A 72,089-nucleotide genomic window follows, 5' to 3' on the forward strand; every position below is an offset into this window, starting at 1 on the left:
TTCCCCTCCTCTCTCTATTTCTCTCTGTCCTATCCAACAACAACAATAAAAAATAAAAATAAAAATAAATAAGAAATGGAGCCAGACAGTGGCAGATCTGTTAAGCACACAGAGTACAAAGTGTAAGGACCTGCCCGAGGACCTGGGTCCAGCTCTCACTTCCCACCTGCAGGGAGGCTCACTTCACAAGTAGCGAAGCAGGTCTGCAGGTGTGGGTCTATGGATCAATCTGTTTACCCCCATTTTCTCTCAGTTTCTCTCTGTCCTATCCAATAAAACGGAAAGAAATGGCCACCAGGACCAGTGGATTTGCAGTGCCAGCCCTGAACCCCAGCAATAACCCCGGAGTCAAACAAAAGAACAAAGCCTAAGAATTAAGCAGGCTGGCCAGGCAGTGGTGCCCCTCGCCTGCAGGAGGAAAGCTATATAAATAACGAGACAGTGATGCAGGCCTCTCTCCTGTCTCTCTCTCTCTCTCTTTCCCTCTCAATATCCCCCCCATCCCTCTCAATTTTTCTTTATCAAATTAATATTTGCAAAATAATTAAGGGGTCAGGCCATGGTGCACCTGGTTGAGAACACAATGTGCAATGACCCAGGTACAACCCTCTCCCACTGTCCCTTCAGACAGGAGGGAAGCTCCACTAGCTATGAAGCAGGTCTGCAGGTCCCTCTCCCTCTCCCTCTCCCTCTCCCTCTCCCTCTCCCTCTCCCTCTCCCTCTCCCTCTCCCTCTCCTCTCCTCTCCCTCTCCCTCTCCCTCTCCCTCTCCCTCTCCCTCTCCCTCTCCTCTCCTCTCCCTCTCCCTCTCCCTCTCCCTCTCCCTCTCCCTCTCCCTCTCCCTCTCCCTTCCCTCTCCCTCTCCTCTCTCTCTCCCTCTCCCTCTCCCTCTCCCTCTCCCTCTCCCTCTCAGGCTCCCTCTCCCTCTCCCTTCCCTCTCTCCCTGTCCCTCTCCCTCTCTCCCTATCCCCCTCCCCCCTCCCCCTCCCCCCTCCCCTTCCCTCTCTCCCTATCCCCCTCCCCCTCCCCCTCCCCCTCTCCCTCTCCCTCTCCCTCTCCCTCTCCCTCTCCCTCTCCCTCTCAGGCTCCCTCTCTGGCTCCCTCTCCTTCTCTCTCTCCCTCTCCTTCTCCCCATTTCTCCCCCTCTCCCCCCCCAACTGTGTCCCTCTTCACTCAATTTCAGTTTGTCCTATCAAATAAATTAATTTTTAAAACTTTAGATGGCTACCTTCTACCAGACTCTACTATTGCTTATTCCAATTATATGGGCAAAAAGGGATTTTAACATTGCATTTTAATAAAATAAAACTGAAAGTGAACTTCGACTGAAACATTAGAGACTTGAGATATATCCGGGTGGTGGAGAGCAGGACTTGCACTACTGAGGCCCCAAGTTTGACCCTGGCATTGCATATGACAGAGGTCATGGTCTCTGTCTGACTCATAAAATGAAATTAGATAAATCTAAACAAACCTAAGCAAAAATAACTTTAGATATTGTCTGCTTAGAACTAGATAGCTAAAAGTATCACAAGAGAATCTCTTTTGGGAATTTAATGAGATATTTCTCCTAACAAAGTTTTTCCAAAACAGTTCTAAACATGGCAACTATAATAACCACTTGAAGGTTAACGATTCCATTTTTCTCACTGGAGAAGTAGTTAATAGGCATCTCAAGATGCAAAGACTAAGTTTTCTAGACCTACGTTCTTCAGAAGAAACAAAAACACCTCAACACTTCTTCAAATTGCTCATTAAAATAAGTGAGTCATTGCTAATACCCAGGTTCCTTCTACCATCAAAATTGTCATTGTTAAAACCACAGTGAGATGCTTACCTGAAGCCGACATAATATCACAGCTTCTTAGACTTCTGACCCTAGTGAATGATATTAATTTTATTAAGTCTGTGAATTTTCTCTGTACTCCACTCTTTTAAGATCAGCAGCAGCTCTGAAGGTGACTCATGGGGATAGCACAGTCCTGCATGTGTCAGGTTCTGAGTCTGAACCCTAAACAACAGTTCTCTGATTCCTCCGCTCCCTGTCTCAAAGATAAATAAATACATCTTTAAAATTATCACTGAGTCTATTGATATTTCATTATAAAATAATCTTCTAACACACCTACCCAAGATTTCTGGAATGAAAATAAGTGGATGTATCTATTTATCAGAAGTTACAGAATTTTCTGTTGGGTTCTAGAACACAATAAATATATTTCTTCTTTTCTTGTGAGTCAATATGGTTTATTATTTCATGCTCACACAGTGGGGACTGCTATACCATAGGCCAGCTGAGCTAATACCACTCGTGAACCCGCAGGAGTGAAACTGTGGTGATGACGACTTAGCAAGTCTGCCTTTAAAATGGCAGAAAAAAAGTCGTTACACGCGTGTGAATTGAGACAAGTCTTTGCTAGAGACTTGCATAAGTATTTAGATTTCTGATTTCCAGATGTCAAACTGATAATATATTCCCTTTAAATCTGTATTATAATTACCAAATATGTCAGTCACTCTTGGCAGCTGGTGGGTAGATACACTGAGTTTGGATCTGACTTCTGAAAAATATATGGTGTGGGTAATTATTCATTACTTGGGGACTGAGTGAGTTTCCTTCTCAGAATAGCTACTGGGAAGTGGGTTAATAACACATATTCTTTTAGGTCATACTGATGAACAAGATGAAGTTTCAGCAGTATTGGCGCTCTACAGAGCTAATTTGTAACTGTGCATACTTCATATGGCTTTTCACTGTCACAGTCCCAAACCCTAGCTGAATACAATCATATCTCCTAATTGAAAGAAAGAAAATAAAAATAGCTTTCTTTTGATACTCTAGGTCACCTTTAAGAAAATGTTAGGGAGTCGGGCTGTAGCACAGTGGGTTAAGCGCAGGTGGCGCAAAGCACAAGGACCGGCATAAGGATCCCGGTTCGAACCCCGGCTCCCCACCTGCAGGGGAGTCGCTTCACAGGCGGTGAAGCAGGTCTGCAGGTGTCTATCTTTCTCTCCCCCTCTCTGTCTTCCCCTCCTCTCTCCATTTCTCTCTGTCCTATCCAACAATGACAACAACAATAATAACTACAACAATAAAACAACAAGGGCAACAAAAGGGAATAAATAAAAAAAAAATTTAAAAAAAAAAAAAGAAAATGTTAATCCCATTATTTTCCCTCCTGAGATTCAGTACCTGCCCATTCACCCTTTCTTTTCCATAAGAAATAAAATGCATCTCAGATTTATCTGAGGGAAAATCATGATTAGGATGCACTTCTCAATGTGGGAAAAAAAAACAAAAAGACAGGGTTGCATTTCCCTGTCTGTTGGTCTGTGTCTGGATTCTGTTTGTGAAGCCTTCTGTTTTTATCATCACATTGGGTTTGCTTGTGTTGTTTGCTCTGTGTTCTGTTTGCACGTCCACTGTTGGCTGTTGCTGGTTTGCCCTTCTTTCCTCTCCCCGCCCCCTATCATGTACCATACTTCCTTGTTCCTGACTCTTCCACCTGAGGAGAGAGATGGAGGACAGAATTGGGTTGTGATTAGATTAGATTAGATTAGGTTTTTGAACTGCAGCCCCGCTCATCAATAAAGAGATACTGCTTCCCAGCTCAGCCATGAGTCTCTGGTCATCTCTGTCCCCCACCCGTGAAACCAGCCTGGCAAAAATGACATCTGTCAGTCCTATCTCACGGAGGAAGACAAAGTCATAAATCCTAGTGTTAGAACTTTACAGTTAAAATTAATAAATAATTCTTTCTGACCTCTAGGATTGTTTACGGGTTACAGTTTTCCACTTACTTCCTTGAAAGAGATAACGGATTTCATTCTTTAGTGCTACATCCTTTCAGTTAAGTCCACCCCCCCTCCCCCCCATCACAGGAAGAGCAGCAAAACATGCAAGCCCTCTCCCCCACAATGCTCATTGCAAGGTCTGAGCCAAAATATGTTGTAGTGAGTCTTGAGTCAAGTGTGTGTTGCATTTTTTTTTTTTTAGCCCAACTTCAAAATCCATTAGTCTCTTACAAATCACCACAGCTCACTCTTTTTATCTTCTACTCCCCACCACTCAGAGTGAGTTAGAATAATTCTTAGTATGGGCATGAAATTGAAAAGTACAGACATTTATCATTTAGCTTGAAGTTGTGTAGTAATTGTCCAGAGAGCTCAAATTTGGGGGTTAAAAAATCTGAAATTTGGATTTTAGATTTCAGAAATTAAAAATGATGCTGTGGTAATCTCTGAGTGGTCTGGGGAAAGTCACTTGAGAACTCCCAGTCTCATCTATAAGAAGAGAGTTTTAAGGTCAATGATGAGAAAGCCTGACATATAAGATAGCTGTGATGAGCCAAAGAAAATTGGAATGTAATTATGGAAAAGAAATGATGACCAGCAGAGTTATAAGCTGATAAGCATAGTTTATGTTCAATTCTCCTCCATCTTTTAAATTTTAACAAAGACAGTCTCATGACTGTTGCACTGTTTTAATTTCAGCCTGTTGGAGTGTGAGTAATATTTCAGGTTGCCGCATTTGAAAGGGTTAGTAGGCCACTAAGCTCCAAGGAGATCAAGTAAGGGAGATTTCCTTTTGTTTGGGTCTGGAAGTGAGGACTATAAATTGTACAAGTTGGCTGTGTGATTCTGGACTTGGCTATATATGGAGGCAGAGGAAAAAAGTAAAAGAGATCACAACACTGACACTTCCTTCAAAGCAAGGAGACAGGCTTGCACCTGACCATCTGACCACCGCGCAGGGCAAAGCAGCACAGCATCCAAGCAAATTATTTCTAAGGCCCTTGGATTCCTTATCTTTTTTTTTAAGCTCATTGTCTTCATTGATTGAAATGAAAATGAGCCACTTGTAATATGGTAATTTCAACAATTAGTACATGGTAAATGATATCATTCCCATTCGTTGTCTCTGAAGTAGCTTACAAGCTAGTAGGCACTTACTAGCTCAGTATCCTTGAGGAGGGATGATTTATTTTGGTGTGTGGCAAAAGCTACAAGAAACCTCGAGGCTTTGGGCTGGGGAGACATCATAAGGATTATACAAAAGACTACGCTACAAAAAAAAAAAAGACTTTTATGCCTAACATTCTGAGGTCCCAGGTTCAATCCAGCACCCACTTAAGTCAAAGCTGAGCAATGCACTGGTTTTTCTTTTTCTTTCTTTTTGTTAGTCTCTCGTTAAAATAAGTAACATATTTTTTTTAAAAAACCATCCAGGCTTTTTCTGCCTAGAATCATTTAACCAAACGTGACTAGAAAGAGTTGTGAAGGCAAATAAAGAAAACAGAGTGAGGTTATATAACATAATGGTCATGTGAAGAGACTTTCATGACTTAGGCTTCAAAAGTCCCAGGTTCAATCACCAAAAGTCAGAGCTGAGCAGTGCTCTGGTGAAAAAGAAAAAACAAACAAACAAAAAACCCCCCAACTCTTTATTGACTTAATTTTCAACATTATGTAGTGCATAAAATTTGAATCATATCTTTATTTTTACATGCGTATCATTGGTGAACTTCGAAAGGAAATAAATAAGTTGCTATTGTACAAAAAAAAATGGCATAACTTAAAAGCTCCAATTTCATGAAGCAATTCCAAGAGCCAGTCCATAAAACCTTAGCTATTGTCGAATGTGGGAGAGAAAAGGTCTTTAATTTGGAGAAAGATATATGGAGAAAACATGAAACAGAGAATGTGAGGCTGCTGGATCATTATTTTGCAGTTACCTTTTCTGCTGAAGGAACTTAGCTTCAAATGACAAAGCAGGTGAAGCTAGCATAGATTTAAAGCCTTACATGATGTCTTCATGAGTACATTTCTCTTGGCAACAATTGATACCAGCTATTTCTAGACTCTGCCAGGTATTGGTGATGCAGGGGTGAGTAAAGCAGACAGCGTTTAGGTCCTAGATCCTATGGCCCCACAGCCATGTGGGAACCTTAGAGCACAGTATGTTGCTTATTTCAGAATTGTGAAGTTTCAGTGTATAAGTGAAATTAGAGAGCCTATAAGCAGTAGTAACCAAATACTAATTTTATGCTGAATAAATAAGTAACTGAATCCCTTGATTGTAAAACATTTTTGTGATCAGTAGAGCCTCTGGAAGATAGGAGATAAGCACAGTTATCATTTAATTTGGGGAGCTTCACTTCAATTTATAAAATAGGAATGAATTTCTAACAGCGTAGTTACATAGTAAAATATCTCATTATAGCTTGTTATAGGATAGGAAACTAAGACATGTAGTTTATAATCTGCAATTTATTAAATTATGACATCTGTAAATTGATGGTTATTATATTACAAAATTTTAACCGAAGTTCCAGGTTCAATTCCCTGGAACCACCATAAACCAAAGTTGAGCAGTGCTCTGGTAAAAAGAAGGAAAGAAAGAAAGAAATGAAGGAAGAAAGAAAGGAAAAAGAAAGAAAGAAAGAGAGGAAAAGGAAAGAAAAAAAAAAAGGAAAATTTTTAGAGGAACACTTAAAAAATTAGTTTGTTCTTGGGTACATTTAGCTCCAAATTTCACCAGTGATTAAGTAAGTATGTCTGTGTATCAGAGACACAATTATTAGATTTTAGGTTGTCTATGGCCATATCATCCTGAACAGGTCCGATCTCGGAAGCTAAGCAGGGTCAGGCCTGGTTAGTACTTGGATGGGAGATTTTAGGTGACTCAAATTAGGATCTTTCATACAACTACTTACATTAAATTAAAACTTTCATACAAGTATTTACATTAAATTAAAACTTACTGAAACAAAATAAAATGTATTATTAAAGAACCACAAATGCCTAGATTCAAGGAAACTACACACAAAAATAGGAAGAGAAACATTCCCCTTTTAGGAGATAACTTACCAGTTACTAAATAGCCACTGCTTGCTGACCTCTTGGATTTTGTCAATTCAAAAGCTAACGGTATGATGTAGCTTCCAGGAGCCTTACTATTGCTTTACAATGCATTAATAGATACAGCGTTGTTTAGAACAAAAAGCATAGTTTATTTTCTGTTCTTTGGATAAAACAAAAAATTCTGTACACTAGGAGTCGTCCCCTGATAAGAACAATACAATGTTTTCTTTCTGTGTCAAAGTGGAGAAAATTCAAGTCAGACAAAAGCTATCTAAATAAGGTATACTATGTTAGCATTACATCTTTAAGACAAAAATTTAGTGTTTTAGAGTCAAGAATGCATCAAAAGCTGAAATTATGGGGCGTTATGTGAGTGAGTCTGGACTTGGGGAAAGTAGTAAGGGATAAGAACAGTCATGACTCTGGAAAAGTAGGTCAGATATTGGTCGAATCCTGAACCTCCAAACGTGTAAAGTGTTTAGGACATACACCAAGAAACGCCACCTGCTAAGCCCACAAAAATATTATTGTTGAGCACCGTCTCCTAGTGGAGATACTTCTTGCCTGATAGTAGCTTTGAAGGTTGAGTGATGATAAGATCAGATATATGTTTATTCTCAGGGACTCCCTCTGAGCCAGCAGAGGCAAAAATAAATAAATTTAAGTTCCTGATGATGCATACAATAGCAAAATGCTTGTGGTGTTTGTTTGTTTTTTGAGATTTATTTAGGCAGTTGAGTAATGGTTCTTGAATTGATGAGCATGACTACAAAATGACACTATGAAACTTAACTCCTTGATTCTAAACATGAAGACGTGACTCTGCTGATGCCCTTTGTCTTTACAGTTTTACTCTTGTCAAAACTTTGAGATAAATCATTTCCTAAGCAGCAGAAGAATTTTATTTTCTTTCTTTTCTCCCCCCCCCCTTTTTTCCCTTTGAGAGCACATAGATTCTGACACAAGGTAAATTCAAAGGGACTTTGTGAATAGTGCAGTTCAGTCAACCAGGAATGAAGAACAATATATTTTAGCGAAAACTCTCAAGTCAGAGAAGGAAGTAAAATGGAATAGTCTTGGTCTCCTTGGTATACACAGCTGTGCTCAGAACAGATACTATGAAGGCCATGAGTCTGAGAAGATAAGGCCGTTTTCCTTTTGTTAAGGTTTTCTATTGTGAAAGCAAGGTCAAAACTGCTACTGTAACAGCAAAAACCTGTTCAAATTGTATAGACTACACAGTCTTGTTACTAGATGCTAATTAATGTTATCACAGGAGATAGCTAAAATGAGAATATTGCCTACTAGTAAATTAATAGGATTTGTTGAAACATACCACAAGGGAGGAATTGTCTGTGCTAATATAGTATAAAAATGATTGCCACTGGCAAATGGTTCATGGTAAAGAGTTTTTGACATTATGCATACACTCTAGGAGACATGACTTAGAGTATGTCATGAATCTTTAATTGAGAGAAAATCATTTGTACAGAGTAAAGTGTGATGGCAAACCCATATGTCCTTTTTATAATCTAGAGCAAATGCAGGTTGTGAAATTCTTGAAATGAATATGTGGCACTAAATTATTATGTCCTGATCAAGTCAGCTCAGCACATGTCTGCGTTTGCTCCTGAGGTCAGGAAGAGGTCATCACCATCCTTGGAATTATCTCTTTTGACTTTAGTCTATTGTTAACCACAGCTACACGGGACTTAAGCTAGGTTGATTCATTGGTGTAATTCTTGAAAGAGCCAAGAAAAATCTATTTCAATGATTTTGGAAGTAAGACCTAACTTTAAAAAAAAATATTATTATAAATTCAATCTTTATTAGAGTTTCCCAAAAGTTAAGAAAGGGAGAGAATGCAAAATAAAACTTAGTGCCAAGTACAAAAGAATCATATTGCAAGACTGGTAGTTAGGAGTTCTTTACAGACTGTGTCTCTAGCCTGAAGCTCTGAAGTGTAATCTTCACGTAGCATCTCGATGCCTTTGGTAGGTTCTTGGAAACTGCAACTTTGCAAACAAGGTAGAATAAAACTAGATGTTGACCATACTTATTCAGTATTACCCAGCACTTTTAATTTTCTCCTTAGCATTATAGCAACATAATGATGAAAGTATAAAAAACATTACTTAAGAACATTCTGTACACATAGCAATAGCATTTGGTACTAATAACCTATTGAACCTATCTGACAGTAATGTCAAAAGCATAATAATGAGCATTAAACCTTTTTATTATCTTCCCTTTCAGTTTCCAATCTGACACCTTTTTTTTTTGAAGTGTGTGTGTTGTCACCAGGGCTTCACCATTCCACGTTGAATTTTTTTAGATAAAGAGAAACAGAAACAAAAAGACAGTGGTAATGAGAAAGAAAAATATCATAGCTCCAAAATTTTCAAAACTGTCTCTGGGGCAGCAGCAGCTGGGCCCCAACCTGGGCCTTATGTCTGACAAACTGGGCACACTGGCCAGGTGAGTGATCTTGCTGACGGGCATCCCCGATCGTCATATTTCATTTGACCAGGTCACTAGTATGGCAGTGCCAGGGATAGAACCTGGGACCTCGGAGCCTGAGGAGTTTGCCACTCTTAACCAGATTCTGTGGTTTCCATATCTGCCTGATTTTCATTTTCTTTCCATCCCCCCACCCCCACCCCCAGAGTTTTTGTGGACTTCATAGGAAGGTCTATTTTGTGCAATTTCAATTTCAAGATACTGATTTCTTTTGGAGTATCACTTTCAAGTTAGAAAATCTCCCTTAGAAGGCTCTTCAGATTCTGTCTGCAGTTATCTGATGGAAATTGACCTCTATTCCAGGGTCAAGTCCATGAGCTGACCTACACTGGACTTAAAATCAGATTCATGGGAACAGTCCTCACACCTTTCAAACCCAGCTTATCTTCAAAATACAAGCTTTAGTTCATCTTGCTTATTATTTTAGTTCCAGAAGTGAGCAAAAGGCTACATGATCTATTCAGCTACTCAGTACCAAACTGACAGGATAGTGCGTTTGGGTAATGTGCTTGTTTTTTTTTTTTAATTTCTATTTTTTATATTTATTTTCCCTTTTGTTGCCCTTGTGTTTCATTGTTGTTGTAGTTATTATTATTATTATTATTACTATTTTAAATTTATTTTTTATTTAAGAAAGGATAAAGTAACAAAACCATAGGGTAGGAGGGGTACAACTTCACACAATTACCACCACCCAATCTCCATATCCCACCCCCTCCCCTGATAGCTTTCCCATTCTCCATCCCTCTGGGAGCATGGACCCAGGGTCATTGTGGGTTGCAGAAGGTAAAAGGTCTGGCTTCTGTAATTGCTTCCCCGCTGAACATGGGTGTTGACTGGTCGGTCCATACTCCCAGCCTGCCTCTCTCTTTCCCTAGTACAGTGGGTCTCTGGGGAAGCAGAGCTCCAGGACATATTGTTGGGGTCTTCAGTCCAGGGAAGCCTGGCCAGCATCCTGATGGCATCTGGAACCTGGGGGCTGAAAAGAGAGTTAATATACAAAGCCAAACAAATTGTTGACTAATCATGGACCCAAAGGTTGGAATAGTGGAGAGGAAGTGTTGGGGGGTACTCACTGCAAACTCTAGTGTACTTCTGCTTTCAGGTATATATTTTGCACTAGTTTATGGATATGTGTGAACATATGTTCTCTTTCACAGAACCTGGTCTATATCTAGGTTCTGGGACTTTGTTAGAAAGTGATCCACCTGGGATGGAGTTAGAGAATACTATGAAAGGAAAGGACTCACCTGAGTAATGAAGCTGAAGGGTTGTCATTCCACACCTGAAGTCTCTGGACACAGTCTGAGCTGAAGCATGTTGAGGTGGCAATCATTGCGCTGATTAGGTTGCGATCGGCAGATGCAATATTATTTGATATGGATTGGGAGAGGCATGCGGGAAAGTGGGTCATATCCTAAGATTCCAGGACTGGGGGAAATATAGGCTCTATAGTGGAGATGTGAGGTTCCTGCTGTCTTAGGGTTCAGAAAGACAATGGATAGTTAATGTTATCATCACATTATTTGGTAATTGGTTTAACTTTGAAAAGTCCTTTTGTTAGGGTGTGCTGTACAGTACCCAGTATCTTGTATATAGCTGTGCTATTGGTTATTTCTGATCTACTTGGTCTAGGCTTTTGAGAGCGTCTGCATATCAATTACACAGCCTATATATTGAAAAGATTCAGTTTGTGTTTTGAAAAACTTTGAGACATACAATTGATTTTTCCCCTCTCGTATTAATTAACTAGTGATTTATATGACTACATTTTACTAGGAGTGTACATAAACACCATTCCCACCACCAAAAGACTGTGACCCATCCCTTCCACCCACTCAAACCCCCCACTGACCCAGGAAGCTGCATGTCTACCCCTCACCACAGGGTTTTTACTTTGGTGCCCTACTTACAATTTGGTCAGGTCCTGCTTTTAGTTTCCCTTTCAGATCTTCTTACTCAACTTCTGTTGATGAGTGGGATCATCCCATACTCATCTTTATCTTTCTGACTTAGTTCACTTAACATAATTCCTTCTAGCTCCGTCCAAGATGGGTCAGAGAAGGTGGGTTCATTGTTCTTGATAGCTGCATAGTATTCCATTGTGTATATATACCACAGCTTTCTCAGCCACTCATCTGTTGTTGGGCACCTGGGTTTCTTCCAGGTTTTAGCTATTATGAATTGTGCTGCTATGAACATAGGAGTACACATCTCTTTTTGGTTGGGTGTTATGGAGTCCTTGGGGTATAACCCCAGGAGAGGAATTACTGGATCATATGGAAGGTCCATGTCTAGCCTTATGAGAGTTTTCCAGACTGCTCTCCACAAAGGCTGTACCAATTTGCATTCCCACCAGCAATGTAAAAGGGTTCCTCTGTCCCCACAACCTCTCCAGCATTTGTTGCTGCTGTCCTTTTTGATGTATGTCATTCTTACAGGAGTGAGGTGTTATCTTAGTTTTGTCTTAATTTGCATTTCTCTGACATCAGTGACCTAGAGCAGTTTTTCATATGTTTGTTAGCCTTTTGGATCTCCTCTGTAGTGAAAGTTTTGTTCATATGCTCTGCCCATTTTTGGATGGGGTCATTTGCTTTTTTGGTGCTACGTTTGCTGAGCTCTTTATATTTTTTGGTGATTAGTCTCTTGTCTGATGTATGGCATGTGAAGATCTTCTCCCATTCTGTGAGGGGTCTCTTTGTTTGTTTAATAGTTTCTTTGGCTGTGCAGAAGCTTTTCAGTTTGATGTAGTCCCATTGGTTTCTTTCTGCTTTAGTCTTCCTTGCAATTGGGTTTGATTCATCAAAGATATCCTTGAGGTTTAGGTGGGAAAGTGTTTTACCAATGTTTTCCTCTAAGTATTTGATTGTTTCTGGTCTGACATCCAGGTCTTGGACCCATTTGGATTTGATTTTTGTTTCTGGTGAGCTAAAGTGGTTCAATTTCATTCTTCTGCATGTTACAACCCAGTTTTCCCAGCACCATTTATTGAAGAGAGCCTCCTTCTTCCATTTAATCCTTTGGGCCCCCTTATCAAAGATTAGATATCCATAGGTGTGGGGATTTATTTCTGGGCTTTCAATTCTGTTCCACTGGTCTGTGTGCCTATTTTTGTTCCAGTACCATGCTGTTTTGATGATGATGGCTTTATAATATAGTTTGAGATCTGGGAGTGTGATGCCTCCATTTCTGTTTCTTTTCCTCAAGATGGTTTTGGCAATTCTAGGTGTTTGTAGTTATTATTGTTGATGTCGTTGCTGTTGGACAGGACAGAGAGAAGTAGAGAGAGGAGGGGGAAACAGAGGGGGGTGGAGAAATACAGACACCTGCAGACCTGCTTCACCACCTGTGAAGCGATGCCCCTGCAGGTGGGGAGCCGGGGGCTCAAACCGGGATCCTCCCCCAGGCCTTGCGCTTTGCGCCATGTGCACTTAACTCACTGCGCTACCGCCCGACTCCCTTTTTTTATTTCTATTTTTTATATTTATTTTTCCTTTTGTTGCCCGTGTTTTTCATTGTTGTTGTAATTATTGTTGGTGTCGTGGTTGTTAGATATTGTGCTTGTTTTGTCCTGTGCCCAGCCTGGGCTTGAGCCACTCCCCACCACTTTGAAGGAGGCTTTGTTGTAGTATCTTATTCTCTGTCTCTGTGTTTCTGTCTGACAAAAATCAGTAACTCCTCTATGGAGATATAGCCTAATGAATCAAACACACTCATCCAAAAAGATGTATGTATTAAGTATAATACTTATTATGTTCATAATAGCATAATATGCACTATTCAAAACCTGGAAGAAACATTGGTGTTCAGCGACAGATGAGGGGCTGAGAAAGTTTTGATGCGAATTTAAACCAGTATTTTTTTCTTTGAATATTCAGAAGTGTTTAAGAATTACTAATACTAGTTGTTACCATCATATATCTGAAAATTTTCAAGGAATATTTTCCTCCTTCATTAAAAGGTAAAATAAGCAGGAATTTCTCTTTATGTATCTCTCTTGTTTCTACTTTATCAAATCATTTATTTTGGATAGAGACAGAGAGAAATCAAGAGGGAAGGTGGAAACCTAAGATGGAGAGAAAAAGAGAGGCACTTGTAGCACTGCTCTACCACTTTCAAATCTTCCTCCTGCAGGTGGTGACCAGGGGGCCTAAACCTGGACTTTCGCACATGGTGGCATGTGTGATCTACTGGGTATGCCACCTCCAGGCCCTTTCTCAGCTCCATTTAAACCAAGGTTGGAAACATCTGCCCTGTGGGCTGCACAGTTTTAATCTGGCCCTGTCAAAGTCCAATATTGAAGGAGAGGGAGACAGAGAGAAGGAAGGAGAGAGAGGAGTCTTGAAGATCCGTAAGTCTTAGAGGGGTTTTCATAATCACATTAAGTGCTGACTTTTAATTTATTTTTAAAAACTTTTTTGGGAGGTTAATGGTTCACAGTATAGTTTTAACATGTAGGTGCAGCTTCTCGTTTGCCCTTGCCTGGTGTCTAGAAAACATAAGAGGACTCAGTGCTCTCACTTTTATGTTGATAATTTTGTGTCCCACAGATATGTAATACATATCCAATGGGATCCTGGCAGAAAAAGGCCCCCACCTTTACCCCTTGATAGGAACATTTCATTTGAACTAAAAGATGCTGAAGAAATATCTCACATTTTCAGTGTCTTGGTTTTAAATCTTTCTGTGGACATAATAGATCCAAACTTCCATATTATTTAGGACTATAGATTCTAACATTTGTCTCAGTGAATCCAGACACACAGAGAGAAAGAGAGACACAGAGAGAGAGAGATATGCAGAGGGAAGAGGAGAAGCAGGAGGAGGAGGAGGAAAGGAGGACTGTAAAAGAAAAACATAGAAAGGGTGGGAAACAGGTCCATGAAGGATGATGAATGACATAGTGGGGATTGTATTGTTAAATGGGAAACTGGGGAATGTTATGCATGTACAAACTACTGTATTTACTGTTGAATGTAAAGCATTAATTCCCCAATAAAGAAATAAATTTAAAAAAAAGAAAGGGTGGGAAAGAGACCAAAACACATTCTGCTAACACTTAGTGCTGTCCATGATGACAAGTACTGCGCCAAGACTCTGACTTGGAGACTCACCGCTATCAAGCCTAAAGCTTTATCGGTCGAACTATCTCCCCAACCACTTTAATGAACTTTTTCGTATGTCATGCGATTTTAACTATGTCACCCATTCATTTAAAACCATTGTTATGCTCCTTAAAGGAGGGAAGTTGCAGTAGATGATTTTCTGTATCACAACTCGCAGAAATAAATTTCATCAAGTACACGCACGTTCCTTTTTTTTTTTTTTAGTAGCCTTTGAACTTTATATTTTAGGGATGAATTAATTCATGACCTCAGTGATAAAGAGAGATTGACATGTCTAACGTGGTGAAGTGAAGTGACTGCCTCACTGGCTAGTTATTTGTGCTTGGGAATCATTGCTTACTCAATAGTGTAAGTCATTTGTAAACAAGACAAATGTCCACTTTTCTTGTAAACTAACCTTTTATTTTTTGCATGCTAAAAAACTGATCTACACTGCTATGTGTGTGCAGTAGTATACATGACAAGTTATGTGCTGTTCCTTGTGGTTTCTCCATGTATCCTAAAAGTTGTATCTAGAAAATACAATGGTCAGACAAGAAGACAAAAAAAATTAATCCATGGAGGAAATTACTAGATAAATAATGTCAGAGTCAAACATATTGAATAAGAAAAAGGTAAAAGCAAACAATGGAAATGACAAACTATTCTAGTAAAGAGACTTTCAGACGCCATGTTGCTATTAAATTTAGAAAACCATCTGCTGAAATTACTACACACAAAAAAGGAAGTGGATGAAATTTGAAGTATGATTTATTTCTCCCCGTGTGATTTGTTACATATTCCAAAATCCACTAAACATGTCCAAGGACATATTTGCCATGAATTTATCCTTTACATCCCTAGGGGTGAGGAGAAAAGGCTATTTGGCACATATCATAATCTGTTATAGTGCATGTAAAGCCTGGACACTTTACTTGGCTTCTCCCACTTATACAGGCTGTTCTGTGGTTTCTATTGTGTTTTCATCTTCTCCATTCTGCACATTCTCATGTTTCCTATTCTTTATTGAGTTTGATTGCAGTTACTGTTTATGGACTACTGAACTTAAAAATCACTTGTTGTCTTCTGTATTTTTCCTGTTCTTGATTCATTCACAGCGGTTCATCAGTGCCATGTTTTCAGATGGAGGAGTGAGATGACTTATCTTCAGAGGGCAGAAATAATAGCTTCATTTACCCACAGACTAGCAAGAGAAAACGATAAACTGGTCGCAATAGTAATTCTTCAGTTGACTTTATTTAAATTGCCTCATGTAGCAGTAATATGATACATTTGTGTGACATCCTATTAACTATGGACACTAATTCTATAAATAGATGAAAGGACCAAGTTATAATTCTATTCAAAAGAGTGGGTCAACATCTACTTGGGCCCATATGAATGCATATTAGCATTTCTGCCTCAACACTGTTACTGTAGCACTTTCCTTACTCTGAATTATATCAGGTAACATTTCAATGCTTAAAATTTCTACTAGATCACACACCATTAGATCACACACCCTTAGCTCTACCTTGTAAGGATATTTTGTCTTGAAGTGAGATTTTTATCATTTTATTGGTGAGCATGACTAACGATGTGATTTCCTGTAATATACATGATGTCATCTGGGAAAAGCAACACATTAGCTATCAACAGTGTACAGAAGTTGTTTATAAAATGACAAAATTTGTACGTCATTCTATGGAGAATTAGATCAATTTTAGGAAGATAAAGTAATCCAACTGCAAGTAATGGAGTGTGTAAAAGAGATGTGAACAAAAATGAAATCAATACGATGCAAAGGGTGATGACCCTGTTTTTTTCACAAGCAATGAGAAAAACAAACCTCTTTCTATCTTTTGTGAAGTAAGTCAAATAAATTGAATGAAGTCATTCTAAATTAGCCAATAATAATCTCTTAATGATAGAACCATGACATTAGCAAAAATGATAGAAGAAAGAATTCAATTCAAATGGAAAATAGTCCAAGCCAAGGAGTATTTTATTGTCATTACATTTTCTGTTTTGCAAGAATCTGGCACTCAACTCTGCAGTATTACCCCCCAAAGATTTGGTAATCCAGATTACCCCCCAAAGATTTGTGTCAGGATTTTATCATAATTTTGTAGACTTATGTGCAAAAGGGTCAGAGTTCTTGAGTCTCATGTTCTTAGACTCGGAAACTCCATAGTACTTGTATGACTCTAGTTATTTAAAGTCCTTGTCCAGTTCTAGAAAGAAAAAAAAAGATAGTAATTGCGCAATAGAATTTTATAGAAAATGCAAGATTAAATATATAGATCACCAATGAGGACACGAGGTTATAGATAATCTATATTACATAGGCTGTACTTAATGTATGTAGAATTGTCAATTCTTGGTATATATTAGTGACTTAGTGTGTGTTTCAAATCCTTTTTTATCCTATTTGCATCCTAATAAGCAATTTTTATATGTCTCAAGTAGTTTTCTTTCATTATAGCACTTACTTTTTAGAAAATTCATTATATTCATTTCAGATGTTAACTCATGTTTTTTTCTCATTTATTTTTGTTTGTTTGTTTCCACTCTAACTGTAATGTGACTTGCCTGTGAATGCACTACAAATACAGGTCAGAGGGACTGGAATAAGTCAGTCCAACTTTGGAATCCACATTCTTAATACCGTTTAAATTCTCTGTTGTAGCAGGGAGATAGCATTGCAGAAACGTAATGAACTTGCACTGTCCTCCAGAGGTGTCAGCTTCGACTTCCGGTTCTATCATAAGCCAGGTCTGAGCAGTGTTCAGCAGCCCCCGCACACACATACTTTCTCTCACCTTCTCTCTCTTGTATTCTTCCATGTAAATAAGTAAATAATCTAAAAATAAAATATTCTTTTCTTATATTGCATTGAGATATCAGGTTGGCTTATACAGAATAGTTTTTATTCTTCCATGAAGTGTTTGATTCCAGGCCTCAAGGAGTGATGTGGAGGTTCTCAGAACACCCTTTTGCTGTCTAATACATCACAATAAATCACTATCCATTTATCACCTTTTAGTTTCTGTTGCCCAAGAATTTTGGCATGACTTTTTTTATGTTTTTTTTCCCACAAATCTGTAATCATGGTGTTGGTTCAGTCTTTAGTCTTATCTCAAGACTCAGTGTGAAAGGATCAACTTTTTTTCTTTTTTTTTTTTTTTTGTGACTCCAGGGTTATTGCTAGGGCTCTGTGCCTGTTCCTCTCCTCTCCTCTCCTCTCCTCTCCTCTCCTCTCCTCTCCTCTCCTCTCCTCTCTCCCTCCTTCCCTCCTTTTATCAAGATTGGAAATGCTTTCCTTCTTTTATTATTCTAGTTGGGATAAATGTCTATTTCATAAAAATCTATGATCAAACTGACAAAGACTTTTTCTTGGTATTTTAAATATAACAAGATATAAAGAAAATAAATGTAAGGCCTACTTACCACAACTGTTTCAGATTCAGTTGGGATGGAAGGAGCGAAATTGTAAACACCTGTAGCCACATTGCTTTCCGTGCTGTTGGTGTCCTTGGCGCTCCTTCATTCACCCTTGAAACAGATACTTTCACCAGGGCTATGAGGGCAAAGAAGCAGAGGCAGCGATTTAAAAGCACATAAATCGTTATGTAAATACTATTTTTTATAAATGCTTTCTTTTACCGAGAAGGTAAGAAAAAGATCTATAACCTAAAATATATATATATCTAGTTCTGTGTATACACAAATTTTTCCCTAGCACAACTGGTCTACGTATTGGGCAGAGCTTGGAGCATAGCCAGCCCACTCTGATTCTGGCAACTTGCTGCAGTACATCTGTCCCCAGACTAGTGGAAGGACTTAGGGAATTGTTATATCACATTTGAATCAATTACAGTTCCTTGACCAGTCATCAGATGGAGTGTCGGAATTTTCCTGATGCTGTTACCAACACAAAACAGAAACACACGCTGGAGTAGGCAACTCTTTGGGCTATACAGACATGAGCAAGAACCACCCATCACCTGGAGCATTCACTCTGACCTTGGAGACAGTCACAGATGCCGGGACACCTGACCAGCTCAAACCCCATCGCCTCTGCTTCCCTGCTTATAGCTGCAGGCTGTGCTGGCATTAACCCAAAGTCTCCTGAGACACTGGCTTATATTTCTGCCCAGAAATAGGATCAAATGTAAATTTCTGTCTTGGGGAGAATTCTGGAACATTTATACTAAAGACCTAGTTTTCTATTATCTGCTGAGTTTTGAACACTGCATCTGGTGTATTCAAAGGACTCAGAGTCTGTTGGACCTCTGGAGCAAGAGAGGGAAATAGTCTTTGATGTCTGAGTTATGTGTGTGAGATGGAGTTGGATACCATAACGATAAGAAACGACAAGTCTTGTCACTCTAGGCCATCAGAATCTCATATAAGTTATTATTAATGGTTGTAACCATGCAAATGGCATTCAGCTGAATATATCTGTCTTCCCTGGAATTCTGTGTCGCATCTTTGTGCTGTCAGAGACGGCCACTGTATCATGAAAACAGAAATTCACTCAACCAATTCAAGATTTAACAAACAAGTAAAGAGTATTAATTACATTTCAGGCACTGATGAGTGTAGCAACCATTCAGACAGACATTATAGAAATTCTTGCAGACTTTATTCTTCAAAACAAACTTTTTTTTCCCTTCAAGGTTATCGCTGGGGCTTGGTGCCAGCACTACCAATCCACTGCTCCTGGGGAATTTTTTTTAAAAAAATTTTTAATGGATAAGATAGAGAGAAACTGAGAAGGGGAAGGGAAGATACACACCTGCAGACCTGCTTCAGGGCTTATGAGTGAGTGGCCCTACCCCTGGGGAGGGGAGGGACCAGGGCCTCGAACTGGGATCCTTGTGCTTCTTACTATGTGCGCTTAACCGGCGCACTACCACCCAACACCCAAAGTATACGTTTCTATAAGGCAAGTGCAGTCAACAGTGAACTGATTATCATGAGATGCCATCTATGATATGAAGTTTTTATCCAGAATATGTGTGTGTGTGTGTGTGTGTGTGTGTGTGTGTGTGTGTAAAATACTTTAATATTGCCTTTTTGGAAGCAGATATTTCTACAAAAAATTACCTTATCTTACAGAATTTTAAATTTGGAAAGCCTTCTAAACCTTATTTTCTTACATTTCTTTAGAGACAGAGATTCAGTGAAAAAGATTATGTTTATTTCATTTAACTTCATTAATATTAGGTCTGTAATTGACATTGCTGGAATAAAATCAACCCCACTGTTTTGTTTCTTACCCCAATACAATTCTCATATCCCACTCAATCCCACAGTAGATGAAGGGGAATCAAGGCAAAAAGCAAAGAAAAAGTGTTTTGATTGATTTTTTTTTTTTTTTGCCTCCAGGGTTATCACTGCCTGCGCTACAAATCCACTGCTCCTGGAGCCTTTTTTTTCCCCCCATTTTCTTGCCCTTGTTGTTGCCCTTGTGTTTGTTATAGCTGTTTTTTGTTGTTGAATAGGACAGAGGGAAATGGAGAGAGGAGGGGAAGACAGAGAGGGGGAGAGGAAGACAGACACCTGCAGACCTGCTTCACCACCTGTGAAGCGACCCCCCTGCAGGTGGAGAGCCGGGGGGCTTGAACCGGGATCCTTGAGCCGGTCCTTGCGCTTTGCACCATGTGCACTTAACCTGCTGCGCTACCGCCCAGCCCCCTGATCGATAGATTTCATCCAAACAATTCCACCATCTTTTCCTTTCTTTCTTGTGTAAACACACCGACTTTATAAAAAGTGTAGTCTCATTGTCAGTTGTTTGGGATGTGAGATTGATTTGATGCCTTTCTTGAACTACTGCTGGTGGTAAAATCACACCCTGCCTTCAGACTCATCTCCTCATATCCTACCCCTCTGCCCTCTGTCGTCACAAGTTTTCTTTCTGTACAGACTGAACCATGTGCATGTTCTCTGACTGAAAGTCCAGATAAACTCCAAATTAGTAGCCAGCATCAACTGTGATGTGGTCGAATTCATAGTTGGCACCAGCTTTAGCTGCCACTTAAGGGAAACTTAACGCGAATGTGCAGAGAACCGAGGAGGCTAGTAGATTGTGGGGTGGAGCACCTGGTTGAGTGCACGTGTTACAATATACAAGGACTAGTTCCAGCCTGGTTGACCCACCTGCAGAGGAAAAGTTTGATGAGTGGTGAAGCAGTGCTGCAGTGGTCTCTCTTTCGCCCTACTTCCCCCCGTCCTCTTGATTTCTGGCTGTCTCTATCCAGTAAATCAATATAATAAAATAAATTAATAAAATAAAAGATATCTTAAAAAGGATAGTGATTTATGACGTCACTAAGTTTTAAGGTTGTTACAGAGTGCTAGCTGTGTTCGTTTCCGGCAGGCCTAATAAATGTCTTCAGGTTATACATAATCCTTCTTACTCAATCTAGTAAAATCTATGAAGTGCATCTTCCCAAAAAATTAAAATCCTAAATTAGATGATCTTTAAAGTTCCCATAAATTCTCAAACTCTATAATAAAAATCATTTTTATAGGAATATTATAAAGTTGAGATAGATGGTTACTTGTCTTGAGGGCTTGATTTATCACTGTGATTTCCATAGGTTAAAAAGGCCTTGAACTAGGAGTCGGGCTGTAGTGCAGCGGGTTAAGCGCAGGTGGTGCAAAGCACAAGGACCGGCATAAGGATCCCGGTTCAAACCCCGGCTCCCCGCCTGCAGGGGAGTTGCTTCACAGGCAGTGAAGCAGGTCTGCAGGTGTCTGTCTTTCTTTCCTCCTCTCTGTCTTCCCCTCCTCTCTCCATTTCTCTCTGTCCTATCCAACAACAATAATAACTACAACAATAAAACAACAAGGGCAACAAAAGAGAATAAATAAATAAAATAAATATTTTTTAAAAAGGCCTTGAACTGTGACTGAAATGTTCTCTCAACTTACATATTTTTCCCCCACAGTGTACAATATGCTATCTATACTCAAAGCATGGGAACATAAATAATTCATCTCATAAAAATAAGAAATCACGGGAGTCGGGCTGTAGCGCAGCAGGTTAAGCGCAGGTGGCGCAAAGCACAAGGACCGGCAAAAGGATCCCGGTTCGAACCCCGGCTCCCCGCCTGCAGGGGAGTCGCTTCACAGGCGGTGAAGCAGGTCTGCAGGTGTCTATCTTTCTCTCCTCCTCTCTGTCTTCCCCTCCTCTCTCCATTTCTCTCTGTCCTATCCAACAACGACAACAACAATAGTAACTACAACAATAAAACAAGGGCAACAAAAGGGAATAAATAAATAAAATAAATATTGAAAAAAAAGAAATCACAATTTGAGAACAAAAACAGACCTTTAGGAATGCAAGATACATATTGCAGATGGCTAACAGCATTTTTTCAATTGTATTCTCTACCATCAGATTCAGTATCGTCCACAGTGTCATTCTTTCACATATCGACAGTTTCTGAGTCACTGCCTTATTTATGCCGGCCATATTTCCTTCTCATTGTATTTCTGTATTTACAGAGTGATGTGTACAGGGAATTTTGAACTCAGAATTGGGCTAAGATCGCAGTTAGCGGCAGTACTAATTATATGATCTTAGGGAAATCCCTTGACTTCTGTCAACATCGTTTTCCTTCTACAGTGGGAATAACAAATTCTGTCTTCAAAGAATTTTTGATCATATTTTTTCATCAACATAGATATACACCTGATGACGTTAAAAATGAAGGGGAGTCAGCCGGTAGCGCAGTGGGCTAAGTGCAGGTGGCACAAAGCGCAAGGACCGGCGTAAGGATCCCGGTTCAAGCCCCCAGCTCCCCACCTGCAGGGGAGTCGCTTCACGGGCGGTGAAGCAGGTCTGCAGGTGTCTGTCTTTCTCTCCCCCTCTCTGTCTTCCCCTCCTCTCTCCATTTCTCTCTGTCCTATCCGACAACAATGACATCAATAACAACAACAGTAATAACTACAACAATAAAACAAGGGCAGCAAAAGGGAATAAATAAATAACTATTTAAGAAATTGTAAAAGCTTAAGCAATTGTGTAGGAACTTTATGTGAGTGTAACTGAGAATTCAACATAATATCATCTTTTTCCCTGAAAGACACTGTGTCTTATCATCACATGTAGGTGAATTTCTTCTTCTCCTACTTCCACTGCTTGTTCTATGAACAACATTCACCTTACTTACCGAGGAAGACAGTATTAATGGTTGAACGGATCCATCTTCTGGAAACTCTAGTCATCATAACTTTTTCCCCACTTGTACGTTCTCAGGAAAAACATGGTCTCTAGCCTGGGATTGCTGTTCAACAGATATTTGCTGATAAATGAGTGTGTAAAGACATTTGATGCTGGAGCGGCCAATCATCATCTAATAATTATTGTCTAATATTTGTCCATCTTCATAAATTAAATGAAAAAGCTCTGGAAGTAGTTCTAATTTTAGCAAATAGAAAAATGCAAAGATATTCATTTATTTTCTCCTTAGTTCTCCTTGAGTAAATCATATTGCTTTAAGAAATGATGGTAATGAATAAGAAGGATGTTGAGGGAAAAGGAGACTTTCTAGTGCTTCTGAAAAAAATAACACAAGGGAGTCAGGCGGTAGCACAGCGGTTTAAGCCGCATGTGGCGCTAATCGCAAGGACCGGCGTAAGGATCCCGATTCAAGCCCCCGGCTCCCCACCTGCAGGGGAGTCTCTTCACAGGTGAAGCAGGTCTGCAGGTGTCTGTCTTTCTCTCTCCCTCTCTGTCTTCCCCTCCTCTCTCCATTTCTCTCTGTCCTATCCAACAATGACGACATCAATAACAACAATAAAAAACAAGGGCAACAAAAGGGAAAGTAAGTAAATAAATAAATGTAAAAAAAATTTTAAAAAGAAAAAAATAACACAGAAGTCACTTCCTGAATTAAAAAAATGGAAATTTTCTGCTTCATGGCAATGCTATCTAGCTTTGTGAGTAAAGAGGCTTCTGAGAATACATAATTCTATGATTCCATTTCCCTTCTGGCGCATTTTGGCGTTCACAGATAGTACTCAGAGTACTGAGCATTACTCACAGTATAATGTACGACACTTGCCTGGGAAAAAGAAAAACGAGACTGTAGTATACGAATCCCAAAGGTTGGATATACACAAAATTTAAAATGATTCTTAAAACCCGCATCTTTTTGGAATGGTGAATTCTCTTGGGATCTTTATCACGCAGATCTTTGGAGGACTTTCTGCTTAGATCATGATGTGTTGTGGTGGATGGTAGTTTTTATGGTAGGAGATCATTTCAGCTCCCGTTTCTAGTGGCCATAGTATATCTCTCTGCGAATGGTTTTTACTCATCAGTTTATTCTGGGCTTCATGGTGTATTAGCAAAGCGATCGGCACAGGGGCACATTGCCATCCTTTCGTGGTGGTTGCCTACAGAGCAGTCTCACCCCCAAATTCATGTACCAGGACGCAGCACCTCCTCCATCCCTCCTTCTTCCCTCTCCCCAGCGTCCTTTACATGGTTCAATAACCAAGTCCATGCTAAGTTCCCCTTTGTGTTTTCCCTTTCTAGTCCTATTTCTTAAATCCTGTCGATAAATGAGATCGCCCAGTATTTGTCCTTCTCTGTTTGACTTATCTCACCAAGCATGATTCCTTCAAATTCCATTCAATAGGCAAAGGAGGTGACTTCATAATTTTTGACAGCTGAGTAGTATTTCACTGTGTAAATATACCACAACTTGATACCCTTTGTCTTCTGAGAAACTATGTTCACCCATGGTAGAGTTTCTTCCAAGGAGAACTGGGTTCTATTTTGTTAATGGAGTTGCTACCAAAAGGGGGTAAAGGAATTTGTTATTAGGTTAGTACTACTTGCCCTACTGCTGTCTTTGCAAGTGCCCATATCAGGCAACTACAAGAGACTCAGAGCCTGTCCTCTTAAGAATATTCTCTCTGGCATGTATGCTGTTTTGTTTTGTAATCTTTTGACACCAGGATTATCACTAAAACTTGATGTTTGAATAATATGGCAGGTGGTCATGATATTGCAGTATTAAAACATAGATTTTCCTCTGAAATTTTCTGTTAGCATACTGCTGAATTTGAATAGATAACTTCACAAGGTTAAATTAGCTAGAATTCTGTAGTCTCTGAAGAGCCCTTGGAGAATGAGGCCTTATATATTTACTTTGCATTGTGAAATAAGAAAAATTCTCAAACATTTAGTATCATGCCCAATGCGCTTTTGTATTTCCTAATCCCTCGTGTTAGCTTATTTTCTTATTTATTTATTTATTTATGTATTTATTTATTTTATCTTTTGTTGCTCTTGTTTTTCATTGTTGTTGTAGTTATTATTGATGTGTCGTTGTTGGATAGGACAAAGAGAAATGGGGAGAGGAGGGGAAGACAGAGGGGGAGAGAAAGACAGACACCTGCAGACCTGCTTCACTGCCTGTGAAGTGACTCCCCTGCAGGTGGGGATCTGGGGGCTCGAACCAGGATCCTTATGCCAGACCTTGCACTTTGAGCTTATTTTCATAATCAGCCAAAAGAAAGCATTTATGAGATAACATACACAATGAATTTTAGATAAAGAGTTGTAGCCCTCAACTGAATTAATATTATTCATATAGAATGATATTCCTGTTCAATATAGATTACTGAAGCAGAAAATAAGTCAATACACTACATCTTTTTAAAATTGGCTGATATGTATACCATATTGTCTTATTCCCATAGAGTACGAAAAAGTTGGTTTTTATTTTTGCAGAGTATTGGTCTCTGACCCAAATGAGAGCTAGAAAATAAATATAGCTATGTTTGAAGATAAATAGAGCACCCCTTTTTTATCTTTTCCTTAATAGGATAGGCCAGTGAAATGTGATGAAGATAATAATTAATTTATTATTTTATTCCATATACTTTCCCATATCATTGATGAGTAAATAGGTTTTTTTTAATGATTTTCTTTCTTTTAAAAAATATTTATTTATTTATTTATCCCCTTTTGTTGCTTTTGTTGTTTTGTTGTTGTAGTTGTTATTGCTGTTATTATTGATGTCGTCATTATTGGATATTTCAGAGAGAAATGGAGAGAGGAAGGGAAGACAGTGAGGGGGAGAGAAAGACAGACACCTGCAGACCTGCTTCACCGCCTGTGAAGCGACCCCCCTGCAGGTGGGGAGCCGGGGGCTTGAACCAGGATCCTTACGCCGATCCTTGCGCTTCATGCCACGTGCACTTAACCCGCTGCGCTACAGCCCAACTCCCAGTAAATAGGTTTTTATGAGGGTCTACATATATTATTATTACTACTTTATTAAGGATTTAATACTGATTTATAAGATAACAGGTATAATTCCACACCGTTTCCACAGCCTGGGTTCTGTGTCCCCATTCCCTCCGTTGAAAATTTCAGTACATCTCCTAAGGTTACAGACAAGTGTTGACTACTATTTCTGTAACTATATGTGTCCATTTTACATATGGTCATGCCTTCTCTTCCTTTCTAAGTCATGCCTATGCCTCCCACTACTGAAAGCCCTTCCTTATTTTGTCTTCTTTCTCTCTGTATCATGATGGAATTGTATGTAGTTCAGGGACCTCTGCTCATTTTCCTCTAATATTTCTTCCACTCTGGGAGTATGAAACAAAACTCTTTTTGGAATGCAAAAGGTGGGAGGTCTGGTTCCTGTAATTGCTTCTCCAATCAAGATGGGTATTGATAAGTTGATCCATACTCCCCGTCTGTTTCTGTCTTTTCCTAGTTGGGTAGAGCTCTGAATAGGTGACATTCGAGGACACATTGGTGAGGTCGTCTGCCCAGACAAGTCAGCATGGAATCATGATAGTGTCTGCAACTTGGCAGCTAAAGGGCAGTAAGATATAAAGCAGGAAGCAGGACAAAATGTTCAATAAAAAGGAATTAAAAAGTAGGAATATAGCAGATGAGAATAAGGATCTTGGAGTTGAAAAGAACCTAGAAAGTATATTTTAGGTGTGTTCCTCGGAGGGGTGGTGGCTTTAGTTATATTTGCTAGATCTTGATAGCTAACATGGAGAAGGACTAGAAATATTGTCTGGGAAGATGGTGTCAAAGTTGAAAATAGGATTAGAAAGCTGGATTAGGACAGCTCCCAAATGAGAAGAAGAAGGTGTGTTAATACAAGTAACTGTTTACTTTTACAATCTGACCCGGGATATATATTCAACATAGGAACCTGTATAACCTCTGAGTCTCTATCAGACTGAGCTCACAGTCCATGGTCACAGTTGGGAACATTCTAGGCTCGACTCCGTTAAGGACCAGTCTTTCCTGGGTAGCAGAGTCGGATGACCCAAGGTCCCATTTAAGAGTGAAACAGTGCCTGCCATTGCTAGTTTACAGTGAGGTAAGCTCCCTCCTGCAGAGGCCTGCAGGGGCTGATGATAACATTCTTGATGGAAGTGACTAGTGGTGGTGGAGAAAGGGACCCATTAACAGTCTATGCCCATTTTATCTCTGAGGGAACTTAAGGATTCCTTGATTAGACCTCCAGATGGTGGGGCAGCCTGTTACTAACCAAAAAGGCCATCACTGAACTTCACTCGTCTCTTCACTTCACCAGCTTTTGTAGTCCATTCTTTATCCTACAAACTGAGACTTTCTCCCAGTTGCTAAAGTGTTGAGTGCCATTTGTTGTGAACAAACTGACATTGGGCGTATGGGACCTGGCCTCAAGCTGGGGAGGAAACTCACCTTGGATTTTAATGGGGACTGAGTTACCCTTAAGTTTTACTGCAGTTACTTGCTCGATGAGTAACTGAAAATGAAAAGCCTTCACAGAGACAGTAGCTGTCCTTTAAGTGATGTATATTTTTTGTCAGTATATCTCTTGGCCAGTTGTATGCAGTGTCTCCTCTAAAGATTATCAGGGCTGGGTGGAGGTTCAGGACCAGTGCAAGGTTCCCAGTTTAAGTCCCCAATTCCCCACCTGCTGGGGGTGGGGGGCGGTGAAGCAGATCTGCAGGTGTCTATATTTCTCCCTCTTTATCTTCTCCTCCCCTCTCACTTTCTCTCTGTCCTATCCAAATAATCAGAAAAAAAGTGGCTACAGGAGTAGTGGATTTATAGTGCAGACACCAAACCCCAGTGTTAACCCTGGGGGCAAAAGAGAAAAAAAAATTATCAAGGGTAAGAATCACTGTCAGAAGAAAATAGGAGATGCATTTTATTTTCTTTTTTGTAGCTAGTTGAGTAGATAGAGGGATTGAGGGACATGAAGGGTGGGAGAGGTGGTTGTCTAGGCCTAAGTAGTAAGTATTTGGTTAGGCAATTCACAGTGACATCTTTACTAGAAACCACCACCCAAAGAAACTGCTTACAGAATAGGAGAAGATCTTGACATACCATACATCAGACAAAAGGCTAATAACCAAAATATATAAAAATCTCACCAACTCAGAAACAAAAAAACAAATGACCCCATCCAAAAATGAGGCGAGGATATGAATAGAATATTCACCAAAGAAGAGATCCAAAAGGCAAACAGACATACAAAAAAATGTTCCAAGTCACTGACTGACAGAGAAATGAAAGTAAAAGCAACAATAGATACCACTTCACCTTTGTAAGGTTGTCACACATCAGAAACTATAGCGACAACAAATGCTGCAGAGATTGTGGAGACAAAGAAATCCTCTTGCACTGGTGGTGGGAATGTAAGTTGATTCAACCCCTGTAGATGGTAGTCTGGAGAACTCTCAGAAAGCTAGAAATGAATTGACTTTATGACCCAACAGTTCCTCTCCTGGGGCTATGCCCTAAGGAACCAAACACATCCATCCAAAAAGATATGTGTATGCTTATATTCAGAGCAGCACAACTTGTAATAACCAAAACCTGAAAGTAACATCAGTGTCCAAGGATGGTTGAGTGGCTGAGAAAGTTACGGTATGTGTACACAATGGAACACTGCTCAGCTATTCAGAATAGTCAATTAACCTTTTTTTTTTTTTTTTTTTTTTACCTCATCTTGGATGGAGCTTGAAGGAATCATGTTAAGTGAGATAAGCCAGAAAGTGAAGGATGAATATGAGATGATCTCACTCATAGACAGAAGTTGAGAAATAACAGAAGGAGAAACACAAAGCAGAATTTGAACTGGGTTTTCGATACTGCACCAAAGTAAAAAAACGGTGGTTGAGGGGGAGAGAGTTTTCATGTCCACCACAGAGGGCTGGGAATGAAGACATAGACCCTTGGTGGTGGGAAGAGTTCTGACCATCCTCCTGTTAGTTTACGATCTTATAAAGCACTGCTTGTTCAACACGTTAGGCGAAGACAGATGGAATGTTTCAAGTTCTCTAACTGCATAAATTTCAGTTCTGAGTATATATATTCCTTTAGTCTAAGCACTTAATGTTTCTAACTTGTAAACTGAATTCTGACATGGCTTAAGTTGTTAAAGCTGTTTTTAAAAATAAGCTTTTTTTTTAAAATACTAAGTCACCTACAAATTTAGATTAGATCAAAACAATCTGGTCCTGTTATTATCAAAGACATAGTTATGAATAGATAGCATTGAGATAGATCAAAACAATCTGGTCCTGTTATTATCAAAGACATAGTTATGAATAGATAGCATTGAGCGGAGTAGAGCAAGGCGAGGTCACATGGAGGAAGGTAAATCCTAACCATGGGGTTTTGAGAGAAAAACAAGCCCTCAAGTAACTTGGTTATAATGATAATCGTCTACGGCCTTCTTAAACGCTGATACTGCAAAGAACATTCCACATTCTCTTTAAAAATTCATATTTTCCCCAATGATGGAAATTCTGGGACCCGATTTGCATTTCTTGATGCCTCTCCTCTCAATTCCTTAGCACCATACTTTTTCTGTTGACCACAACTACATCAAGGCAGCTAGTGCCACCAGGCCCCATTTTGCTGCCACTACCTCTTTGTTTTGGATTGTATCCAGAAACACCACACCTGAGATGTTAACCTTCTAATTCCAAGAATCTGGTAGGACTTTTTTTTTTTTTTAACACATGAGACTAGCTAGTTTCATTTCAGATGGTGTGCTCACCAACAATGTTACAGACCCTAGAAACAGTCTAGGGCCTAGGGGACTGGGTACATGTATACACATATCCATAAGTTAGGGGCAACTATATTTCTCAGAGTAGAAGTGCTTAATAGTCTGCTGTGACTAGACTTGGGCACATCTTAAACATCTGAACCCTGCACAGTCAGTTGAATAGTGAGTGAAATCAAGACAGCTGTCTTCGAAATGACTCTGCATTCTGTGTCCCTATATGGACATGAATCAGACTTTGTTTTTCAATGTTTTTTTCCCTCTTTCCTTAACAATACATGGTTGTTTCTCATTGTAAGTTTGACAAATCTGCCATCCAGCAGATGACGGATATGGTTTGGGAGACATTCTGGAGCTGGATATACACTCATACAGATTGTCAACCCTTAGGTTACACTATTGTGTACATGAATTTTCTACTCAAAGTATACCTATGTTAGAATTGTATATATAAACCTGACATAGTTATGTTTATAAAATGCATACTCTGTTCTGCATGAAAAATGCCATCTATCCAGATAGAATATTATTAGTAAACATTATCATTCCCTCCTAGTAACATATTCCATTTCTGTCTCTGAAATCCTACTAAAATGACAACAAACTCTGAAAGTCGATGAATAGTGCACTTGTGCAAGTACAACAGTCATCTTTGTACAAAGTAAAGATAACATTAAAGTAATAAGGTACCTGAAAGGTAACTGGGTACTGAGTTGATGTGTTTTCCTGAGTAGAAGAGAATATTCCAAGAAGCTTTTAAAGCATCACTTTCCCCCCCTTTTCTTTCTTACATTCTTTCCTTCTTTTTCTTTTTTTCTTTTCTTTTTTTTCTTTGCCTCCAGGTTGCTGCTGGAGCTCAGTGCCTGCGCTACAAATCCACTGCTCCTGGAGAACATTTTTCCCCCTTTTGTTGCCCTTGTTGTTTATCATTGTTATTATTATTATTGTCATTGGTATTGCTGTTATTGTTGGCTAGGACAGAGAGAAATGGAGAGAGGAAGGGAAGGCAGAGCAGGGGAGAGAAAGATAGACACCTGCAGACCTGCTTCACTGTCTGTGAAGCGACCCCCCTGCAGATGGGGAGCCGGGGGTTTGAATTGGGATTCTTAGGGGATCCTTTCTATCCGTGCCATGTGCACTTAATCTGCTGCACTACTACCCCACCCCCTCCTTTTCTTTTCTAGAGAGTCCCTGATAAGTATTTATTTTTTCCTAAACCAAACCTTTCTCTGTTTCACTAAAATTCTTTTCTGGCAAAGATTGTCTTCTTCAGTAACAGGAGTCAGCATTTTTATAGAGGCTTCCACTGACTACATCTGTACAAGTCTTCATAAAAAACTGTTGTAAAAGTGTATAAAACATACAAAACTAGGAAATACTCCTTTTGACAACACAGAGAGACAGATGAGTAAACAAATCCCAAGGAATCGTTTTCTCTGTACGGTGTGTAAAATAGGTTCTGCTTGCAACCAACACTTAAATAATGAGATGTTTGTTCCTCATATACTCCCGTTATTAATCAGCATGATGCTTATAGAAGACCACAGATAGATAATATGACACATTATTCAGGGAATAGTGTCTGTATATGTGTGAGTGAGTATATCATCTGTCCTACTCCAGGTTTTATACTTAAGAAATAACAGTGGCTTATATTCACATCAGAAAAAGTAATTTAAAAACACACATGGATTATATCTATCTGCATACATTACTTAGACCAATAAATATTTATTGAACACCAGACATTGTACTAAATTCTGGCAACTACAATGGTAAGCAGGAAATTTGCGATCTATGTTCAGAAATTTTAAAGACTATTGTTACACTGTAGTAAAAAGATTTACAACCTTTTAGAGCTGTGGCATTCATAGAGAAATATGCTTCAATTTCAACATGCACATCAAGAAAGGAAAAATTATATATTTATATCTTTCCATATTAATAGCTAACCCTCTGTCATAAAAGACAGACTTACAAAAAATAAGTGGGACTAGATAACGTAATGGTTATTTATACAAAGAGATTCTCATGTCCAAAGTCCTAGGTTCAGTCTCCTGCACTGCTATAAACTGGAGCTGAGCAGTTCTCTGGGACAAAAAATAAGTTTATTAGAATGTATGTCACATGTGCATACGTGAGAGAGCAAAGTGTACATCAACTCCCTGAAATGGCCTAACCACTACCTTGCATCTGTCTGCAGTTCCAGATCAGAGATGTTGAGGGAGGCCAAATGTGGATGCTGTCAGGAGTCGAACAGCTCCACAGCAGACATGTGGCCAGTGAGGGGACCACGTCCACACCATGCCTTATAGGCCTGGCATGTAGTGATGCCAACTAGGTCTGTGCAATTTACACTCTGTGTTTACACAACTTCCTGTGTTAACAATACATCTTCATCTTTAAGCAGCCTACTAGCTAGACAGAAGATAATGATTTGCTATGTAGGGTCAAGTTCTCTGATGTCTTCACCACAGATTTGTGTCTTGTGCTTAGTTAACATTCCTTTAAGGTCCTGCAAGGAAGATACTCTGAGAGATGGACATTCCCATTGGAAATGTAAATTTTCTGGGAGTTGGGTGGTAGCGCAGTGAGTTAAGCGCACGTGGCACGAAGCACAAAGACTGGCATAAGGATCTGGATTCAAGCCCCCAGCTCCCCACCTGCAGGGGAGTCGCTTCACAGGTGGTGAAGCAGGTCTGCAGGTGTCTGTCTTTCTCTCCCCCTCTCTGTCTTCCTCTCCTCTCTCCATTTCTCTCTGTCCTATCCAACAACGATATGACAACAACAATAACAATAATAACTACAACAATAAAAAACAAGGGCAACAAAAGTGAAAAGAAATAATAAATAAATAAATATTAAGAAAAAGAAATGTAAACTTTCCTTACAAAAGCATAATTCTTACCCGATTCTAAAGCTTCTGTGTTTGATATTTCTTGAAAAAGTCAAAGCAGTATATCATGGGGTGGGATTTTCTGCTATCCTTCATGCTTGTATTATAGAGCTGTGTCTGTGGAGCAGGCCTCCTCACCCATTACTCAGCAGCACAACGGACGCTATGTAGGTAAATCATCACGACTCCCAAATGCCAGTTTTCATGTGGACATAATAGTAATAGTTTCTACCAACAAGTATCTTGAAGAATGCATGGGATAATATACTTGAAGGTGTGTGTTCACCCCCTGAGTACAAATAATGTGTATGGTCTTATATTATTTCTTCCCTTTCTGCTATTAAAATGATTAAAGAAGGGGGTCGGGCGGTGGCGCAGTGGGTTAAGCTCATGTGGCGCAAAGCACAGGGACTGGGGTAAGGATCCTGGTTCGAGCCCGCGACTCCCCACCTGCAGGGGAGTCGCTTCACAGGTGGTGGAGCAGGTCTGCAGGTGTCTATCTTTCTCTCCCCCTCTCTGTCTTCCCCTCCTCTCTCCATTTCTCTCTGTCTTATCCAACAATGAACGACATCAACAATGGCAATAATAATATATTACCACAACGAGGCTACAACAACAAGGGCAACAAAAGGGGGAAAAATGGCCTCCAGGAGCGGTAGATTCATGGTGAAGCACCGAGCCCAGCAATAACCCTGGAGGGAAAATTAATTAATTAATTGATAAAATTATTAAAGAAGACTATTTAGATGATGTAAACACACTTTATAATATACGTCATGAGGTGACAGGGTGGTGGCTCTCCACGGTTTAGCTCACACGCTACAGTGCACAAGGACCCATGTTCAAGCCCTTGGCCCCCATCTGCAGAGGAAAAGCTTCACAAGCAGTGAAGCCCTGCTGCTAGGATCTAGACTTCCCACTTTCTCTTCCACTTCCTTCTCTACTTCTCTCTGCCTCTAGCCAAAATAAGTAAGTGAGACTATTTTTAAAAAGAGAGAATTCAAAAGAAATACTTCATGATAGGATTAGGTTCCATTCCCCAGAGTTCAGAAAGCAGGAAAGATATCTTTATAGAATAAAGAATGGAGAACATGGAAGGGAGACAGAAATGAGTGAGGAACACGGAAGTAAACACATTGTTCAGAGTAGGCTTGGCCTTTGGATATTGGCTGTCTGGATACATATTCCCAGTAAAGTGTTACACTCATGGGGACATGGTAGTTATCAAAGTTACAGTTTCAGGGGAATAGGTCCCTTATACACCTCAAGTCCTGTGCTGGACCCCCAACACCACATAAGACAACAAAGACAAAAAGAGTAGAACCTCATGGATGATATAATAGTACTGCTCGCTCTGTCTCTATTCTCTTTCATTATCTCACTCAGTAAAAACATTAAGAAATTGGGACTCTGGTGGCTTACCAGTAGGGCATATATATGAAACCCTTATTTTATTCTCTGGAACCACATTTCAGTTTTCTGGCATGGCAATCTGAACAGAAGTGACTCTCTTGGGTCTTGAAATTTATTTTGACACTTCTATGTCAGCGGTAGAGTGGTAGCTCGTAAGTCCTTTATGAAGCCCATCTAGAGGCAAAAATAAATATCCAGAGAAACAATTTTCCAAAGATAAGAGGAAAAGAGTGGGAGAGAAAGAGAAAGATAAAATTAAAAAGTAAGAAGAAAAAAGGATGCTCTACCCGAAGCATAGCTGAGAAAAGCATTTATTTGTGTCGTAGGACTGCAACCTGGTGAATCCGGATTCAGGAAAAGTCCCCAGCCTTGCGACCCAGGCTCAGGAAGGTTCCTGTGTGCCAAAGGGAGACTGGTCCCCACTTACCTGCTTTAGCATCAGCTGCTGGGAAGTTTGCTGATTGGTCAGATTACAGGCCTAGGTGTTCGGCAGTGGATGGGTTTTGGTTTAGCCTGACAAAAGTTAGTGACTCTGGGAATGCTGAGGAAACCCAGGTGTCCGAGTGGTCATGGAGCTAGACCCTCACCTCAACAGTCTTCCGATCCTATTTGTTATACTGATGAAAGATTTCATCTTTTTGTTGTGATTTTATAGAATACATTTTTCTTATGTCTAGATGAGATGAACTAAGAAAAGGAGGTGGGGGAAGTACACATGGGTAGAAGAGAGAAGAGAGCTGAGAAGTATCGATTCTTGATGGGGAGGCATGAAAAGGTTCTTTTACAAGAGGAGAAGCAGGTGGAGGGAGAGCAAAGTCCACTGTGGGGGAACTCCATTTCCTGTGGGGAACTGCCATTTCCTGTGGGGGAACTCCATTTCCTGTGGGGAACTGCCATTTCCTGTGGAGTAACTCCATTTCCTGTGGGGAACTGCCATTTCCTGTGGGGTAACTCCATTTCCTGTGGGGAACTGCCATTTCCTGTGGGGAACGGCCATTTCCTGTGGGGGAACTCCATTTCCTGTGGGGAACTGCCATTCACCAGTCCCAGATACAGTGACCCCCTTGATTTTTCCTTTCTCTTTACCACAAGTGAGGCTCACACATGCATGGTCTCATCATTTCACATTCAGAGAGAGAGACAGAAGGTGGCAGGTCAGAAGGAGAGACATTACAACCTCCCCAGGTGGCATTGCACTACCCATAGGATGGCACGGCCCAAACCCAGGCAGTCCACACGGCAAGGCATGAACCTGGTGAACTGTCTCTCCAGCCCCCAGAGTATGACGGACTCTAGACTTCTTGAGAAATAGGGATATTAAAGGGGGAAAAATGCATCTTTTAATCAAAAGTGGAATTTTAGAATTTCTCAAACTGAGACAGCAAGAAACACACACAAATAACATTACCAAATACATATGAAAAGATAGTGAATATTCTTTCAAAAGCAGTTTCTCCACGTATGTGTTCATCCCTGCCGCTCACAAGTCGAGTATGACCGGAAGCACAGTTTGCAAATATGCTGCTTGTTCTTCCCTGTTGAGGACATCTGCCTCGCTGGCTCTTCACCACGGCATCGGGGTTTTCACTTGAATGGGCCACAGCATGGGAGAAGCATTTGGTCCCCCCCCCCCCACCATGGAGGCTGAGAACATCCAGTTCAGCAGTAGCCCTTCCTACCTCTCGCGGAGACTGCCAATGAGAGCAGATGGGCCTTTCCACAGCCAGGTGGCCCTCTCCATACAGATAGGACTGAAAAGCTTTCCTCTTGGAGACGCTTGTGTCCTGCTTTCTGTAAAACTCCCTTTCAGCTGGGGAGCTGCCACAGTCCTGAACCTTCCATCAGGGCTGGTAATGGTCACATTGACTTCATTTCTCAGGGGCAGGACCGACCATCTGTTTCATATAATAAATGTAAGACACAATATACGATGAGAAAGAAAAGGCACACCTATATACACATACAGAAAATGCATGATTTTCAATAAGCAACAGTTTCATTTTGTCCTCTAAGTGCTGTTGTCCTCTCTCTCTCTCTCTCTCTCTCTCTCTCTCTGTGGTGCCTTTTGAATTTGATATTTATTTGAAACATTTACTTTTATGAAGTCTAAATTTCAATATTGTATGATTTTTGGGGGGTGAGGGCAAATCTACAGAGCTCAGTGGGGAATTATCTTTCAGATGAAAATGTTTCTTCATTGAGAATCAGACTTTGGACTTCTCAGAATGACTCCACTAGATAAGGCACAAAGCCTTTGTCGACATCTGTTTGCCAACTCACATAAGAACTTTGTAATGACATTCTTTCAAACCCATCTGGTGATTTAGCCAAGGCTGTTGAAAAGCTTCTGTCAGAATTCTGAAGAAGAATTATATGCCAGAGAACTCTGTCAGCTAGTTCTTTGTTTGTTTGTTTGTTTGTTTATTTTGCAGAACTCTTTGGGCAGAAATTACATGATAAGACTTGCTAGAAATTGAATTGAGAAGTAGTTTTATAATTGCTTAAGCTAGATGATTTTACTTCCTACTTTTGTTTCTAGCTCTTGTTAATGACAAGAGCTAGAAACTAACCTGAAAAATTTTTTTCATCCTTTCAGAGATTAAATGAAAAGGGGGATGGGCTTCATTTACACATGCAAATAGTGTTCGGTGATTTTGTGATTGAGCTCCCTCTCACTCATATCATAATATCATGTTAAAGGAAATTATAAATAAAGAATTATAATACAATTCATTCTAAATATTCAGAGTGAATAGCCCACAGTGTTAATGATTGAGCTGTCTTCGCCCAATAATGACTGTGATTTGGGGATAGTAATCATTTGGCATTTTTATTGCCAAATTATATTATTTAGAAAGAACCTGGTAAAGAGTAGTAATACAAACTATAGAATTATTAGAAGGCTCAACTTTAGTGTCTTAATTCTGGAAAATCTTAAAGAATATCTTTGATGGTCATGAAGACTAGTAAATCTAAAGATTATATGGCACCCGTACAAAGAAGGCTATATCAGGCTCCTAAGTTCAAATGCACATTAAAACTTCTTTTCTCACTTTGCAGATTAATTTTGTTTCCCACAATCAAAACTTTTACTTCTTCAACATATCTCCATGCTTTAAAATGGTTTTTGTTTAAGCTTAGAGAATACGTTTAGGGTGTCTATAACGTATTTCTCTTACACTAAGTTGCAACTTTCTGGGATCAGAAACTAAGGCCTATTTATCTTGTATCTTCAACAGCTCTCACAACAGCTGGTAGCAAGAACGGTCACAATCAATATTTATTGAACTCAACGCTCCACAAAGATTTGTGGAGACAAATTTCTTCACCAGATCCTGGGTGGTGGGGGGTGGGGGGCGTGGCAAAATATACAAAGCAGGAGCTATTATCTAGAGTAATTTATAGGCTAAAATATATTGACACTGTATTCATATTCAGTGAAACAGTTATTTGAGTCAGTCACAATCATTTTTTTCATTCTCTTGACCCTGTTATTATTTATATCAAGGATGGGGAAACTTTTTACCACCAAGGTCCATTTTCAATGTTTCTGACATCACTCACAGGTCATACAAAAATATCGGTGTGAAAACTAGGACTTAATGGTAGTATGAAAACCAACAAACAGCTAGATTTATTAAATTTTGAGTTCTCCTGTGGTTGCCTTGGTAAGGAAAAGCCAAATGATTCTCTCCCCTTCTGCCCCTCATTTAGACCTTCTCTTATTGGGGAACCGCTATATGTGCTTTTCTGGGAGCAACTGTTTGCTTTCCTTTCTTTTCTCCTGTCTGTCTACCCTTTTTTTTTTTTTTTTCCTCATTCACTTAATTTTTACATATTCCTTCACCAGTTATTTTCATACCACTTCTTAGCTCTTTCTTTTTCCATGTAGAGTTTCTCCTGACTTATTAACATACTTCTTTTAAAAAATTTTTATTAGTTATTTAATAATGATTAATAAGATTATAAGATAATAGGGGTCTAATTCCATATAGTTCCCACCAGCAAGAGTTCCATGTCCCGTCCCCTTCACTGGGAAGTTCCCTTATGTTTAAATGTATTATTTAATTTTTTTTCTCTCTCTCTTTTTTTTTTTCCCTCCAGGGTTGTTGCTGGGCTCATTGCCTGCACCATGAATCCACTGCTCCTGGAGGCCATTTTTTCCCCTTTTGTTGCCCTTGTTGTTGTAGCCTTGTTGTGGTTATCATTATTGCCATTGTTGATGTTGTTCATTGTTGGATAGGACAGAGAGAAATGGAGAGAGGAGGGGAAGACAGAGAGGGGGAGAGAAAGACAGACACCTGTAGACTTGCTTCACCGCCTGTGAAGCGACTCCCCACCTATGAAGCGGCTCCCCTGCAGGTGGGGAGCTGGGGGCTTGAACCGGGTTCCTTATGCTGGTCCTTGCGCTTTGCGCCACATGCGCTTAACCCACTGCTCTACCATTCGACATCCGTGTTATTTAATTTTTTTGCTCTCTTTATACCCACTTTTTTCTTAAACTCCTCTCCCCACTATGTACTAACTTTAATTTCTTTTTTCTAGAGTTCTCTTTCTACTTCAAAGTTTACAATTAGATCAGCCACCAGGTATTAAGGGAAATGCATTAATCAGATTAACTTTTCTACTCGATAGAAGACTTTAGGAGTAAGTTATCTACTTGAGAGATTTATTAGGGTAATTAGACCTCTGGATTAAAAGCTTCAGTATCCTCACTGCATTTTCCATATTTCTTGTTAACTGATCATCTCTGCTTCTTCTGAATATTCACTCTAGTTTTATAAAGTCTGTTTCCATCTGGATCACACATGCCTGATCGATTTCTAAAACCCTCCTTTAAAACTATTTAACCAAAAAATTTTCAGTTATGTCCAGGCTCATGACACAGTTATGTTCCCCTGAAAATTTATGTTCAATCCATAATTCCAAATAACTTGATATTTGGAAATGGGATATTTAGGGTAAAATCATAGTTCAGAGGTCACAGGGAAGGGATCTTGAACTCTCAGGAATGGCCCTCTTATAAATGGAGAGATCATCCAAGCAAGAAAGTGGCCACCCACAAACCAGGAATAAAGTCTTCACCAGGAACTGAGAGAGCCAGCACTTCATCTTGAACGGCTCTGATTTCCAGAGCAGATTAACATAGTCCCTTTCCTAATTTTTTTTTGATACTGCTCCCTTTTAGTTTAAAATTAATTTCTTTATCCTTTAGGAATAGAATTATGGGGATTTTCTCTAAGTTTTAGAGACACAGAAAATCATACGTTCTATGAAAATTAGTTGACCTCGAGTATGTTTCCATCCTTCTCTCTGATGCAAAAGTTGGAGGCTAAATGAATAGGCCAAACCTTTAGTACAGTGTGTGCCATCATTAGCACTACTCAGCTTAATTTGATCTGAAATGAAATCTGTGAATACCTTTCCCTAGACTTTTGAACCAATTTCTGTGAGGGTGAATTAAGTTGCGAAGCATACATTCACCAAACCTGTGGATGTAGGGCACAGGAAGGACAAGTGTCTGGCACACAGAGCTACAAATCAATTTTTAAAGTAGATTCACATATTTCTCCTTTCCTAAGATCTTCTGAGTATTTTAATAGTTAACTGGCTGGTAAAGAGCAATGATAGAATAGTGTTGTTTTTCACTGTTGGGCAAGCCCTGTGTTTAATGCTTTACAAATGATACATTTTTATTATTTTTTTAACTTTTTAAAATTATCTTTATTTATTTATTGGATAGAGACAGCCAGAAATTTGGAGGGGAGGGGGAGATATAGAGGGAGAGAGAGAGAGAGAGAGAGAGAGATCTGCAGCCTTGCTTCACCACTCTCAAAGCTTTCTGCCTGCAGGTGGGGACCAGTGACTTGAACCCAGGTCCTTGAGCACTGTAACATGTGCACTCAACCAGGTGAGTCACCACCCAGTCTCAAAATGATTCATTTCAAAATGTAATACTCCCATGTAGAGGCTAATTTGGTATTGTTTTCACTAGTGTCATCTTACAGATGAGAAAGCAGATAGCTACCAACTTCAAGTAAATCGCCTTAATTCACACAGTTAGCATGTGGCAGGACTAGAATTTAATTCTCCTGTGCCTGACATCAAAGATATCAATTTTAATGACTATACAAAACAATAACACATCGCATTTGCTTGACTCCAACACAAAAACAATATTCAAGCTACACATACTTCTGTAGACGTGTATTATTCTAATTCAAATAACACTCAGGAAAAAATGTGTAGAGGTGAACTATTACAGAAACTGCATGGAGAAACAAAAGAAAATTACATCTTCCAATGGCACAATTAAAGACTGAAGAATGGGAAAAAGGCCAAGTTACAACTGGCTGAGCTCCTAGAGTGTCATTTACAGGAACAGGCCAAGTCGCCCATACTGCTTGTCCTGCTGGTATAATGACTGACTGCTAGGTAGCAGTGTTTAGAAGGAACTGATGGCAGGAACATGGGCATTTATTGATAGGGTCATTCTTTCATCAGTGGCCAACCTCTCTTCTTTTGAAAGATGAGACATTTCTGCTCACCTCCTTGTCTTCCAACTTACTTTTTCTTTTTTTTTTTTTTTTAATTCTTTTTGAATTCCTGACTCAGGATTCTTTTTTAAAAAATATTTATTTATTTATTTCCTTTTTGTTGCCCTTGTTGTTTTTTATTGTTGTTGTAGTTATTATTGTTGTTGATGTCATCGTGGTTGTATAGGACAGAGAGAAATGGAGAGATGAGGGGAAGACAGAGAGGGGGAGAGAAAGACAGACACCTGCAGACCTGCTTCACCACCTGTGAAGTGACTTCCCTGTAGGTGGGGAGCCGGGGGCTCAAACTGGGATCCTTATGCCGGTCCTTGTGCTTTACACCACCTGCGCTTAACCTGCTGCGCCACCGCCCAACTCCCCCCCCGCCCCAACTTACTTTTTCTGTTCATGTTGGTTGAAGACAAACATATATTCTCGGAATTTTCACAAGTTCTTATAATCTTCTTTAATCTCTCTTTTATTTATTTACTTCTTTCTTTTTAGTAGGAAGTGATGGCTTACGGTACATCTGCTGAAGCCTGGACTTCACCCATAACTGGTATCTGCAAAGCGTTCTCACACCCGACTTAGATCATCACTTGCTAGGATCCCAACCCCCATTCACTTTCTTATTCTTCTTTTATTCTTAAGGTCCCCCCTCACTGTGGCATATTTTCTTTAAAAAATAAATAATTATTTGTGTGTGGGAGTGAGAGAACCACATCATCACCCTGGCACATGCCCTCCAGGCATAGAACTCAGAACCTCATACCTGAGAAGCTGAAGCTTTATCCACTGCACACACTCCTGAGTTATCAAGAATTATATAATTACACACAGTTTTTCTAACTCATCTACAAAGTTACATTCTTTCCATATTTTTTCTCACTTTCATCATTTCTTTAGAGGCAGAGAAAAACTCTTATTTGGGAAAACATTGTGTTTGATTACTGTCTGCGCAGAAGTGAGTGTGCCCCAAACACCTTGCTGAACGAACTGTGAGGGGGCTGTACCAGCCTCAAGCTGCCACTGCCTAGGCTGTGTTGCTTACGCTTTCTAGACGTCTTATCATCTCCTAAAGATTAGAAGGGTCAATGTTAAGTTTGTTGCCAAAGAAAACTATATATGGATAAATATCTGTGCTCATAATATGAGTTCAGTAATTATCATTGACTTTTCACCTTTCTTTTCAATTTTTTTATTATCTTTATTTACTTACTGGATAGTGATAGTCAGAAATTAAGAGGGAAGCGGGAGACAGAGAGGGAGAGAGAGAGACACCTGCAACATTACTTTACCACTCAAAAAGCTTTCCCCCTGCAAGTGGAAACTGGGGGCTCAAACCTGGGTCCTTGTGCATTGTAACATGTGTGCTCAACCAGGTGTACCACCACTCGGCCCTGTTTGTCACCTTTCTTTCATGCTTACTGCCATGCAGGTATTTTGTAGTTAAAACTCAAAACAATTCTTGTTAATAGATGAGAGATAAATGATTCTTATGCAGATATTACATATATGTACATTGAAAACAAAATGAGTTTTTTTTTAATAGCTAAAATTGTGGAATATTCAGCTATTCTGTAATCAATTTTGACAGAAAGTAGTCATTCTCATTAAATGGTTGACATGTAAAAATGTGCATTTTAATTATAAGAATAGCACAACTTACCTCTAATTGAACTAGAGCATTTTCCTTTGGCTGATGATCTGGAGATAATTTGAAGTCGGAAGAGACCTAAAGCAAACAGCATTTTTTGTCCTATATTCATGACCATTTATTTTCACTCATTCCTTATTTTAAAAAAGACTATGTTTTCCCTGCTGGTGTAGCCTAGCTACTGTACTTCTAGCTATTTCAGTTCTTACAGGATTTCATCATATTCCAGTTGACATCACCTGTCCTGAGGAGTCTCCAGAGTCCTCTCTGAGTCCCGGTATATAACCTCAGCCTGACAAGTCTAGTTTAACATCACTCAGATCAGTCTAAAAATTAGCGGCAGTCTAAGGGTGCTAAATCAGTGATGGTTTTCATTCAGACTGGGAGATTAAGATAGTCAAACCCACAACAGAGCTCTGTGCTACACAGAATCTCAGCTTGCCAAGTTATGTGCATGAGAGAAAAAGTGTTGCAAGTTTCGTTTAGTTAGATGCAATCACTGCTTGCTAAGTTGTTATAATGTTAACCTCCTCTATGTATAGTTTAGTGGTTAAAAAATAATTGGCATTGTGGGAAAAAAGTTAGAAAAAAAATTTCAAATATCCGGCTAAAGGTCTTTTACCATCTCATAACTAACTTTATTTTGGCTTAGTTCCCTCATCTGTAAATTATTATAAAATTAAAGTAGTTATAATCCAGCATTTTAAAATATATACAGTGATTATAAATTGGTATGAAATATTTGTGACTTTAATCATGGTGACAGTAACACAAATACTATTTGCTTCCAGTTTTGTTGTTATTTTTCTGACATTTACAAGGGAAGGGAATGCTATATAGCAAATACAGATGTCAAACATCAAGGTGTATTTTTTCTTTTCAAATAAATTTATTCTTTTATATATATTTTTTGCCTCCAGGGTTATCGTTGGGTTCGGCACCAGCACCACGAATCCACTGCTCCTGGAGGCTATTTCCCCCTTTTGTTGCCCTTGTTGTTTTTATCATTGTTGTGGTTATTGATGTCATTGTTGTTGGATAGGACAGAGAGAAATCGAAAGAGGAGGGGAAAACAGAGGAGGAAGAGAGAGACACCTGCAGACCTGCTTCACCACTTGTGAAGCGACCCTCCTTCAGGTGGAGAGCTGGGGGCGCGAACTGGGATCGTTACACTGGTCCTTGCGCTTCACGCCATGTGCGCTTAACCCACTTTGCTACTGCACTGCCTGACCCTCCTCAAACAAATTAATTCTATGCAAGGATTCTAAAAGCCCTAAGAGCCTCACTGTTTTATTTTTTGATATCTGAGTATATGTGTTTGATGCTACAGCAGTGATAATTACATTAGAAAGAATGGCCAAGGACACACTGAAATCTTCAAAGAAGATATCACAAACTGGGACCCATGTTTGTTTGCAATACAAATTGTTCTGATGTTAATAAAAGACTGTCAGTAATATCAATGGATCTATAAAATGTGAAAGCTGATGGTATGTTCTGGAAGGAGGCTAATAGTGGGAGTCTAGACGGAGACTGTTTATTTAACATCTTAGAATCTTGGCATGTTTGTTTCTTACCCAGAAACAATTGCTCAGACTTGAAATGAATTTGATATACAAGAACTACTCAACAATTTTGCAAGATATAGGGCAAATGAGACCAGCGTGTGACCTTCATTTATGGGGGTTCAAATTGTTGGGGACAGTTCTGAAGGGTCGGAGGCCTGAGAGTTCAGTTAGCTGGGACCCTCTAGGTCTTTGGCCACTTTGTTTTGTGTTATACCATGTCCCCCCACCCCACCTCATGACCCGCCCTCACAAGTGGAGAAGAACTTAAAGGCTGCATCACGGAAGTAGCAGCAAGGGCTTCTGAGAGCACACGGGACACGCTTTTACACAGTGGGAGGAACTTTGGAAAGGCAATCATACCTGAAAGACAGAAAACCGATGGGAAAGACAGGTGATCTCAGTAGCCAGTGGGAAGCTGGCTTCAGGTGGAATTAGAGTCTGGAAGTCTAAAGAAAGGGAAACGGAAGGGTCGTTCTCTTCACAACTCTCAGGCAGTATGTTACAGGAGAGATCTTGCACCTTAAAACTCTTTCTAGGCGACTTCCACCTCACTCCTTCACAATAAACATTTTGTACTTTGCAGACCCGCTCACGGAATCATTTGTCATTCTTCCTAGTGTTGCCATGAGAGGACCCTGATTTATTTTTCCAGGGGAAAACTGACCTTGGGGTCTCTTGCTGGGCCCCGGCCAGTGTCCTCACACTGTATAATGACATATTTCTGTATCATTTGGAACAGTGCTTTGAATGTCTTTGAATGCCATAGTATACTTCTATACTGTAGTAACTATAGATACTTCATAAGATTTAGAGACTTCTAGATGAAAGGTTTTGCAGAGCATCTTGCGTAGTGTTGGCTACTTACAAAAACAATGTATTAAGATTATCTATGTTTTTAGAACTAATTATCCAACACCTATTGAGTTATTACCGTGTAACAGTTACATTGAGGAAAAAGAGGGGGGGAAGCATCAAATACTTAATTGTCCCAATAACCTTAGAAAGGAAAAAAAAACATATATTATCAGTCTACTACATCTGAGGTATTTGAGATTTACAGATGTACAATAATTTGTTTACATTTAAGTTTCTTGACTAGAAGTGCTAGAGTCAGCACCTGAACACATACCTTCTGATCCTGGTCCTTAATCCCTAAAACTTGATATCCTGCCAACTAAATTTCTAGACGGTCCAGTGACAGAAGTGAAATGTTTCCTAGTTCTTACACTAGTTGTGGTTTGTAATGTTTAGTGGACGGTTTAAGTCTACATATGTTGCAACACTGCCTTACAACCATACTTATTTTAAAGTAAGAATAAGGTATGTCTAAAATTATTATTTCATGCTTATGTTAATGGAAAGTATATTTTAAATTTGTTTCTGAAGTTCATCCTACAAATGAATTCCATTTCCAAAAGTATAAGAACAGGCTGTTCTTTTGGCTATTGACATTCCATTTTGAATTCCACAAAGGGCTTTAAACACAATTGCTTTTACAAGCCTTTGATGCCAAGCAAGTGACTGCCTAATGTTATTAAGCAGCTGAAGGGCAGGTAAATTGGCTGTGTTTTCTAAGAATGACTTTCATTTCCATCTAGAACATGATTGCATATTGTAATATAGCACAACAAAGAGTTGAACACTAAAAAAGATAAGCTTTAAAACAGAATACAAACTCCTAAGCCACAAAAGCTGTAGCTTTAAAAAATGGAAATAAAAACTTTTTATGTCAGAAGGACCTTTCTGAGAACTGAAAGGAACTTTGCCTGTCTTTCAAGAGTTTTCAACTTTCAATGCTAGTTTAATTGCAGCATTATTTTTATTTAGCAACTCCTACTGAGTGTATTTTTGAGTCTTAAAAGGCATCATTAGTCTGGGAAAAGAACTATGACAAAGAAAGCTTGTCAGCTAGAGGTCAAGAATGTTGTTGAGTTTGTAATGTTTTATACAACCTGCCGTTGATGAGTGATAAAAATAAAGAAAAAAATACCGAGGTCTTGAAGCATGGCCATGGAGTGAGGATGGACAGTCAGGACTCTCCCCCCAGACAACAGATATCTACAACTCTCCTTCTTAACAAAGGTCAACAACTATAGCTGAGACAACAGCAGAATCACTGCAGCCTCAAGCAGGTGCTCACCTGCTTGTTGGGGTGAGAAGGGGTATGGTGTGGATGGGAACCCATCACACAGAGGGTAAGAGCTCCAGCAGAGCACAGCACCACTCCCCCCCACAACAGCCCAACAGCCAAGGAGTGCTGGCTGAGAGAGAGGAGAACCCACAGGCTCTAAATCCATGACGTTGGGGGCGTTAGCCTACTGAACAAGGCCACAGGACATAGCTGACAAAAGGGAGTCTGTGCTGTTTCCAATCTGTGGCGGACACACGTAGAGGGAATTTGCAGCAGCTGGTGACTCAATGGTAAATTGAGCCCTGATTTTCTGAACATAACAGCCACTGAACAGAAAGTCCCTGAGACTGGTTTCAGACTGGAATCATACAGCCGAACCATGTACACCCTCAACACAGCTCAGGGAATTCACAAGCAGCATAACATCAGCTCCCACCCCACCACCCAGCATATAAATAAAGGAAAACTCAGTGATCACAAGAATAGCGCTATCTGTTGATCATCAATAGCCAGCACAATAAATGTGTGGACAGAAATATTGCAAAGAGAAGCTTCCAGATCTGAAAAAAACAGAAATGAAACTGAAGAACTCCAAATATATATATACACACAGAGAGACTACCAGAGAAAGCCTACAGGAAGCTCATTATGAGGAGGCTGCAAGAATCTGTACATAGTATGGAGAAGCATAGTTGAAAGTTGAAAGAATATTTCACTAAGGAGAAGAAGAGCTTCAAACAAAGTTCTCTAAGAAACTGAAAATATGAAAGAACTTCAGTCAGAGTTCACTAAGCAGTTAGGAAGCTTGGGTAAAAAAACAACCAACCAACCAACCAAACAAAATCTCCAAACAGAATTGCCTGGGTTGAAAGACACTTTGAGCACAGTGCAACTTAGGTAGAAAGCTCAGGAAGGGAATCAGGCAGTGGCACACCTGGTTTAGAGGTCACGTTACCGGCCGGGTGGCGAAGCACCTGGTTGAGTGCCTGTATTATAATGTGCAAGGACCCAGGTTCAAGCCCCCAGCCCCCACCTGCAGGGGGAAAGCTTTACAAGTGGTGAAACAGGGCTGCAGGTGTCTCTCTGTCTCTCTCCCTCTCTATCACCCCCTCCCTCTTGATTTCTGGCTGTCTCTATCCAATAAATAAAGATAATAGTAAATTTTAACAAATTTTTTAAAAAAGAGGCCACATTACAGGAGTCGGGTGGTAGTGCAGCAGGTTAAGCGCACGTGGCTCAAAGCACAAGGACTGGTTAGGATTCCAGTCCAAGCCCCTGGCTCCCCACCTGCAGGGGAGTCACTTCACAGGCGGTGAAGCAGGTCTTCAGGTGTCTATCTTTCTCTCTTCCTATCTCCCCCTTCTTTCTCAATTCCTCTCTGTCTCTATCCAATAACAAATAAAAAAATAAAATGAAAGAGGTCACTTTACAGTGCACAAAGACCCAGGTTCAAGCACTTGGTCCCCACCAGCAGGGGGAAAGTTTCACGAGTGTTGAGATAGCACTGCAGGTGTCTATCTGTCTCTCTCCCTCTCTATCCCCCCCTCGATTTCTCTCTGTCTCTATCCAATAAATAAATATATGTTTTTAAAAAAGAAATCTTAAAAAGTAGGCACGCTCATGCAGATGAAAGAATGTCTAATCTAGAAGATACAATTAGCACACACTTTCAATTTAAATATATATATACATATATACATATGTATATATATATAGAGAGAGAGACAGGTAGCTATAGAAATCATAGTCCATCCATATTACAACCTTGGGAGAACTACTATAGCTTCCAGTGGGGGGACTGAGGAGATGGAACTCTGGTGATAGGAATGGTACAGGATTTAATCCCTGTTTTCTTATAATTTTATAAATTAACACTAAGTCACTAATAAAATTAAAAATACAATTAAAAAGAGGACAGAGTGAAAGCATCAGAGACTATATGCTGGGGAATTGTAGCTGAGAATTTTCTTCACGTAGGCAATCAGAACATACTCATCCAAGAGAAGAGTGTACACCCACAGAATGACCAACACCAAGACACATCATTATAAAAATATCCAAACTCATTGACAAGGAAAAAAATCTTGCAGGCTGCTAGGCAAAGGAAAGAAGTTACATACAAAGGGAAGGTTATAAGGTTTTCATCAGAATTCTCTTCACAAACCCTAAAGGCAGGAAGTTACATACAAAGGGAGGGCTATAAGGCTTTCATCAGACTTCTCTTCACAAACCCTAAAGGCAAGGAGACAGTGGAATGACATATTCTAAGTACTAAAAATGAGAGAATTCCAGCCATGAATTTTGTATCCTGCAAAAGTATTTTTCAAATATGATGGAGAAATAAGTCTTCTTAGATACCTAAAAGTGATAGAATTTACCATCATCAACCACTTCATCCTCCAAGGTCCTAGATGGGGAAACCTTGGATTCCCCTATAGATAATATGGGCCCAAGTCTCTGAGAGATCCCTCTCTCTACCATCACTGGTCACACCCATAGGGCACACTATTATAAACGCTTTTGTAGGATTCTTCGGGACCCTGTGAGTTAGCAATAGTAGGCACTGTTCCACTCTCTGAAGGGAGGCTGGGTCATCCTACTCTGCCACTCGAGGAAGACTGGCTATGAAATGGACACACCCTACAATGTTCCCAGCTGTGGCTGTGGCCTGTGAGCTCAGTCTGACAGGGACTCAGAAGTTGTACAGGCTCCAGTGCTAAATATGAATGGATATGGGCCCTGGCTTAGATCATTGTGGTAAACAGTTCATTGAATTTATGTATGTTCAAGTTTGCAAGCAACTCTCTACCCTAATCCCACTTCCTAGTTCTACTCTCAATTCTCACACAATCTACCCAGTGTTTCTGGACCACCTTCAATGTTAGTCATCAAGCTCAAACAATGATTATTAAGACATAGGGTCCTAGGAACATTCCTTAAAAAATATTTATTAGGGAGGGGGTTGTTAGCATAATGGTTATGCAAACAGACTCTCAAGCCTGAGGCTGGCTCTATCGAGTCCCAGGTTCAATCTCCCGCACCACCATAGCAAGAGCTGAGCAGTGCCCTGGTTATATATGAAAGATAACAGGAGACAAAGCACTAAGGCATCACTCTGGTATATGTGCTACTGGGCACTGAACTAGGGACCTCATGCTTGAAAGCCCAATGCTTTATCAACTATACCACTTCCCAGAGCACCACATTCCTACAATAGACTTCCTAGCATCCTGCTACCCTAAAGCCACCACTTTCATCTGTTTTAGTCTTACTTTATGGTTCCTGTTCATTGACCATTTTGTCCTGCTTTCCATCTTATTGATTTTAGCTACCATGTTCCAGATGCTATTATTATTTCATTTGACTTTGTTGGGCAGATGACCTCACCTATGTGTCTTGGAACCTCATGTCTCCAGAGCCCAACCCTACTAGGGAAAGCTAGAAACAGGCTGGGGGTACAGATCAACCTGCCAATTGTCGGGTCTCTGGCGGGGTGATCTCCAGGGGAAAGGTAACGGACCGGTTCTTTCTAGAATAAAGACACTAGGGAGCCCTTCAGCGTGCTCAGAACTCATTTATTAGCAAGGTGGACATGAGTTAAATAGAAAACCAAACAAAGGGAATTATTATTGAAATATGTCAGAAATTACAGGTTTCTTAAAGATCAACTTGCCCTTATGGTAGGGGGCTGGTATGACAGAAATTGATGAGATACAAGACAGTTATTCTCCATGACACAAGCAACTTAATTATCCAAAGGTATTTGAGAGAAGCATAGGGGTTAAACCAGTAGGGTGAGACAGAGAGAAGATGGATATCAAAAGGCCATATAGTTTGGAATTTCTCTTGTCTGGGGTCTGAGGTGTATGATGGAGTGTGTGATAAGGTGTGTTTTTCTGTGATCAGAAGGTGACTTTGAATAAGTGGATCTGTGGCCATGTGGCCTGCAGTTAATGGAGGGAAGTATTGGGGTTTCTGTGGGCCTGAGAGTCAAGAAGGAAAGAACTAAGTCTGGGTTTCCCCTGTTTTGCTCACCTCAGTTGAGAGAGACTCACCAAGAGGTTATCTTCTCAGACCTCCATCCAAGGATGGGGGTAGTTCTCCCTAAGCTCTATCAGGCTTACACATGGTTCCAACAGCCAATCACCATATCCAGTGGAGAAGCAAGTAGAGAAGTCAGAACTCCCACTGTCTGCACCCCATAAAGAATTTTGGACCATACTTCCATGGGGATAAACAATAGGGAAGTTTCCAATGGAGGCAATGAGGCATGGAACTCTGGTGGTGGGAACTGTATGGAATTACAACCCTGTTACAATTACACCTCTTACAATCTTGGAAATCAAAATTAAATCACTAATAAAAATTGAAAAATAGAAAATAAAAATAAAATAAAATGAAAACTTTCTTACTAGGGTAGAAAATCAGTATCTTTAAAAATAGCCAGCAAATATTGCTTGCTGTTCTCTACAAATCCTATTTGTTTACACTCTACAACAAAGCTGCTATCATTCCACAAAAACGAACAGAAAGCAGACCCACTAATCTCAAAGCCAAGGGCTTTGAAGGCATGTTGAAAAATGCAGTTTTTGAGAAAGATGTTGTCTTTATTATGATTATTTTCCCTTATTGTTTTTCTCCTTAATTAAACCAAATTGTCAGTGCAATTTAACAGATTCCCAAGTTTGCTTTCAATGCTAAAATAGAAATATTAGTGGTCAAATAGTTACATTACTTGTCTTTCAGATGACTGGCTAAAAATAAACTTGTGTGTTCTACTGATAGTTCATCAGTCAAATGAGTATAATTATTACATTATCAATTATGGTCATAAAAAGCTAATGTTTACTTTTAGTGTTTCTTGGATCGACCTTCTCGTGGTGCATCCCATGAGTACCCATTCATTGGGGAAACTGACGATCCTTCCTAGCCGACTGAATCCACATGGATCCCAGTCACTTTCAAAGCCAGCAACAAGCAGCTCCTGACAGCTTTCAACCTGACGCTGTTGACTGGCTACAGAAGAAGGGCAAACTCTAGAAGAAGATTTTTACTTGTTTTAAAGTAGAAATAATGTGATTTACTAAAATCCCAGGGAAACCCAGATTACCCCCAGTCTCCCTAGACTTGGGGAAAGACTGATACTATCCTCTGCCTTCCTGTCTTCTCCTGCCACAGGCCCACCATGCGTATCCTACGGCCTGAGTCATTGTCAAACACAGGTTGAGGCAGCTAGGTTTCAAATTTAGCAGGGCTAGGATGACTTCCCCAGAGACCAAATCATGAACTTACTCATTCAAGAATTGATCGTAGGGTAACATTGATCATTGCTTTCATGCAGTTTGCAATGCACTCATATGGAGGAAGCAAACATACACCAGTCAAAGAATGATACCAAAGATAGAGTAAGATTTCCAGCATGTGCTGTACAATAGAGATGCCTATAAAGTCAGGCTTGTTTGCAGGTGGCTTCAATCCTACCCCTCCTCATATACCCACACACTTTCTTCTTCTTCTAGCGTTTGCCCTTCTTCCGTAGCCAGTCAACAGCGTCAGGTTGAGCCTGATGTCTGCTTGTTGCTGGCTTTGAAAGTGACTTGGATCCATGTGGATTCAGTCGGCTAGGAAGGATCGTCAGTTTCCCCAATGAATGGGTACTCACGGGATGCACCACGGGAAGGTCGATCCAATGCATCCCGCACACTTTTGCATTGTCTCTCTAGAGTTCTTTCCCTTCAGAGGTGAACTTGATTTCCCTGTTTCTTTCAACTTATGCTGGTCTTGTGACTTCCTTTGGACAGTAGAAAGTGGCTGAAGTGGCATTGTGACAGTTCCAAACTGAGACCAGAAGATAGTTTATGAGATGCCAATCTTTCTTTTTTTCTTTTACCACCAGAATTATTAGGTTTGGTGTCTGCATGATCCCACTGCTTCTGAGAGCCTTTTTTCCTTTTTCTAGTTTTCCTGTGGCTAGAGACAGAGAGACATATACAGTGAGGGCCAGGCAGTGGTGACCCTGGTTAAACACACGCCATACAGTGCAAGAGGACCCAGGCTGAAGTCCCTGGCCCCCACCTGCAGGGGGAAAACTTCATAAGTGGTGAAGCAGGGCTTCAGGTGTCGCTCTGCCTCTTTCCCTCTCTGCCCATCCTCCCCTCTCAATTTCTCTCTGTCTTTATCCAGTAATAAATAAATAAAAATATTTAAAAAGGGAGAGAATTGGATGGTGTGACAGAGACAGGAGAGAGGCCTGCAGCACTGTTCACTCTCATTGAGTTCCCTCCCCCCCGCCTCCTCCTCCACCTTCTCAGGCAGCGCTTGGAACACTGAGGCCCCAATCCTCCTGCATGGTGAAGAATACTTCCTACCGGATGTCCCAGTCCATGGCTTTTACATCAGCCTTTCTCGTTCCTCTGCCGATATCATGACAGCATACTCGCCTCAGCCTGTGAGATGAGCTGTCTGAGTAAAGTAGATTCAGCTCAGTTGTCACAGCCAAGACCCTGAACACATGAGATTTCTCAGAGATCACTCAAGATGCCTGGCCAGATCACAGCTGACCACAGACATGGGGACGTACCAAATCAAGCTTATCTCGGATCATAGAAGCGTCCTGCAGAGCCAGAGTCCTGAACAAAAATGAATGTTCATGCCTCTGTGATATTAGTTTCATGGCACTGCTACGTGGGCACTTAACTAGGCTTGGGTGAATTTTATAAAGTCAGTCTTGGCTTTTCTGGGGAAGTTATTTTATTTATTTATTTTGTGTGTGTATGTGTGTAGGGCGTCGTAGACCACACTAAGTTGCTCATACCAATAATGCTACAGTGAATTAGAAAGGTTTTGAATAGCAAGAAAACGTGACCATGAATGTGCACCAAACACTGGTCAAAATATGACCAGCTAAGTGGACACAAAGAGGACAGCGGTTATTTTTAATTTAGGACAAGTTGTTGCAAGAGCTCAAAGCAAATTTCTCATCCTCTGAGTTCTTCTCAGGCTGATACCAAACAACAGTAGACAGGTTAGCAATGGAAAAGTACATTTAATGGCATGCACTGATTAGGCACATCTTATCTTCTGACAGGAGAGCTTGTATACAAATCCTTAGTAGTTTGAAGCATCAAGTAAAAATAGGGATGATAAGAAGTCAAGGTGGTACCTCAGATAGAGAGAACTTGGTTATAGAAAAATGGTTGTCTGGGAGGGAATCTGCACTGAACTCTCCCAAACTACATTATTTTGGTCATAAAGGGGGTGGTGATCACTTCTTTGATTTGGGGAAGGAAAAAAAAAACTAAGACAAGAGTTTCTTCTCCAGGACCTTCAGGGACCAACTATGAGGCTCTTGTGGGAGATCAGGTTGAAGTATCTGTTTAGCATCAACCAGTCAGCCCTAACTTTGATCACTATGAGAAGTCTATCATGGGTCTTCCTACCTATCTGCCTGTCTTTCTGTCATCTATCTCATTTTGCCACCAAGATTATTTATTGATGTGGGTTAGTGCCTTCACAGTGAGTTTACTGCTCCTGGAAGCTGTTTTATTATTCTTTTATTTATTTATTTATTTATTTTTATTTTATTTGACATGGCAGAGAGACATTTAAATGGGGAAGAAGGAACAGGGAAGGAGAGAGAGAGAGAGAAACCCACTGGTTCGCCACTCCTGAAGCTCCCGTTTGCAGGTGGAGACTGATAGCTTTACCCAGGAAGCTCTGGTGGTCAGAGGTGACCGCACGCAGTGCACCACTCACTGCCTGCCCACCCCCATATCCTCTAGAGATTGTTTCTATTCTACCTCAGAAAGCTGCATGGCAAAATTTAAAAAGTCATGGGAGTTAGACACAGTTGACTTCTACTTCTGCTCCCTCCACTCAGGAGCATCACATGCATAAGCTGATGCTACAAAATAAGAAAATAAGTTTCCCTCTACCTTCCTTCCTTCCTTCCTTTCTTTCTTTCTTTCTTTCTTTCTTTCTTTCTTTTTCTCTTTCTTCCTTTCTTTCTTTCTCTCTTTCTTCCTTTCTTTCTCTCTTTTTTCCTTTCTTTCACCTCCAGGGTTATTGCTGGGGCTCAGTGCCTGCACTATAAATCCAATGCTCCTGTGACCATTTACTTTTATTTATTTTTATTATTATTATTGGATAGGACAGAGAGAAATTGAGAGGGGAGGGGAAGATAGAGAGGGCAAGAGAAAGACAGACACCTGCAGACCTGCTTCACCATTTGTGAAGTACCCCCTCACCCCAGAGGTGGGGAGCTGGGGCCTCCAACCTAGATCCTTGCACCAGTCCTTGTGCTTCGAATTAGGTGCGCTTAACCCAGTGTGCCACCACCTGGTCCTGAAAAATATGTTCCTATTTATTCAATTCTTTTTTCCAGTGAAACTCTCCTGGATGATACATTGTATATCTATTTATTTGAAGTGATCCTTTATTTTCCTATTTATACTTATCTTGCTTTTCAGAAATGGAATGCGTTTTACTTTCATAAAATCATGACATACTATAAAGACATTCATTTTTATTACCACGACTGAAGCCTTACCTCCTCTCTGAAGCCATTCCTGGTTATTCTGAACGTCTTACATTTTAGTCTTCCTCATTTTGCTTCCATCATTCTGTAGTTTGTACCTGCCATGCAGTTACATATCTTAATGTGATATGTCAGCAAGGATGTTTGTAATTGCAAAGAACCTTCTTAAAGTGATTTCAACAATACTGGACTTTGTTATATGACAGAAGATATAGGACATAGAGAGCTTATGAAAATAGCTCAATTCCTATTGGGTTAATAATATCAATGGCGTAGGCCAATTTCTCCATCAGGCCTTCTTCTCGAGTCACAAAATCTGCAACACTATTGGCCAGAATTGGGTGATATGCAAAACCACAGATCAGTCTCTGGCAAAGAAGACTGGGATTTCCCAGAATGACTCAGTCCTACATTGCTAGGTCTCCCAGTTGGATGCACAGGGCACCAGTAGGGGATAAATGGTTGTTGGGTCGCCACCCAGTGGTGAATGCCACTTATCATGTAATGGGCACTGTGTTCCTATCCTCATCTATCTGGATTTTTCATTTCCAGTGACTGCAGTTGCCTCTAGCTCTCTGATCATACACTGGTTTAATTATTTCTCTGTGCTCCAGCACACTACTACTTTCCCTCTGTTTGCCACAGCAACTCTGCTCATTTCTATCTTACTACAGAAAGAGTACAGAGCAGAGGTCTACAGAACATCATTTCTTCTGTAAAACTCTCATTGAACCTGCACTCAGATACATCCTAATCACCCTCTTCTTTATATTGCACAGTTATATGATTCGCCATTTGCGTCACAATTTCCATAGTTGAGATTTTTGTTTTACGTGTTTGCATCATCGACTTAAATGTCAACTGACACCTCTTCCTGCACCAAGCATGACACATTACACTTGCTTGGCATATAACAGGGTCTAAGTTAAATGTGACTTTTAGTTTTAGCAGATGCCCGTCTACTAATGTAGTGTTTCTCAAGGTATCTAATGGTTAAAAATGGTTGGTTTCTATTCTTAACCTATATTCTTAACCTGTATTTATGTGTCTATATATCTTTGCAGTCTGACACTGATATATGAGTATGATATGCTAGACTCCAAGGCTGTCATCATTTTAATAATCAGATTCAGCAGACAATAACAAATTGCTGGCGAGGTTTCTGAATGCTCACTCCCAGGCTGTGTGGCTGTGTACTGACAGACCACTCCAATGAGTTCACATCCTGGAACTGTCCCAAAGTCCAGTGGCACTGTACTACAACACTGCAGCTCTGAGCCACCCAATCCGTGCAAGTGTCTGGTAGTAAATATCTTCTTCACAGAGCTCCCTCACTAGAAGTATAGTACTCATCCTGATGGCATCTGGAACCTGGTGGCTGAAAAGAGAGTTAACATACGAAGCCAAACTAATTGTTGAGCAATCATGGACCCAAAGGTTGGAATAGTGGAGAGGAAGTGTTGGGGGGGGGGGACTCACTGCAAACTCTAGTGTACTTCTGCTTTCAGGTACATATGGATCCATGCTCCCAGAGGGATAGATAATGGGAAAGCTATCAGGGGAGGGGATGGGATATGGAGATTGGGTGGTGGGAATTGTGTGGAGTTGTACCCCTCCTACCCTATGGTTTTGTTAATTTATTCTTTCTTAAATAAAAAATAAATTAAAAAAAAGAAGTATAGCACTCAAATCCTTCACTTTCTTCCACTTTTTTTTGGTCCTCAGTTCCTTGCTGGGTTTCAGTGCCGGCACTATAAATCTACTGCTCCCAGCAGAATTTTTTGTTCCTGATTTTTAAAATAAGAAATGACAGAGAGAAATTGAGAGCGTGTGGAGAGATAGAAAGAAGGAGAGAAAAAGACTGCAGACCTGCTTCACTGCTCGTGAAACACACCTCTTACAGTTGGGAGCTGGGGTTCAAACTCAGGTCCTTAGCTGGTGACATGTTTGCTTCACTAGGTGCTCTATCCAGCCCACTCACTTTTTTCTGAGGGGAAAATGGTTCCAAAGATCTTTCCACCCTGTGACTCCTTTTTTTCTTACACTATAATATTCCTAGTACAAAAAAAAAAAAAAAAAGGATCTGGGAGTCTGGAAGTTGCTAACAGTGTGAGTTGTATACACCATATCTTTCTGAATTCCACTGGCAATTCCCTCTGAGTAGATCATGACTCACAGTGATATAAATCACTGGGGACAGAAGGTGATTTCTTCAGTAACTGGTGCTTCATAAATATGCAAAATGTTAGGGTTATTTAGTACAAAATAGAATCATCTTTAGTATATGAAAAAACTGGAACTCTGCTGCTGTGGTAGTGGGGATGGCTTGGACTAGTTCCGAGGAGGACACTAATAGGAATTGAATTTGAGAATTGGAACTTTTGGGTGCTGCGTGGTGGTGCATCTGGTTGAGTGCACATGTTACAAAGCACAAGGATCCAAGTTCAAGCCCCTGGTCCCCACCTGCAGGAGAAAAGCTTTGTGAGTGGTGAAGCAAGGCTGTAGGTGTCTGTCTCTCTTCCTCTCTGTCACCCCCTTCCCTCGTGATTTCCGGCTGTCTCTATCCAATAAATAGAAGACAATAATACCAAAACATTAAAAAATATAAAAAGAATTGGAACTTTTGCACTTACTGATGCAAACCACATTTAAAATTTTAAATTTTCTAGTAACTGCATTGCAAAAGTAAAATGAAACAAGTAAAGTTAGAAAGATATTTTATCTAAACCAATATATCAAGAATGTTATAATGCAATGTATATATAATTAACAAAACATAAGCCATTTGATATTAAATATTCAAATCGGTTGTGTTTTATACTCAGCTTTATTGTAAGTATGTTAGAGTCACAGGCAGTGGGGGCTTCACATACTGGATAGACCCTCAGACAAGGTCCTGTGCAGACTCAGTGCCTGTGACAAGTGTGCAGAACAAGGTTGATAAGCAGGTTGGATCAGCAGAAGTTAGACTTTAGGGGGGAAATGGAGAATTTTATAGGAAAGTCAGTTTACTGTGTTCATATGCCATCCCCTTGCTCCACCCAAATACACACATCTTATGACTTATTTAAAAACTTCCATTGAATTGAAATATCTTTTAGAAAAGACAGATCTTTTGGCTACAAATGTATTTAAAAGCTGCAAATGCAAAAAAGTTTTTGTATCGATAGCTCGAGAGCTGTCATTTTGTTTCTGCTTTCATCCTTGTAGTCTCTGACGGTTATTTCTGTGGAATGCTTTATGGAAGCTCTTATTTATTTAGGTAAACTTCTCATGTTGAGCATGTACTTATTTGTAATTTTTGTTATGATGATAACATGAAGCAACACTCATACGGGTAAGTAAGTCTGCATTCTCCCTTCCTTGTCCCCTTAAGTGAGATTCTGGGAAGTGGACTCACAGAGGCAAAGGATATGCAAACAGGTAAGTGTCTCATCATTGTCTTCAGTGTTCAGTCTCACAGGAGCTATGGTCTGTGGGAGCATTCAGTCTGCAGCACTCTACTCTTTAAATAATTTACATTTTTGATAGAAAAAGCAGCATATCATCCTTGTTGTTGTTTTAAGTCTTGAATATTTATAAGGGTGAGTTTCTCCTTGGTCTTGCTATATTTGGCTCAGTGGTGTTCTGAATTGCTTATTTATATTTTGTGCCTACAGGCATACCATTACTTTTTCATCGAGTTTTTGTAATTCCCAATTCAACCTTGGTGAGTAGGTGAGCAAAGAAATGAAGTGGTGAGGTGGCCCTATTTCCAGGCCACAGAGATCTCACTATTGGACTGTTATCCTAATAAAATACACTGCAGTTACAATCAGTTAGATTTTAGTCAACAAGCAATCTAACCTTTGGAATAAATTCATATACCCTCAAGGTTTGTCTACTATAATAGCACTATTGAGAGGCAGACAAATGCTTCGAGCTTTATCATTTAAGCTTTGCCATCCCCTCAGAAGAGGATTGCTTTTCTGAAAATATATCTGCTTGCAAAAAGCCTTGAGGCCTGTGTGCTCTGTCTGCATTTAACCCACTACTTAAAAAAAAAAAAAAAAAACCCTCAGAAGCTGCGACCTGCACTGGGTCAATCTGCTTTGGCTAGTAAATCAGTTAAGACTGCAAGTCCCCTATAACTTCTTAAAAGAATCATCAAGTATCCTAAAGTAATTCTCTTCTTTCAATAGAGGATGGAAAAATAATTCAAGGGTCGTTACGATGTAGCCAGAATCTGGCCGTCATGCCTCTTTGGTCGTTTGTCTTCTGCAGGAACACACTCATTTATATCTCTGCTTCTCTCCTCTGATCCATGTCTCTGCTAAGCAAGGAAGCCAACCACAAGTAAGGTGTTCTTCACCTGTGAGGAATTCAAGTTTGCTGAGGTAAAATTCCACATAAAGAAGTACAACCATAAGTGAGAAGTGCTATGGTATAGGCAAGCTCAGGGAACTGTAAGAACAAGAAAAAAGTAATAATAATAATAAGAAGAAGAAGAAGAAGAAGAATGATAATAATAAATCAGTTTGGGTAAACACTTTATAAGGAAGTTGATCATTTGGCTGTAACTGTGGGAGGTGAGTGCTTTCCTGAGCAGAGAATGAATGGGAAAAGGAAAGAGACAGAGCTGTCAGTAAAGCAAGGAGTTCTGCCCCTGTAGACAAGGGGACATCAAGGGGTTTAAAATGGGAGAGTGCTGGTGTTCAGAACAAATCAGATTTTATGTCTCTTCTGTATTGCTATCATTTCCCTGGCATGTTATGCTTCAAACAAACTCATGAACACGTGTATGTCAGCTTAAACAGAAAGCACATTGTCTAAATTTAAATAGTAATGCAAATTAAGGAGAAGAGATAAAAGACAGCCCCTAAGCTCCCAAAGACATCTAGGACACATGTTCATCCCCTGCGGACTGCAAATGAGAAGGGCACATTTGTATAATTGGCATGCTGGAAACTTCTCTGGACTCATATCCTTTCTGTTACATTCGAAAATTCCAAACCAAACATGCCAGCAACTCAGATAAGAAAATATAAGACTGAGAAAGAACACCCTGAAATGTTTGCTGCATACACCCCCTTTGAAAAAAATCAGGTACATTTTTCAATGTTGGATATTCTGAATTAGGATCTGATAGATGATCGCTAATGATGTCCATGAAACTCGTACTAGAATGTTCTTTAGCTTTTGATAGACTCCCAACACACAGGCAGTAGATTCTTGAACAGGTTTTTTTGTACCAGGAGAAGTATAACATTTTGTAGCATTCTGAAAACCTTGAAGGTGACTTTTCCAAGTCATTGATTACCAGGTTCCATGCCCTGAAATTCAAGTCAAGGAGACTCATTACAGTTCTTTTAGTCACCAGAGTATTAAAAACCAAAATGCATCATTAACTCAGAAGAAGTGGGCTATGTCATTCGGCAGTAAGGGATGGACTTGACTTTGGCAACAGAGCCATCTGTGCAGAGTCTTTGGACTTCGATACAAAAGGAAGTCATTAGTTTTTTGCATTAGAGATAAAGCAATCATTTTGTTACTGTTTTGTCTATTTTGTCAAAAAGCATTTGATTTCTGGGAAGTGTCTTGGCATACACCAGCTCTAATGAAGAAAAGTAGTACTGGACTTAGGTCATCTGTGAATGAGATTCAACAGATTTCCATAGTCTACCAGGAAGAAGTAGAGCAAGTATGGGTTGAGTCAAAAGCTGGAAATATGCAGAGCAGGTTATGTCCTTCTCTATAGTCTGAGCAAAACAAAAACAAAATGCCCCTTTCTCTTTTGTTTGAGCCAGCAGTGAAAAGGAAGTGATATCAGATAGCATTTTAAAAACAAACTTCGGTTTCCACAAAGGGCATAATGTTGATCAAGAGGCAAGTGTTCTTTGAATGTAACTTGCACAGGAAACTTGGCTGAGTGGCGCTCTTCCCTTCCGAAGGAGCCTTCCTTCCACATGTTGTGACAGGGAGACTTCTCAAGCACCCGGCCAGTAATTTTAGTGGAACTGCTGCATCTCCTGACCACTTCATAAGCCCAGCTATCTTAGAGAAGCCTAGCTGTTACTCCGGAATTCCTTAGTTTCATCTGCAAAAAGGAGACGCAATTTCACTATTTTCCTAATTATTCCTCAGTGTTACAGGATCAAATTGGTTAATAAACATAGGCTATGCTATACCCTCTCTATAAAGATTCAGCATATTCATATCCACCTTCTGTATGCTTGAAAAATAATTTCATGTTGATTACTTTATCTTCAGAATAACACTGTAAAACCTCAGAGGAAAAGTTGTAACTTTATAAAAAGGCATTATCTTCAATTTTAGATATTTGTGATAGAGGCACTTTCAGTATGATCCATGATTTAACACATGAACAAGCTAGTGTGAGAATATAGTATAAGGGAATTTCAGTGCAGTCAAGAATAGATTGGGGCTTTAAAAATAGATGTAAAAGACCGAATTTGCCCAATGGAAGAAAGTTAAATCTCCTTGTGGCCTGCGGTGAGGAAAGGTATACTAGGAGAGAAGAGAGGAGTGTCTGCGTAAGCCAAGTACCTGTGTGCAGGAAATGGTATTACCAGGGAGTGCTTCATAGTGAAGAATTTTGAAATATATGTTACTACCTTCAAGTGTAGTAAATTCACCTTGCAGACTGAAGGTGGAGAACATTTCAAGCTGGGAAATAATGAGGTTGCTTAGTGGAAGATAAATGAGTATTATACAAATGCTAATTCCTGTTAGCTTGCACTAGCACAAATGCTTCACAATAAGACAATGAAGGAAAGCACACAGACATGCAGGAAAATTCTGTGTTTATTCTCCACTTGCTGCCAGAAGTTAGATATTGCTCAGTGGGAAAACACCAGCAGTATCCTAACATATGCAGTTGCTTTTCCCCTACTATTTGGGTGACATTTGTGCCAGCATTATTAAGTTCTTTTTTGTGTGTTTTTATTTATAAAAAGGAAACATTGACAAAACCATAGGATAAGAGGGGTACAACTCCATACAGTTCCCACCACCAGACCTCCATATCCCATCCTCTCCCCTGATAGCTCTCCTGTTTTAACCATCTGGGAGTACGGACCCAAGGTCATTGTGGGATGCAGAAGGTGGAAGGTCTGGCTTCTGTAATTGCTTCCCACTGAACATGGGTGTTGACAGGTGGATCCATACTCCCAGCCTGCCTCTCTCTTTCCCTAGTGGGGCAGGGCTCTGGGGAAGCAGAGCTCCAGGACACATTGGTGGGGCTGTCTGTCCAGGGAAGTCTGGTCAGTATCCTGGAACCTGGTGGCTGAAAAGAGAGTTAACATACAAAGCCAAATAAATTGTTGAGCAATCATGAACATAAAGACTGGATTAGTGCAGATGAAGAGCTGGGGGGCCCCCATTTTGTAGATAGCTAATAGGCATATTTTAGTTATATTCCAAAGGGCCTGTGGCTATACTAACTTTTTTTTTTCCCTGAGCCTGAAATCTGATATGCCGGTGGATCCAAGTTATTGTCTGTGGAGATGACGTCATGGCTGGAAAAGGAACAGGGAAGAGAGTAGCTCCCAAATATGGGAAAGGTGTATACATATTGTTGACTGTAAAACCCCATCGATTTGATGTGTCCTGGGGCCAATATTCAGACTATGAGCCTATGTGACCTCTGCATCCCTGTAGATCTGAGTTCACATTCTGTGGTCATGAGTAGGGACATTCCAAGCTGCCCCAGTATCAGGACCCATCTTCCTCAGGTGGAAAACAAGAGTCTGTTGTCCAGCCTCCCTTTGGAGGACGGAACATTCTCTATGGTTGCTGATCCAAGTTGAGGGCAAGGTCTTACCAGGGGCCCACACAGGGGTTTATTTTGTTGTTCCTGATAGAGATAACCAGTAATAAGGCAAGAGGGATTTATTTGAGGTCTAGGCCCATCATGTCTGTTCAGGAACCTCAGGACTCTCTGAATAGGGCCCCAGCTGATGGGGTGGCCTGATAGTGACTAAAGACTCATCATTAAAGTGTGCCAGTCTCTTGCCCTTATTCAGCTTTTGCAGTCCTTGCTTTTCTTTTTTTTGTTTTTTTTTCTCCAGGGTTATTGTTGGGCTCGGTGCCTGCACCATGAATCCACCGCTCCTGGAGGCCATTTTCCCCCTTTTTGTTGCCCTAGTTGTTGCAGCCTCCTTGCGGTTATCATTGCCATTGTTGATGTTGCTTTTGTTGTTGGATAGGACAGAAAGAAATGGAGAGAGGAAGGGAAGACAGAGAGAGAGAGGGAGAGAAAGACACCTGCAGACCTGCTTCACCGCCTGTGAAGCGACTCCCCTGCAGGTGGGGAGCCGGGGGCTCGAACCAGGATCCTTACGCCGGTCTCTGCGCTTTGCGCCACGTGCGCTTAACCCACTGCGCCACCGCTCGACCCCCTAGTCCTTGCTTTTCTAAGGTTAGTTATGGAGTGAGTGAGAGAACTGTAATAGGAAGTAGGTGAGGAAGGTATCTACATATAATTAGATACTATTTCATTAGGAACTTGATACTAACTCACTACAGACTATTGTGTACTTTTGCTTTCAGGAATATATTTTACCCTAATTTATGGATACATATGGACATATGCCCTATCTCATGGGACCTGGTCTATATCTAGGTTTTGGGACTTTGTTAGGAAGTGAACCTCCTGGAATGGAATTAGAGAATACTATGAAAGGAAAGGTCTCACTTGAGTAATGAGGTGAAGGGTTGACATTCTGCACCTGACGTCTCTGAATACAGTCTGAAGTGAAGCATGCTGAGGTGGTACACATTGCACTGATTAGGTTGTGATCAGCATATACAATATCATTTGGTATGAATTGAGAGGAGCATGCAGGAAAGTGAGTCCCACCCTAAAGGTTCCAGGACTGGGGGAAATATAGGCTCTATTGAGGAAGTGTGAGGTTCCTGCTGTCTTAGGCTAAAGAAGACAATAGATAGTTATTGCTATAATCATATTATTTGGCAATTGAGTTAACTTTGAAAAATCCCTTTGTTAGGATTTGCTGTATCATACACAACATCACCATAATTTATGTCCTTGACATTATTTATATATAGCTGTGCCACCATTTGCTTCTGTTCTCCCTGGTCTAGGCTTTTGAGGGAGTCAACATATCAAAGACTCGGTATGTGCTTTAAAAAGTTTGAGACATACAGTCAATTTTTCCCCTCTCATATTAATTAAATAGTGATTTATATGAATAGAAATTAATAGGATTGTACATAAACACCACTCCCCACCAACAAAAGACTGTGTCCCATCCCATCCATTGCCCCTCACCCCAGTAAGCCAAGCATCCAACCTCACCCTCACCCCAGGGTTTTTACTTTGGTGCCCTACTCCAAATTCAGTCAAATCCTGCTTTGAGTTTCCCTTGCTGTTACTCTTTCTCAACTTCTGTTGATGAGTGGGATCATCCCATACGCATCTTTATCTTTCTGATTTAGCTCACTTAACATAATTCCTTCTAGCTCCATCCAAGATGGGTCAGAGAAGGTGAGTTCATTGTTCTTAATAGCTGAGTAGTATTGCATTGTGTATATATACCGCAGCTTTTTCAGCCACTTATCTGTTGTTGGGCACCTGGGTTGTTTCCAGGTTTTAGCTAATAAGAATTGTGCTCCTATGGACATAGGTGTATGCATCTTTTTGGTTGGGTGTTATGGAGTCCATAGGGTATATCCCCAGGAGAGGAATTACTGGGTCATATGGATGGTCCATGTCTAGCCTTGTGAGAGTTCTCCAAACTGCTCTCCACAGAGGCTGGACCAATTTACATTCCCACCAGCAGTGCAGGAGGATTCCTCTGTCTCCACAGCTTCTCCAGCATTTGTTGCTGCTGTCCTTTTTGATGTATGACATTTTCACAGGGGTGAGGTGAGTATTGTCTTTATTTGCATTTCTCTGACAATCAGAGACCTGGAGCAGTTTTTCATGTGTTTGTTAGCATTTTGGATCTCTTCTGTAGTGAGTGTTCTTTTAATATTTTGCTCATTTTTGGATGGGGTCATTTGCTTTTTTGTTGCTAAGTTTGCTGAGCTCTTTGTATATTTTGGTGATTATCTCTTGTCTGATGTATGGCATGTAAAGATCTTCTCCCACTCTGTGAGGGGTCTCCTTGTTTGTGTGATAGTTTCTTTGACTGTACAGAAGCTTTTTGATTTGATGCAGTCCCATTGATTTGTTTCTGCTTTAGTCTTCCTTGCAATTGTGTTTGTTTATTCAAAGATGTCCTTGAGGTTTAGGTGGGAAACTGTTTTACCAATGTTTTCCTCTAAGTATTTGATAGTTTCTGGTCTAACATCCAGGTTCTTGATCCATTCGGAGTTGATTTTTGTTTCTGGTGAGATAGAGTGTTTCAGTTTCATTCTTCTGCATGTTTCAACCCAGTTTTCCCACACCATTTATTGAAGAGAGCTTCTTTTCTCCATTTAATACTTTGGGCCCCCTTATTAAAGATTAGATGTCCATAGGTGTGGCAGTTTAGTTCTGGGCTTTCAATTCTGTTCCACTGGTCTGTGTGCCTATTTTTGTTTCAGTACCAGGCTGTTTTGATGATGACGGCCTTTTAATATAGTTTGATATCTGGGAGTGTGATTTCTCCATTTCTGTTTCTTTTCCTCAAGAGAGTTTTTTGCGATTCTAGGTGTTTACTGGTTCCAGATAAATGATTGTAGTTTTTGTTCTATCCTCTTAAAGAAGCTTGGTGGAACTTTGCTGGGTATTGCGTTAAACTTGTTTATGGTTCTGGGAAGAATATTCAGTTGGTGATATTAATTTTTCCAATCCATGAGCTTTGGATGTCTTTCCATTTCTTGGTATCAGTTTTTATTTCCTTAAATAGTGACTCATAGTTTTCAGTATATACATCTTTCATTTCTTGGCCAGCTTTATTCCTAGGTATTTTTGCTGCAACAGTGAATGAGAGTGATTTCTGAATGTCTTCTTCTTCGGATTTAGTGTTTGCATAAAGAAATGCCACTGATTTTTGTACACTGATTTGAAACCTGACACCTTGATATTGCCTAATCAGTTCCAGTAGTTTTCTGCTGCATTCTTTAGATTTTTCTATGTATACTATTATGTCATCTGCAAATAGAGCTAGACTTCTTCCCTTTCAATCTCTATTCCTTTGATTTTTTTCTCTTGCCTAATTGCTATGGCAAGAACTTCCAATACTATGTTGAAGAATAATAGTGATAATGTACAGCCCTGTCTAGTCCCTGATTTGAGGGGGAATGCTTTCAGCTTCTGTCCATTTAGTATGATCTTGGCTGTAGGTTTGCTATATATGGACTCCACTATCTTCAGGAATTTCCCATCTATTCCCATTTTTTGTAGTGTTTTGAGTATGAATGTGTATTGGATTTTGTCAAAGGCTTTCTCTTCATTTATTGAGATAATCGTGGTTTTTGGTTTTTCTTTTATTAATGTGGTGAATGATATTGATTGACTTACGTATGTTGAACAGGCCTTGCTTTCCTGGGATAAATCCCATTTGGTCGTGATGAACAATCTTTTTGGTATACTGCTGTATGCAGTTGGCCAGGATCTTCTTTAATATTTTGGCATCTATATTCATCAGAGATATTGGTTTGTAGTTTTCCTTTTTTGGTGTGTCCCTATCTGCTTTTGTTATCAGGGTGATGTTGGCTTCATAGAAGGTGGAAGGGAGTATTCCTGTTTCTTTGATTTTGTGGAAGAGCTTCAGAAGTATAGGTATTAACTGTTTCCTGAAGGTTTTGGAGCATTTATTTGTGAAACCATCTGGTCCAGTACTTTTGTTGTTGGGAAGATTCTTAATAACAGTTTTGATTTCTTTGTCAGTGATTTGTGCATTTAGGTTTTGTAGTTCTCCTTGGTTCAGTTTTGGAAGGGCATATGTTTCTAGGAATTCTTCCATTTCTTCCAGATTCTCTAGCTTGGTAGCATATAGTTCTTTGACAAAGTTTCGCATGATTTTCTGGATTTCTGTGATGTCAGTTCTGATATCTTTATTGTTTACAATTCTGTTAATTTGAGTTTTCTCCAATTTTTTTTAATGAGTCTAGCTAGGGGTTTGTCAGTCTTGTTTAATTTTTCATAGAACCAACATTTGGCTTCATTGATATTTTGTATGGTTCTCTTATTTTCGATGTTGTTTATTTCTGCTCTAATTTTAGTGATTTCTGTCCTTCTGGTTTAGGGTTCCTTTGTTCCTCTTCCTCTGAGTCCTTAAGGTATGCAGTAAGGTCATTTATTTGAGCTTTTTCTTGTTCTCTTATATGTGATTGTATGGCTATGAGTTTCCCTCTCAATACTGCTTTATCTGTGTTCCAAATGTTTTGATAACGTGTGTCTTCATTTTCTATTTTTTCCCTAATTCTGATAGCCCTTTCTTCCATAGTTGTCTTCATTTCCGTGATTATTAGGTTTATTATTGCTTGCATGCTTTTCTTATCTATTTCTTACTTATGACTGATTTGGAGTTTCTTCTGGGATCCTGTTCTGATTCATTGTGGTAGCAGTTTTATTTACTCTTGATTTAACCATTTTTTTTTTATTGATGTAGTTTTTATTTTTCTGTTCTGTTGTTCTTCAGTTGTTGTGTTTTGGGCACAAGCCACGCTATACTAAAGACCTTTATGATGAATGCAGTCATCAACCTCAGAAATTCCAACAGTAGTAACTGAAGCAAGGATTTATGCAGTTCAACCAATACCAGTTAGCCAAACAACACCTCCAGTGCAAGAAAAAATAGCAGCCAAGTCCAAAAGAAAAAGAAAGAGAAAGGAAAAAAAGGGAAAGCAAGACTAGATGTAAATCTTGTAAATCTTCTGTCCACTATAAATTCTAGCGATAGATAGAGGAGAAAGGGAAGTAGAGAAGACACACACACACACACATAACACATACATACACAGAGTCCACTCAAGTCAGACTTCTTCTCCAAAATAATCCACAAGGGAGTATCAGTGAATTCAGAAAGCAAAAGAAAGAGGAAGGAAGAAAAGAATTTAAAAAAAAGAAGAAGAGCAGTGAAAGAGGTTTTTTTTTTTTTTTTTTGTTTGTTTGTTTTTTAAATTAGCTAGAAGGAGGAAAAAAGGAGAGTGGAGAGGAAGAGAGAAACAGGTTCCTCTCACAATTGATAGGTCACCCAGTCACCTACCAGTTGAAAAACAACAACAGTTCATTTGGTCAACCTGAAGAAGGAGCAGGGAAAAGGGTCATGCTTATATAATAATAGCAATAATAAAATAAAATTGAGTACAAAACCCTGTCAAGTAGTCTGTAGCTTGGACCGCTCCAGATTGGCTGCAGGCAGCCTGAGCAAAGACAACCAATTGTAAGAAATATAAAAAACAAACCAAAACAAACAAACAAAAAAACCTCCAGGTAGTCTTTCCCAGGCAGGGTTGAGGCTCTGATTGGTCAGGTATTTTGTCACTAAAATAGAGCTCCAGCCACTTAAAAAAAAAAAAAAGGAGAAGTTAAATGAAAAGGAAAGGGCTTGGAATGACACCCCTAGTGAGCCAGGAATCTTGGTAAAGAAAATAGCTCAGCGGGAACTCTGATAGAAATGATTGTCCAGCCCCTGGGGGCTGGTTCTGGGGTGGGGGGGGAGGGTGAGCTTAGAAATAATCAAAAGATTTTTCTTCCCTTATCCTCCTGGCCTCCTATTATGGTGCCACCCTGGCCAGCCCTTGTTCAACCTCCTACAGACAGCCCAGTATCCTACCCTATCCAGAGAATCCCAGGTCGCAAGCTGCTGCTTCTTGGTGCTCACGGCAGCTGCTCTCAGGTAACCATCTTGGCTCCACCCCAGCATTATTAAATTCTATGCAGAGACCAGCACACTTCCTTTTCTCTCCTTTCTATGATTTAAGTAGCCTCTGGTATACTCTTGCCTCAGACTGTTGTAAAAATATCAGGCAACTTGGACTCTTCAAAATCAAGATGTTCAAGTTGGTGCTATGAGGTCTGAGATAGTAAACTATATTTCAGAGTTGGGTCAGGACTGTGTCCATTTACATCAAATTAAGAAGCCAGAAAAGAAGGACGTTATAGTAATGGTAGATTCAATCATTCCTTATTCCACCTCATCAAGATTGATTTTGGTCATGTGACTTGGTTTGATCAAGAAATGACTGGAGCAGAGGGTTTAAATGTCTTTTCAAATCCCCAAACCACTCCCCAGTCTTCTTCAGCATTGATCACCTGCCCCTGTTTTCAGCAGTCCACAGGGCTGGATTCTTCACTCTAGCTTCTGCATGTAAAATACACTGTCCAGGTTCCCAAGTGAGAAGAGAGGGTCCTTATTATTCATTGTAGGAAGTTTATAGAAGTTCAGTTGATCCAAGATCATGGCCAACAACTTTTCTTGTGCAGCGTAGAGTTGGAAATGTCCAAGGGAAGAACAAAAGGAGGATACCCAGAGATCTCCTAGGAGATAGAGAGAAAGAGAGAAGCTTCTAGCTAAAGTGTCATCAGATAAGAAGAGAAATTTATTAGGACTCTGGGCAACAGTTGCTAGACTTTTATCACTGGGAGATAATAAATTGTACTGGTGTTATGACTGTCTTGTATATATTATTTCCGCCAATAAATTGATAAAAATTTTAAATGAGTTAGGTTCTTGGATCTCTCTCTCTCTCTCTCTCTCTCTCTCTCTCACACACACACACACACACACACAGCTTATATAGTTCAATTTTTCTTTCATGCTTCTTGAGTGATGAAATACCATGAATCACAGACCTGTCACACCTTTATCCTAAGCCTTAGAATGATACATGATGGAGCAGAAACAAATCTACCATGCAGTTCTGAGTCAAATCCAACTACACCTGTAGTAATTAGTCAAAAACCTGACAGCCTACAGCTATGTTTTTTTTTTTTTTAAATCAGTATTATGCAAGTCAAAGAAATTTTGTAAGACTTTTGTTTATAAACCAAGACTTAACCATGGTCAGTTTCAACATTCAGCCACTTTCTTTTTCATTTAGATAGGGAGCCAGAGAGATTGACAGAGAGACAGGAAGAAGAAAAGACACCATAGAACTGAAGCTTTCTTGCCATAGCAACTCCGTCCTTCAAACCTAAGTGTGTCCTCTGCCATGCGAACATCTATCTCTTCAGCCCTTGAATTTTTGTTTGTTTGTTTGTTTGTCTATCTGGTCTTAGGACTTCACTGTTCTGGGATGATTTTTTCACATAAGAAAGAGTAGAGGCATGGAAACAGAGGGCGAAAAAGAAACCCCACTATAGCACTGACGTTCCCCATGGGTTCATGGGAGCTGCACTTGAACCTGGGTTGCATAATGGCATAGCAGACACCTTCCTATTTGAACTGTCTTGCTGCCCTACCACGTTTTTTTTTTTTTGTCTTGTTTCATTTTCCAACACTGGAACTTTACTGCTGAAAGATGAGTTTTTTTTTTTTTCAGATAGAAAAACAGTCATAGGGGACCATATCACAGCATGAGATCTTTTCTGTATGGTAAGCAGACTGAAATTGAATCTGGCTCTGCGTATGACAAGCCAAATTCATTAATAAATTTAACTATCTTGATGACGTTCTATATTTTCTGTATACACTCATTCATTCATGGCCACTTAGATTCTTCCATATCTTGCCTATTGTTAATAGTTCTGCAATAAATATAGTGATGCATTTTTTATTTAATTTAACTTATTTATTTATTGGATAGAGAAAGATAGATACTGAAGGGGAGGAGGAGATAGAGAGGGAAAGACACAGAGAGACAGCTGGAGCCCTGCTTCACCACCTGTTAAGCTTTAACCTTCCAGGTGAGAACCAAGGGCTCGAACCCAAGTCCTTGAGCACTGTAATAATGTGTGCTCTTAAATCAGGTAGACACTTTTTTTTTTCCAAATTAGTGTTTTTGTTTTCATTTTCCTTTGGACAAATCCATGTATAGCATATGGTAATCCCACTGATAATTGTTTCAGAAATCTCCATACAATCTTCAAAGTGACCACACCAACTATGTTCCTTTGTTTCTCTTTCTTCCTTCCATCCTGACTTCCTGACTTCCTTCCTTTCCTTCCTTTCTTTCTTTCTTCATCCTTTCTCTCTCTATTTTTTAAATTTTTATTTATTTCCTTATTATTGAATAGAGACAGAGAAATTGAGATGAAGGGGAGATAGAGAGGCAGAGAGACACATGCAACACTGTTCCGCCACGTGTGAAGTATCCCCTCCCATAGGTGAAGACCAGGGGCTTGAACCCAGGTTTGCACACTATAGTGTGTGTGTTTAACCCGGTGCAGCCACTGCCTGGTCCCAACAACTTTCCTAATAGTAATAGTTCACAGGTGAACTGATGAACCGGCCCATTGATAGTGTGATGCTTTGTCATGTGTGCGACCCAGATTTGAGCTCAGCCCCTGCTGTGTTTAAGGGAGCTGTGATGCTGTAGTCTATTTCCCTGTCTCCTTATGGATCCATAGCGAGAATGGTAGCAGTCCACAGGTCCACCTGTTCTTACATCCTTGTCATACTTGTCATTCAGGTACTTTGTGTGTATGTATTTATTTTGCTACTGAGTGCTCTGTTTTCTTTGAAAAAGCCACTACAGCTTCCACAGATATGAGTGAAGATGATTCCAAAATAAAAAAATTATAGAAGAAAAAATTATAGAATTAAAATTCAAAAATCCTTAAAGGAAAAATGGAGATTTGCAGAATATCCTTGAAATACATATTTGCCAAAATAATGATGATGTTTTGGTTTGGAAACTAAAGAATTGAGGGGTTTTTTTTTTTTTTTTTTTTTTTTAATCTAGCCAATTTGAAAAAATGGAATTATCCTCATTGTGGAAAAAAATATGTAGCAACTCCTTTTTTTATTTTCCATTGAAATGAAAAAAAAAAGGTTTTGGTGAAGCATATTAGAAAAGGAATAAATTTTCAAGTTGAGCTATTTTCCTAGATCATGGGATTAACTCCATAATAAAGTTCAGTGAAATACTCTGCCTGCATGAACTAAAGTAAAAAAGAAGCAAGTTAAGAGCTTTCTGGCTTGGGTCCATGCTCCCAGAGGGATAGAGAATGGGAAAGCTATCGGGGGAGGGGGTGGGATATGGAGATTGGGCAGTGGGAATTGTGTGGAGTTGTACCCCTCCTACCCTATGGTTTTGTTAATTAATCCTTTCTTAAATAAAAAGTATTTTTTAAGACAAAAAAAAAAGAGCTTTCTGGCTTTGGGACCAAGATAATCATATATGCCTCAGTCTCTCCCACAGCTTTCTGTTTGTCTTCTAAGCATAGCTTGTCTCTTCTATTGCATAAATACATTTTTTTCAAACCTACTTTTAAAATTTAGTTTATTTATCTTGATGAGTGAGATACAGAAAGAAAGACAGAGAGAGAAAAAAGAGAAGGGACAGGAGGGGAAGGGAGGGAAGGGGAGAGGAGGGGAGGAGAGGGGAGGAGGGGAAGGGAGGGGGAAGGGAGGGGAAGGGAGGGGAAGGGAGGGGAGGGGAGGGGAGAGAGACCAGAGCACTGCTCAGATTTGGTTTATGGTGGTGCTGGGAATTGAACTTGGGACCTCAGAGTCTCAAGCATGATTGTTTTTTGTTTGTTTGTTTTTGCATAAGCAATATGCTTCACTCCTAGCCCTCAATTTTTTTTTTTGAATCAAGTTTGAGGAATGAGTTGGGAGCAAAATTGATGATTCTATAATGTAGGTGATTTCTTTTATAACTATAGACTTAGATTCAGCTTTCACAGTTTTCAAATTTGGTTTATTCCATGGGAGTATCTGTGTTTGCTTACGT

This window comes from Erinaceus europaeus, chromosome 21 (genome assembly GCF_950295315.1).
Source record: "Erinaceus europaeus chromosome 21, mEriEur2.1, whole genome shotgun sequence".
Classification (NCBI taxonomy): domain Eukaryota; kingdom Metazoa; phylum Chordata; class Mammalia; order Eulipotyphla; family Erinaceidae; genus Erinaceus; species Erinaceus europaeus.